This window comes from Tachypleus tridentatus, chromosome 2 (genome assembly GCF_004210375.1).
Source record: "Tachypleus tridentatus isolate NWPU-2018 chromosome 2, ASM421037v1, whole genome shotgun sequence".
NCBI lineage: Eukaryota > Metazoa > Arthropoda > Merostomata > Xiphosura > Limulidae > Tachypleus > Tachypleus tridentatus.
Genome location: NC_134826.1, coordinates 13,614,623 through 13,676,724, shown reverse-complemented (window position 1 = coordinate 13,676,724; position 62,102 = coordinate 13,614,623). Strand labels below are relative to the sequence as shown.

The following is a 62,102-nucleotide window of genomic DNA, read 5'->3' as shown; positions in this document are numbered from 1 at the left end:
TACGCGGTATAAATCATCAGATGTTTTGTACTACACGTTTCAGTCAGCGATGTTTACTAAATACGCGGTATAAATCATCACATGTTTTGTACTACACGTTTCAGTCAGCGATGTTTACTAAATACACGGTATAAATCATCACATGTTTTGTACTACACGTTTCAGTCAGCGATGTTTACTAAATACACGGTATAAATCATCAGATGTTTTGTACTTACACGTTTCAGTCAGCGATGTTTACTAAATACACGGTATAAATCATCACATGTTTTGTACTACACGTTTCAGTCAGCGATGTTTACTAAATACGCGGTATAAATCATCACATGTTTTGTACTACACGTTTCAGTCAGCGATGTTTACTAAATACACGGTATAAATCATCACATGTTTTTTACTACACGTTTCAGTCAGCGATGTTTACTAAATACACGGTATAAATCATCACATGTTTTGTACTACACGTTTCAGTCAGCGATGTTTACTAAATACACGGTATAAATCATCACATGTTTTGTACTACACGTTTAGTCAGCGATGTTTACTAAATACGCGGTATAAATCATCACATGTTTTGTACTACACGTTTCAGTCAGCGATGTTTACTAAATACGCGGTATAAATCATCACATGTTTTGTACTTCACGTTTCAGTCAGCGATGTTTACTAAATACACGGTATAAATCATCACATGTTTTGTACTTCACGTTTCAGTCAGCGATGTTTACTAAATACGCGGTATAAATCATCACATGTTTTGTACTTCACGTTTCAGTCAGCGATGTTTACTAAATACACGGTATAAATCATCAGATGTTTTGTACTTCACGTTTCAGTCAGCGATGTTTACTAAATACACGGTATAAATCATCACATGTTTTGTACTACACGTTTCAGTCAGCGATGTTTACTAAATACGCGGTATAAATCATCACATGTTTTGTACTACACGTTTCAGTCAGCGATGTTTACTAAATACGCGGTATAAATCATCAGATGTTTTGTACTTCACGTTTCAGTCAGCGATGTTTACTAAATACGCGGTATAAATCATCACATGTTTTGTACTACACGTTTCAGTCAGCGATGTTTACTAAATACGCGGTATAAATCATCACATGTTTTTACTACACGTTTCAGTCAGCGATGTTTACTAAATCGGTATAAATCATCACATGTTTTGTACTTCACGTTTCAGTCAGCGATGTTTACTAAATACACGGTATAAATCATCAGATGTTTTGTACTTCACGTTTCAGTCAGCGATGTTTACTAAATACGCGGTATAAATCATCACATGTTTTGTACTTCACGTTTCAGTCAGCGATGTTTACTAAATACGGTATAAATCATCAATGTTTTGTACTACACGTTTCAGTCAGCGATGTTTACTAAATCGGTATAAATCATCACATGTTTTGTACTTCACGTTTCAGTCAGCGATGTTTACTAAATACGCGGTATAAATCATCACATGTTTTGTACTACACGTTTCAGTCAGCGATGTTTACTAAATACGCGGTATAAATCATCACATGTTTTGTACTACACGTTTCAGTCAGCGATGTTTACTAAATACGCGGTATAAATCATCAGATGTTTTGTACTACACGTTTCAGTCAGCGATGTTTACTAAATACACGGTATAAAACATCACATGTTTTGTACTTCACGTTTCAGTCAGCGATGTTTACTAAATACACGGTATAAGTCATCACATGTTTTGTACTTCATGTTTCTGTCAGCGATGTTTACTAAATACACGGTATAAATCATCACATGTTTTGTACTACACGTTTCAGTCAGCGATGTTTACTAAATACGCGGTATAAATCATCACACTGTTTCAGTCAGCGATGTTTACTAAATACGGTATAAATCATCACATGTTTTGTACTTCACGTTTCAGTCAGCGATGTTTACTAAATACACGGTATAAATCATCAGATGTTTTGTACTTCACGTTTCAGTCAGCGATGTTTACTAAATACACGGTATAAATCATCAGATGTTTTGTACTACACGTTTCAGTCAGCGATGTTTACTAAATACACGGTATAAATCATCAGATGTTTTGTACTTCACGTTTCAGTCAGCGATGTTTACTAAATACACGGTATAAATCATCACATGTTTTGTACTACACGTTTCAGTCAGCGATGTTTACTAAATACACGGTATAAATCATCACATGTTTTGTACTACACGTTTCAGTCAGCGATGTTTACTAAATACGCGGTATAAATCATCACATGTTTTGTACTACACGTTTCAGTCAGCGATGTTTACTAAATACACGGTATAAATCATCACATGTTTTGTACTACACGTTTCAGTCAGCGATGTTTACTAAATACACGGTATAAATCATCACATGTTTTGTACTACACGTTTCAGTCAGCGATGTTTACTAAATACACGGTATAAATCATCACATGTTTTGTACTACACGTTTCAGTCAGCGATGTTTACTAAATACGCGGTATAAATCATCACATGTTTTGTACTACACGTTTCAGTCAGCGATGTTTACTAAATACGCGGTATAAATCATCAGATGTTTTGTACTACACGTTTCAGTCAGCGATGTTTACTAAATACACGGTATAAATCATCACATGTTTTGTACTACACGTTTCAGTCAGCGATGTTTACTAAATACGCTGTATAAATCATCACATGTTTTGTACTTCACGTTTCAGTCAGCGATGTTTACTAAATACACGGTATAAATCATCACATGTTTTGTACTACACGTTTCAGTCAGCGATGTTTACTAAATACACGGTATAAATCATCACATGTTTTGTACTACACGTTTCAGTCAGCGATGTTTACTAAATACACGGTATAAATCATCACATGTTTTGTACTACACGTTTCAGTCAGCGATGTTTACTAAATACACGGTATAAATCATCACATGTTTTTTGCACTACACGTTTCAGTCAGCGATGTTTACTAAATACGCGGTATAAATCATCACATGTTTTGTACTACACGTTTCAGTCAGCGATGTTTACTAAATACGCGGTATAAATCATCAGATGTTTTGTACTACACGTTTCAGTCAGCGATGTTTACTAAATACACGGTATAAATCATCACATGTTTTGTACTACACGTTTCAGTCAGCGATGTTTACTAAATACGCGGTATAAATCATCACATGTTTTGTACTTCACGTTTCAGTCAGCGATGTTTACTAAATACACGGTATAAATCATCAGATGTTTTGTACTTCACGTTTCAGTCAGCGATGTTTACTAAATACACGGTATAAATCATCACATGTTTTGTACTACACGTTTCAGTCAGCGATGTTTACTAAATACGCGGTATAAATCATCACATGTTTTGTACTACACGTTTCAGTCAGCGATGTTTACTAAATACACGGTATAAATCATCAGATGTTTTGTACTTCACGTTTCAGTCAGCGATGTTTACTAAATACGCGGTATAAATCATCACATGTTTTGTACTTCACGTTTCAGTCAGCGATGTTTACTAAATACACGGTATAAATCATCAGATGTTTTGTACTTCACGTTTCAGTCAGCGATGTTTACTAAATACACGGTATAAATCATCAGATGTTTTGTACTTCACGTTTCAGTCAGCGATGTTTACTAAATACGCTGTATAAATCATCACATGTTTTGTACTTCACGTTTCAGTCAGCGATGTTTACTAAATACACGGTATAAATCATCAGATGTTTTGTACTTCACGTTTCAGTCAGCGATGTTTACTAAATACACGGTATAAATCATCACATGTTTTGTACTACACGTTTCAGTCAGCGATGTTTACTAAATACGCGGTATAAATCATCACATGTTTTTTACTACACGTCTCAGTCAGCGATGTTTACTAAATACGCGGTATAAATCATCAGATGTTTTGTACTTCACGTTTCAGTCAGCGATGTTTACTAAATACGCGGTATAAATCATCACATGTTTTGTACTACACGTTTCAGTCAGCGATGTTTACTAAATACGCGGTATAAATCATCACATGTTTTGTACTACACGTTTCAGTCAGCGATGTTTACTAAATACACGGTATAAATCATCACATGTTTTGTACTACACGTTTCAGTCAGCGATGTTTACTAAATACGCGGTATAAATCATCACATGTTTTGTACTTCACGTTTCAGTCAGCGATGTTTACTAAATACACGGTATAAATCATCAGATGTTTTGTACTTCACGTTTCAGTCAGCGATGTTTAATAAATACACGGTATAAATCATCAGATGTTTTGTACTACACGTTTTAGTCAGCGATGTTTACTAAATACGCTGTATAAATCATCACATGTTTTGTACTACACGTTTCAGTCAGCGATGTTTACTAAATACGCGGTATAAATCATCACATGTTTTGTACTACACGTTTCAGTCAGCGATGTTTACTAAATACGCGGTATAAATCATCACATGTTTTTTACTACACGTCTCAGTCAGCGATGTTTACTAAATACGCGGTATAAATCATCACATGTTTTTTACTACACGTTTCAGTCAGCGATGTTTACTAAATTCGCGGTATAAATCATCAGATGTTTTGTACTTCACGTTTCAGTCAGCGATATTTACTTAGTCAGCGATGTTTACTTAGTCAGCGATGTTTACTAAATACGCGGTATAAATCATCACATGTTTTGTACTACACGTTTCAGTCAGCGATGTTTACTAAATACACGGTATAAATCATCACATGTTTTGTACTACACGTTTCAGTCAGCGATGTTTACTAAATACACGGTATAAATCATCAGATGTTTTGTACTACAGGTTTCAGTCAGCGATGTTTACTAAATACACGGTATAAATCATCAGATGTTTTGTACTTCACGTTTCAGTCAGCGATGTTTACTAAATACACGGTATAAATCATCACATGTTTTGTACTACACGTTTCAGTCAGCGATGTTTACTAAATACACGGTATAAATCATCACATGTTTTGTACTACACGTTTCAGTCAGCGATGTTTACTAAATACGCGGTATAAATCATCACATGTTTTGTACTACACGTTTTAGTCAGCGATGTTTACTAAATACACGGTATAAATCATCACATGTTTTGTACTACACGTTTCAGTCAGCGATGTTTACTAAATACACGGTATAAATCATCACATGTTTTTTACTACAGGTTTCAGTCAGCGATGTTTACTAAATACACGGTATAAATCATCACATGTTTTGTACTACACGTTTCAGTCAGCGATGTTTACTAAATACGCGGTATAAATCATCACATGTTTTGTACTACACGTTTCAGTCAGCGATGTTTACTAAATACGCTGTATAAATCATCAGATGTTTTGTACTACACCTTTCAGTCAGCGATGTTTACTGAATACATGGTATAAATCATCACATGTTTTGTACTACAGGTTTCAGTCAGCGATGTTTACTAAATACGCTGTATAAATCATCACATGTTTTGAACTTCACGTTTCAGTCAGCGATGTTTACTAAATACACGGTATAAATCATCACATGTTTTGTACTACACGTTTTAGTCAGCGATGTTTACTAAATACACGGTATAAATCATCACATGTTTTGCACTACAGGTTTCAGTCAGCGATGTTTACTAAATACACGGTATAAATCATCACATGTTTTGTACTACAGGTTTCAGTCAGCGATGTTTACTAAATACACGGTATAAATCATCACATGTTTTGCACTACAGGTTTCAGTCAGCGATGTTTACTAAATACGCGGTATAAATCATCACATGTTTCGTACTACACGTTTCAGTCAGCGATGTTTACTAAATACGCTGTATAAATCATCAGATGTTTTGTACTACACGTTTCAGTCAGCGATGTTTACTGAATACATGGTATAAATCATCACATGTTTTGTACTACAGGTTTCAGTCAGCGATGTTTACTAAATACGCTGTATAAATCATCACATGTTTTGAACTTCACGTTTCAGTCAGCGATGTTTACTAAATACACGGTATAAATCATCAGATGTTTTGTACTTCACGTTTCAGTCAGCGATGTTTACTAAATACACGGTATAAATCATCACATGTTTTGTACTACACGTTTCAGTCAGCGATGTTTACTAAATACGCGGTATAAATCATCAGATGTTTTGTACTACATGTTTCAGTCAGCGATGTTTACTAAATACACGGTATAAATCATCAGATGTTTTGTACTTCACGTTTCAGTCAGCGATGTTTACTAAATACGCTGTATAAATCATCACATGTTTTGTACTTCACGTTTCAGTCAGCGATGTTTACTAAATACACGGTATAAATCATCAGATGTTTTGTACTTCACGTTTCAGTCAGCGATGTTTACTAAATACACGGTATAAATCATCAGATGTTTTGTACTTCACGTTTCAGTCAGCGATGTTTACTAAATACGCTGTATAAATCATCACATGTTTTGTACTTCACGTTTCAGTCAGCGATGTTTACTAAATACACGGTATAAATCATCAGATGTTTTGTACTTCACGTTTCAGTCAGCGATGTTTACTAAATACACGGTATAAATCATCACATGTTTTGTACTACACGTTTCAGTCAGCGATGTTTACTAAATACGCGGTATAAATCATCACATGTTTTTACTACACGTTTCAGTCAGCGATGTTTACTAAATACGCGGTATAAATCATCAGATGTTTTGTACTTCACGTTTCAGTCAGCGATGTTTACTAAATACGCGGTATAAATCATCACATGTTTTGTACTACACGTTTCAGTCAGCGATGTTTACTAAATACGCTGTATAAATCATCACATGTTTTGTACTACACGTTTCAGTCAGCGATGTTTACTAAATACGCGGTATAAATCATCACATGTTTTGTACTACACGTTTCAGTCAGCGATGTTTACTAAATTCGCGGTATAAATCATCAGATGTTTTGTACTTCACGTTTCAGTCAGCGATATTTACTTAGTCAGCGATGTTTACTAAATACGCGGTATAAATCATCACATGTTTTGTACTACACGTTTCAGTCAGCGATGTTTACTAAATACACGGTATAAATCATCACATGTTTTGTACTACACGTTTCAGTCAGCGATGTTTACTAAATACGCGGTATAAATCATCACATGTTTTGTACTACACGTTTTAGTCAGCGATGTTTACTAAATACACGGTATAAATCATCACATGTTTTTTACTACAGGTTTCAGTCAGCGATGTTTACTAAATACACGGTATAAATCATCACATGTTTTTTACTACACGTTTCAGTCAGCGATGTTTACTAAATACACGGTATAAATCATCACATGTTTTGTACTACAGGTTTCAGTCAGCGATGTTTACTAAATACGCGGTATAAATCATCACATGTTTTGTACTACACGTTTCAGTCAGCGATGTTTACTAAATACGCTGTATAAATCATCAGATGTTTTGTACTACACCTTTCAGTCAGCGATGTTTACTAAATACATGGTATAAATCATCACATGTTTTGTACTACAGGTTTCAGTCAGCGATGTTTACTAAATACGCTGTATAAATCATCACATGTTTTGTACTTCACGTTTCAGTCAGCGATGTTTACTAAATACACGGTATAAATCATCACATGTTTTGTACTACACGTTTCAGTCAGCGATGTTTACTAAATACACGGTATAAATCATCACATGTTTTGTACTACACGTTTCAGTCAGCGATGTTTACTAAATACACGGTATAAATCATCACATGTTTTGCACTACAGGTTTCAGTCAGCGATGTTTACTAAATACGCGGTATAAATCATCATATGTTTTGCACTACAAATTTCAGTCAGCGATGTTTTCTAAATACGCGGTATAAATCATCACATGTTTCGTACTACACGTTTCAGTCAGCGATGTTTACTAAATACGCTGTATAAATCATCAGATGTTTTGTACTACACGTTTCAGTCAGCGATGTTTACTGAATACATGGTATAAATCATCACATGTTTTGTACTACACGTTTCAGTCAGCGATGTTTACTAAATACGCTGTATAAATCATCACATGTTTTGAACTTCACGTTTCAGTCAGCGATGTTTACTAAATACACGGTATAAATCATCAGATGTTTTGTACTTCACGTTTCAGTCAGCGATGTTTACTAAATACACGGTATAAATCATCACATGTTTTGTACTACACGTTTCAGTCAGCGATGTTTACTAAATACGCGGTATAAATCATCACATGTTTTGTACTACATGTTTCAGTCAGCGATGTTTACTAAATACACGGTATAAATCATCAGATGTTTTGTACTTCACGTTTCAGTCAGCGATGTTTACTAAATACGCTGTATAAATCATCACATGTTTTGTACTTCACGTTTCAGTCAGCGATGTTTACTAAATACACGGTATAAATCATCAGATGTTTTGTACTTCACGTTTCAGTCAGCGATATTTACTAAATACACGGTATAAATCATCAGATGTTTTGTACTTCACGTTTCAGTCAGCGATGTTTACTAAATACGCTGTATAAATCATCACATGTTTTGAACTTCACGTTTCAGTCAGTGATGTTTACTAAATACACGGTATAAATCATCAGATGTTTTGTACTTCACGTTTCAGTCAGCGATATTTACTAAATACACGGTATAAATCATCACATGTTTTGTACTACACGTTTCAGTCAGCGATGTTTACTAAATTCGCGGTATAAATCATCACATGTTTTTTACTACACGTCTCAGTCAGCGATGTTTACTAAATACGCGGTATAAATCATCAGATGTTTTGTACTTCACGTTTCAGTCAGCGATGTTTACTAAATACGCGGTATAAATGATCACATGTTTTGTACTACACGTTTCAGTCAGCGATGTTTACTAAATACGCTGTATAAATCATCACATGTTTTGTACTACACGTTTCAGTCAGCGATGTTTACTAAATACACGGTATAAATCATCACATATTTTGTACTACAGGTTTCAGTCAGCGATGTTTACTAAGTACGCTGTATAAATCATCACATGTTTTGAACTTCACGTTTCAGTCAGCGATGTTTACTAAATACACGGTATAAATCATCAGATGTTTTGTACTTCACGTTTCAGTCAGCGATATTTAATAAATACACGGTATAAATCATCAGATGTTTTGTACTACACGTTTTAGTCAGCGATGTTTACTAAATACGCTGTATAAATCATCACATGTTTTGTACTACACGTTTCAGTCAGCGATGTTTACTAAATACGCGGTATAAATCATCACATGTTTTGTACTACACGTTTCAGTCAGCGATGTTTACTAAATACGCGGTATAAATCATCACATGTTTTTTACTACACGTTTCAGTCAGCGATGTTTACTAAATACGCGGTATAAATCATCACATGTTTTTTACTACACGTTTCAGTCAGCGATGTTTACTAAATTCGCGGTATAAATCATCAGATGTTTTGTACTTCACGTTTCAGTCAGCGATATTTACTTAGTCAGCGATGTTTACTAAATACGCGGTATAAATCATCACATGTTTTGCACTACAGGTTTCAGTCAGCGATGTTTACTAAATACACGGTATAAATCATCACATGTTTTGTACTACACGTTTTAGTCAGCGATGTTTACTAAATACACGGTATAAATCATCAGATGTTTTGTACTACAGGTTTCAGTCAGCGATGTTTACTAAATACACGGTATAAATCATCAGATGTTTTGTACTTCACGTTTCAGTCAGCGATGTTTACTAAATACACGGTATAAATCATCACATGTTTTGTACTACACGTTTTAGTCAGCGATGTTTACTAAATACACGGTATAAATCATCACATGTTTTGTACTACACGTTTCAGTCAGCGATGTTTACTAAATACGCGGTATAAATCATCACATGTTTTGTACTACACGTTTTAGTCAGCGATGTTTACTAAATACACGGTATAAATCATCACATGTTTTGCACTACAGGTTTCAGTCAGCGATGTTTACTAAATACACGGTATAAATCATCACATGTTTTGCACTACAGGTTTCAGTCAACGATGTTTACTAAATACACGGTATAAATCATCACATGTTTTGCACTACAGGTTTCAGTCAGCGATGTTTTCTAAATACGCGGTATAAATCATCACATGTTTCGTACTACACGTTTCAGTCAGCGATGTTTACTAAATACGCTGTATAAATCATCAGATGTTTTGTACTACACGTTTCAGTCAGCGATGTTTACTAAATACATGGTATAAATCATCACATGTTTTGTACTACAGGTTTCAGTCAGCGATGTTTACTAAATACGCTGTATAAATCATCACATGTTTTGAACTTCACGTTTCAGTCAGCGATGTTTACTAAATACACGGTATAAATCATCACATGTTTTGTACTACACGTTTTAGTCAGCGATGTTTACTAAATACACGGTATAAATCATCACATGTTTTGCACTACAGGTTTCAGTCAGCGATGTTTACTAAATACACGGTATAAATCATCACATGTTTTGCACTACAGGTTTCAGTCAGCGATGTTTACTAAATACACGGTATAAATCATCACATGTTTTGTACTACAGGTTTCAGTCAGCGATGTTTACTAAATACGCGGTATAAATCATCACATGTTTTGTACTACACGTTTCAGTCAGCGATGTTTACTAAATACGCTGTATAAATCATCAGATGTTTTGTACTACACGTTTCAGTCAGCGATGTTTACTAAATACATGGTATAAATCATCACATGTTTTTTGTACTACAGGTTTCAGTCAGCGATGTTTACTAAATACGCTGTATAAATCATCACATGTTTTGAACTTCACGTTTCAGTCAGCGATGTTTACTAAATACACGGTATAAATCATCAGATGTTTTGTACTTCACGTTTCAATCAGCGATATTTACTAAATACACGGTATAAATCATCACATGTTTTGTACTACACGTTTCAGTCAGCGATGTTTACTAAATACGCGGTATAAATCATCACATGTTTTGTACTACATGTTTCAGTCAGCGATGTTTACTAAATACACGGTATAAATCATCAGATGTTTTGTACTTCACGTTTCAGTCAGCGATGTTTACTAAATACGCTGTATAAATCATCACATGTTTTGAACTTCACGTTTCAGTCAGCGATGTTTACTAAATACACGGTATAAATCATCAGATGTTTTGTACTTCACGTTTCAGTCAGCGATATTTACTAAATACACGGTATAAATCATCAGATGTTTTGTACTTCACGTTTCAGTCAGCGATGTTTACTAAATACGCTGTATAAATCATCACATGTTTTGAACTTCACGTTTCAGTCAGCGATGTTTACTAAATACACGGTATAAATCATCAGATGTTTTGTACTTCACGTTTCAGTCAGCGATATTTACTAAATACACGGTATAAATCATCACATGTTTTGTACTACACGTTTCAGTCAGCGATGTTTACTAAATACGCGGTATAAATCATCACATGTTTTTTACTACACGTTTCAGTCAGCGATGTTTACTAAATACGCGGTATAAATCATCAGATGTTTTGTACTTCACGTTTCAGTCAGCGATGTTTACTAAATACGCGGTATAAATCATCACATGTTTTGTACTGCACGTTTCAGTCAGCGATGTTTACTAAATACGCTGTATAAATCATCACATGTTTTGTACTACACGTTTCAGTCAGCGATGTTTACTAAATACGCGGTATAAATCATCACATGTTTTGTACTACACGTTTCAGTCAGCGATGTTTACTAAATTCGCGGTATAAATCATCAGATGTTTTGTACTTCACGTTTCAGTCAGCGATATTTACTTAGTCAGCGATGTTTACTAAATACGCGGTATAAATCATCACATGTTTTGCACTACAGGTTTCAGTCAGCGATGTTTACTAAATACACGGTATAAATCATCACATGTTTTGTACTACACGTTTTAGTCAGCGATGTTTACTAAATACACGGTATAAATCATCAGATGTTTTGTACTACAGGTTTCAGTCAGCGATGTTTACTAAATACACGGTATAAATCATCAGATGTTTTGTACTTCACGTCTCAGTCAGCGATGTTTACTAAATACACGATATAAATCATCACATGTTTTGTACTACACGTTTTAGTCAGCGATGTTTACTAAATACACGGTATAAATCATCACATGTTTTGCACTACAGGTTTCAGTCAGCGATGTTTACTAAATACGCGGTATAAATCATCACATGTTTTGTACTACACGTTTTAGTCAGCGATGTTTACTAAATACACGGTATAAATCATCACATGTTTTGTACTACAGGTTTCAGTCAGCGATGTTTACTAAATACACGGTATAAATCATCACATGTTTTGCACTACAGGTTTCAGTCAGCGATGTTTACTAAATACACGGTATAAATCATCACATGTTTTGCACTACAGGTTTCAGTCAGCGATGTTTACTAAATACGCGGTATAAATCATCACATGTTTCGTACTACACGTTTCAGTCAGCGATGTTTACTAAATACGCTGTATAAATCATCAGATGTTTTGTACTACACCTTTCAGTCAGCGATGTTTACTGAATACATGGTATAAATCATCACATGTTTTGTACTACAGGTTTCAGTCAGCGATGTTTACTAAATACGCTGTATAAATCATCACATGTTTTGAACTTCACGTTTCAGTCAGCGATGTTTACTAAATACACGGTATAAATCATCACATGTTTTGTACTACACGTTTTAGTCAGCGATGTTTACTAAATACACGGTATAAATCATCACATGTTTTGCACTACAGGTTTCAGTCAGCGATGTTTACTAAATACACGGTATAAATCATCACATGTTTTGCACTACAGGTTTCAGTCAACGATGTTTACTAAATACACGGTATAAATCATCACATGTTTTGCACTACAGGTTTCAGTCAGCGATGTTTTCTAAATACGCGGTATAAATCATCACATGTTTCGTACTACACGTTTCAGTCAGCGATGTTTACTAAATACGCTGTATAAATCATCAGATGTTTTGTACTACACCTTTCAGTCAGCGATGTTTACTGAATACATGGTATAAATCATCACATGTTTTGTACTACAGGTTTCAGTCAGCGATGTTTACTAAATACGCTGTATAAATCATCACATGTTTTGAACTTCACGTTTCAGTCAGCGATGTTTACTAAATACACGGTATAAATCATCAGATGTTTTGTACTTCACGTTTCAATCAGCGATGTTTACTAAATACACGGTATAAATCATCACATGTTTTGTACTACACGTTTCAGTCAGCGATGTTTACTAAATACGCGGTATAAATCATCACATGTTTTGTACTACATGTTTCAGTCAGCGATGTTTACTAAATACACGGTATAAATCATCAGATGTTTTGTACTTCACGTTTCAGTCAGCGATGTTTACTAAATACGCTGTATAAATCATCACATGTTTTGAACTTCACGTTTCAGTCAGTGATGTTTACTAAATACACGGTATAAATCATCAGATGTTTTGTACTTCACGTTTCAGTCAGCGATGTTTACTAAATACACGGTATAAATCATCAGATGTTTTGTACTACACGTTTCAGTCAGCGATGTTTACTAAATACGCGGTATAAATCATCACATGTTTTGTACTGCAGGTTTCAGTCAGCGATGTTTACTAAATACACGGTATAAATCATCACATGTTTTGCACTACAGGTTTCAGTCAGCGATGTTTACTAAATACGCGGTATAAATCATCACATGTTTTGTACTACACGTTTCAGTCAGCGATGTTTACTAAATACGCTGTATAAATCATCAGATGTTTTGTACTACACGTTTCAGTCAGCGATGTTTACTAAATACACGGTATAAATCATCACATGTTTTGTACTACAGGTTTCAGTCAGCGATGTTTACTAAATACGCGGTATAAATCATCACATGTTTCGTACTACACGTTTCAGTCAGCGATGTTTACTAAATACGCTGTATAAATCATCAGATGTTTTGTACTACACCTTTCAGTCAGCGATATTTAATAAATACACGGTATAAATCATCACATGTTTTGTACTACACGTTTCAGTCAGCGATGTTTACTAAATACGCGGTATAAATCATCACATGTTTTGTACTACACGTTTCAGTCAGCGATGTTTACTAAATTCGCGGTATAAATCATCACATGTTTTTTACTACACGTTTCAGTCAGCGATGTTTACTAAATACACGGTATAAATCATCACATGTTTTGTACTACACGTTTTAGTCAGCGATGTTTACTAAATACACGGTATAAATCATCACATGTTTTGCACTACAGGTTTCAGTCAGCGATGTTTACTAAATACACGGTATAAATCATCACATGTTTTGCACTACAGGTTTCAGTCAGCGATGTTTACTAAATACACGGTATAAATCATCACATGTTTTGCACTACAGGTTTCAGTCAGCGATGTTTTCTAAATACGCGGTATAAATCATCACATGTTTCGTACTACACGTTTCAGTCAGCGATGTTTACTAAATACGCTGTATAAATCATCAGATGTTTTGTACTACACCTTTCAGTCAGCGATGTTTACTGAATACATGGTATAAATCATCACATGTTTTGTACTACAGGTTTCAGTCAGCGATGTTTACTAAATACGCTGTATAAATCATCACATGTTTTGAACTTCACGTTTCAGTCAGCGATGTTTACTAAATACACGGTATAAATCATCAGATGTTTTGTACTTCACGTTTCAATCAGCGATATTTACTAAATACACGGTATAAATCATCACATGTTTTGTACTACACGTTTCAGTCAGCGATGTTTACTAAATACGCGGTATAAATCATCACATGTTTTGTACTACATGTTTCAGTCAGCGATGTTTACTAAATACACGGTATAAATCATCAGATGTTTTGTACTTCACGTTTCAGTCAGCGATGTTTACTAAATACGCTGTATAAATCATCACATGTTTTGAACTTCACGTTTCAGTCAGCGATGTTTACTAAATACACGGTATAAATCATCAGATGTTTTGTACTTCACGTTTCAGTCAGCGATGTTTACTAAATACACGGTATAAATCATCAGATGTTTTGTACTACACGTTTCAGTCAGCGATGTTTACTAAATACGCGGTATAAATCATCACATGTTTTGCACTGCAGGTTTCAGTCAGCGATGTTTACTAAATACACGGTATAAATCATCACATGTTTTGCACTACAGGTTTCAGTCAGCGATGTTTTCTAAATACGCGGAATAAATCATCACATGTTTCGTACTACACGTTTCAGTCAGCGATGTTTACTAAATACGCTGTATAAATCATCAGATGTTTTGTACTACACCTTTCAGTCAGCGATGTTTACTAAATACACGGTATAAATCATCACATGTTTTGTACTACAGGTTTCAGTCAGCGATGTTTTCTAAATACGCGGTATAAATCATCACATGTTTCGTACTACACGTTTCAGTCAGCGATGTTTACTAAATACGCTGTATAAATCATCAGATGTTTTGTACTACACCTTTCAGTCAGCGATGTTTACTAAATACACGGTATAAATCATCACATATTTTGTACTACAGGTTTCAGTCAGCGATGTTTACTAAGTACGCTGTATAAATCATCACATGTTTTGAACTTCACGTTTCAGTCAGCGATGTTTACTAAATACACGGTATAAATCATCAGATGTTTTGTACTTCACGTTTCAGTCAGCGATATTTACTAAATACACGGTATAAATCATCAGATGTTTTGTACTACACGTTTTAGTCAGCGATGTTTACTAAATACGCTGTATAAATCATCACATGTTTTGTACTACACGTTTCAGTCAGCGATGTTTACTAAATACGCGGTATAAATCATCACATGTTTTGTACTACACGTTTCAGTCAGCGATGTTTACTAAATTCGCGGTATAAATCATCACATGTTTTTTACTACACGTCTCAGTCAGCGATGTTTACTAAATACGCGGTATAAATCATCAGATGTTTTGTACTTCACGTTTCAGTCAGCGATGTTTACTAAATACGCGGTATAAATCATCACATGTTTTGTACTACACGTTTCAGTCAGCGATGTTTACTAAATACGCTGTATAAATCATCACATGTTTTGTACTACACGTTTCAGTCAGCGATGTTTACTAAATACGCGGTATAAATCATCACATGTTTTGTACTACACGTTTCAGTCAGCGATGTTTACTAAATTCGCGGTATAAATCATCAGATGTTTTGTACTTCACGTTTCAGTCAGCGATATTTACTTAGTCAGCGATGTTTACTAAATACGCGGTATAAATCATCACATGTTTTGTACTACACGTTTTAGTCAGCGATGTTTACTAAATACACGGTATAAATCATCAGATGTTTTGTACTACAGGTTTCAGTCAGCGATGTTTACTAAATACACGGTATAAATCATCAGATGTTTTGTACTTCACGTCTCAGTCAGCGATGTTTACTAAATACACGATATAAATCATCACATGTTTTGTACTACACGTTTTAGTCAGCGATGTTTACTAAATACACGGTATAAATCATCACATGTTTTGCACTACAGGTTTCAGTCAGCGATGTTTACTAAATACGCGGTATAAATCATCACATGTTTTGTACTACACGTTTTAGTCAGCGATGTTTACTAAATACACGGTATAAATCATCACATGTTTTGCACTACAGGTTTCAGTCAGCGATGTTTACTAAATACACGGTATAAATCATCACATGTTTTGCACTACAGGTTTCAGTCAACGATGTTTACTAAATACACGGTATAAATCATCACATGTTTTGCACTACAGGTTTCAGTCAGCGATGTTTTCTAAATACGCGGTATAAATCATCACATGTTTCGTACTACACGTTTCAGTCAGCGATGTTTACTAAATACGCTGTATAAATCATCAGATGTTTTGTACTACACCTTTCAGTCAGCGATGTTTACTGAATACATGGTATAAATCATCACATGTTTTGTACTACACGTTTCAGTCAGCGATGTTTACTAAATACGCTGTATAAATCATCACATGTTTTGAACTTCACGTTTCAGTCAGCGATGTTTACTAAATACACGGTATAAATCATCAGATGTTTTGTACTTCACGTTTCAATCAGCGATATTTACTAAATACACGGTATAAATCATCACATGTTTTGTACTACACGTTTCAGTCAGCGATGTTTACTAAATACGCGGTATAAATCATCACATGTTTTGTACTACATGTTTCAGTCAGCGATGTTTACTAAATACACGGTATAAATCATCAGATGTTTTGTACTTCACGTTTCAGTCAGCGATGTTTACTAAATACGCTGTATAAATCATCACATGTTTTGAACTTCACGTTTCAGTCAGTGATGTTTACTAAATACACGGTATAAATCATCAGATGTTTTGTACTTCACGTTTCAGTCAGCGATATTTACTAAATACACGGTATAAATCATCAGATGTTTTGTACTACACGTTTCAGTCAGCGATGTTTACTAAATACGCGGTATAAATCATCACATGTTTTGCACTGCAGGTTTCAGTCAACGATGTTTACTAAATACACGGTATAAATCATCACATGTTTTGCACTACAGGTTTCAGTCAGCGATGTTTTCTAAATACGCGGAATAAATCATCACATGTTTCGTACTACACGTTTCAGTCAGCGATGTTTACTAAATACGCTGTATAAATCATCAGATGTTTTGTACTACACCTTTCAGTCAGCGATGTTTACTAAATACACGGTATAAATCATCACATGTTTTGTACTACAGGTTTCAGTCAGCGATGTTTTCTAAATACGCGGTATAAATCATCACATGTTTCGTACTACACGTTTCAGTCAGCGATGTTTACTAAATACGCTGTATAAATCATCAGATGTTTTGTACTACACCTTTCAGTCAGCGATGTTTACTAAATACACGGTATAAATCATCACATATTTTGTACTACACGTTTTAGTCAGCGATGTTTACTAAGTACGCTGTATAAATCATCACATGTTTTGAACTTCACGTTTCAGTCAGCGATGTTTACTAAATACACGGTATAAATCATCAGATGTTTTGTACTTCACGTTTCAGTCAGCGATATTTACTAAATACACGGTATAAATCATCAGATGTTTTGTACTACACGTTTTAGTCAGCGATGTTTACTAAATACACGGTATAAATCATCACATGTTTTGTACTACAGGTTTCAGTCAGCGATGTTTACTAAATACACGGTATAAATAATCACATGTTTTTTACTACACGTTTCAGTCAGCGATGTTTACTAAATACACGGTATAAATCATCACATGTTTTTTACTACACGTCTCAGTCAGCGATGTTTACTAAATACGCGGTATAAATCATCAGATGTTTTGTACTTCACGTTTCAGTCAGCGATGTTTACTAAATACGCGGTATAAATGATCACATGTTTTGTACTACACGTTTCAGTCAGCGATGTTTACTAAATACGCTGTATAAATCATCACATGTTTTGTACTACACGTTTCAGTCAGCGATGTTTACTAAATACGCGGTATAAATCATCACATGTTTTGTACTACACGTTTCAGTCAGCGATGTTTACTAAATACGCGGTATAAATAATCACATGTTTTGTACTACACGTTTCAGTCAGCGATGTTTACTAAATACACGGTATAAATCATCAGATGTTTTGTACTTCACGTTTCAGTCAGCGATGTTTACTAAATAAGCTGTATAAATCATCACATGTTTTGTACTACACGTTTTAGTCAGCGATGTTTACTAAATGCGCTGTATAAATCATCAGATGTTTTGTACTGCACTTTTCAGTCAGCGATGTTTACTAAATACACGGTATAAATCATCACATGTTTTGTACTACACGTTTCAGTCAGCGATGTTTACTAAATACACGGTATAAATCATCATATGTTTTGTACTATACGTTTCAGTCAGCGATGTTTACTAAATACACGGTATAAATCATCACATGTTTTGTACTACACGTTTCAGTCAGCGATGTTTACTAAATACACGGTATAAATCATCACATGTTTTGTACTTCACGTTTCAGTCAGCAATGTTTACTAAGAAACAATAAATCAAATCAACCAAGGAAACAAGTGACTTTTTGTGAAAGGTAACCATTACTACAATACTGCTTAACCTTGGTTCTTGTGCATAATGAATATATTTTTTCTAGTAAGTTAGGTATAATTACGATTATTTTCAATCCATCTAACTGCGTTTGGAGCTATGTCGTAGATCTTGATTGAATCCAGGCTTGTTCCAACTACAGTCAGAAGTCCAAAGACAGCTAAAACGCATCTAGTCATGGAATAATGTACAATTATTATTTCTTTTAACCAAATAGAGTTTACTGAGTTGCTTAATTAAATAAATCTAAAACTATAAGAAATAAGCCTTTTGTATATAGACGACCAAGTGATTGTTATATAAAATGATATAAGTTAATATAAACAGAGACGTTACTTACCATTCACAAATTGTCCATTACCGGTCCGTACCATTACTGAGTTATTGATAATAAAATATGCCTGTGTCAATAGTACCTATAAGCATTGAGGAATATTCTGTACGTCAGACATGATCCAATCGGAAATATCGCGCTAGAAAGTTTTACGAAACCTCAGAGTGGAGGTTATGAGTTAGAGGGTTTTGATGGACAATCAAATCTTCTTTTGCCTTTCGCTCTCTACAGCCAGTTGTGGGATGAGCACTAACTTTGATGATTGGAAATAAAATAATCGATTTATTAGCACTATAAGGTTATTTTAACAACTGTCATTAATTTCAAAATGTTAAGGCAGCAGAAGTTGTGACGTTGTCAGTCACGTCACTGACTTTGTAACCTCCTTAATTTGGTGTCTTATTAGAGCTTCCTACACTAATATTTATGTTTGCATCATATCTGAATATACTCAAAGCTTTAGATGCTATGGTTACAGAATATTTTGTTATGAGTTACTGAGTAATGACTAATAAATGACATTTTTTTCTTAGTTTAGCTTATAATCGTATTACAGACATCTAGATCCGGGTTTTTATATATAGTTTAACTGTACTTTCTTTACTTAAACAAAACACTAGCATAATACGTAAAATTTGGTTTCTGCGGTTAAAGTTTCTTTTATTAGTGTTGTTACTAGGAAAAGCTTACTAAGGTGGACATATTTGCGTTTCAACCATAACAAAACAATGTACACATAAGAGCCATGTTTATATGTGAATATAGTGACGTGCCTCCAAAATTGCCACGAGCGGCATGTTTGGCATCTGTATCTTTGATTCACTGCGAAGTTTTGACTATTTCCCAGTGCAATATATCATTAATACTGTTTTGAGTAAGGATTTTCGGAAAGCAAAAATATTAAATGACATAGGGTCACAATTTTAAAGTAGGACATATTTATCATTACCCAAGGATGTAAAGACATTCGCACAAAACGCTTTCAGGGATTCCAACAAGTTCCAAACTACTATTTCAAGCTAATCCGGACCAGCGGTCCTATCTGCAATATGAAAAGTATAGTTACGGAAGAGAACCCTTCAACCCCAAAAATGTCATTGCGATAAGGCTAGCCATACCTTCTGGCATCGCTAACAGGATTAAGAAATAATTTGAGGTTAATAAAAGCACACGAGCCGAAAATTATGCAAGCTTATAACCACGCCACAAAACTAACGTCTGTTTCATTAAACAAAGTATGAGAAAAACAGCAGTTCCATTCAGATCTAATGGAATTTTGGTTTGGTTACACGTGGTCTAAAAAGCTAACGTAACATAGTGTATAAGGCCAGTAGAAAGTCTTTAAACATGTGTGATGTTAGATTAACTTCACCGCCTCTCGATAAAGATTGTTACCATAGAAAGTGCAGTGTCGGATGGACATGTGTGATGTTAGATTAACTTCACCGCCTCTCGATAAAGATTGTTACCATAGAAAGTGCAGTGTCGGATGGACAGCAGTAGACAAGAGTGGTTATCAAATTGAGCATTACAGAAGTTAAAGGGACTTCAAGGGAGATTTGAAATATTGTTTTACAGAGTGTGATTATTCCTGGGTATTTTCAAAAATACATAAAAAGGAAGAGAGGGAACTATTCTTAGTTATAATAATTATTACACTGTCTAAGCACTAAATAAGGGTATACCAAACTGATTTTAAGCCTTTCTTGTTAAAATGGCGACGGCCAATCGTGACTGAGGATAAATGATGATAGCAAAAGCAGTTCCAAAAACATTCACGGGATGTGAAACATCGTTCTTGTAAAGTGCGATTAACCCTAATTATATTCATAACATTATAAAAAATTATGACTATTTTATATCGTTTTTTTCTAATTACTGTGTTTTATAACGTTATTTAGTTCATATATCAGTGTAAAGAAACAGTTGATGTATTCATACGCTACTAATACAAAGTTTAATGGGAATTTAGTTGAAAATGAGTTAATATTTTAACACTAAATTACTATAACTTAGTGTTGTAAATGAACACTATTTTAACATTTCCTTTTAAAATGCTTGTAAGTTTAACTGAATTTCAACACATTTAAGGAACTCGTTATTAATAAATAATATTTTCTTTATTTGTTAAATTCGCGGAGAGAGAATTTGCACTCGCCACCTCTTATTTAGAAGTAATAAACTAGAGGAAAGCCAACCATACACTCTCGGACTTCTCCAGTGAAGTAATGCGATTGACATCACTTTATATCGTTCCCCTCGTCCTAAAGATGAAGCATATTCGGTGATAAACTTCGAAACCACAATCTGCAGGTTTCGAAACAGTAACCCTAGTCATCAGTACCATGTCAGGGCTTTACCAGCTTTGATATTTGAATAAGTAATACATGTTTTAGTTGTATTACTTTTATGTATTCTCATTTAGATAAAATAATAGTGCACTGTTTTAATTTTCACAAATCATTAATACAATAATGATGTAATGCTTCTCATGTATGTTAGATATTAGATATCCAGGAGGGTCAGGTGCAAATGACCTCTAAAACAACCTATCAGTTTAATCATTTGTTTTGAATTTCGCGCAAAGGTACACTAGGGCCATCTGTGCTAGCTGTCCTTAATTTTGCAGTGAAAGACCGGAAGGAAAACAGCTGGTCATCACCATCCATCTCCAGTTCTTGGGCTACTCTTTTACCAACGAATAGTTGTAACATAACAATCAACGGATTGATTGTACCATAATAACGCTCTTACGGCTGAAAAGGCGAGCATGTTTGGTGTGACGGGGATTTAAACTTACGACCCTCAAATTACGAGTTAGGTCCTTTAACCATCTGGCCATGAAAGTCACCAGCTATTAGAGGAAAATGGAATGAATGCTATTATTTAAAGAAATAATTCATGCAAAGATAACGGCTATAAATTGATAAATAAGTCTATTATTCCTACAGAATTGATCAATAATTTCTGAACACTGTTTAATTTCAATAATTATATATCAAAATAACTGTAAGAATAACACTTACATCACTGCAATCTGGGACTTACTTAGACGAAATGGTTCTTTCACGTGGCAACTAGAAACAGCTGTTTTTGAGAAGATAAAACTTTCCACTGCCGAAAAACAACAACAAGAAACATTTGATTAATAATTAATTAGTTGTAAGCACTTAAATGTAGTCACACCGAATAATGAAAAAGAAAGCATCCTCAGATTTTCCTTATAAATAGACCACAAGTAATTTTACTTTATGAGAAGAAAATATTTTAAACATTCTAATCGTTCTTATATAATTGTAATAAAGGAGTCACTGATTAATTGTGAAAAGTGTTATATTGATTAAACCTCAGTTTTTTTAAAAGGTCGTAAAAATACGTTACTGAACAAGATACTGTCTTTTTACCTGCACCCTGTCTAATGGCTCAATTATAAGTCTGAAGGCTAAAATTTGGGTTTTAATACCCGTTTCGGGTTGACTACAAATAATCCTTTCCGTAGCTTTATGATTAATGACAAAAATAAACATTTGCTCCGATAACTGACTTAATTTTTTTAAACTACTTTATGTGTTTGTAGTTTTGGCACGAAGCTACCCATCATAAATATCAAAACCCGGTTCACAGCAGCGTAAGTCTTTAGAGTTTTCATTGATCTACCGGGGTCTAAATGTAAATTCCGTAACATTAATTCAGTTTTATACTCAGTATTAAATAGTGTATTTAATGTAGTAAATACTGTATTGTTCCATGTGTCGTTCTTAACATGCTCGCCCTTTCAGCCGTGGGGCGTTATAATGTTTCGATCAATCCCACTATTCGTTGGTAAAAGAGTAGCCCAAGAGTTGGCGGTGGATGGTGATGACTAGCTGCCTTCCCTCTAGTCTTACACTGCTAAATTAGGGACGGCTCTTTGTTTAGCTCTGTGCTTATTAACAAATAACGGCATAAAATACGATAAATAAATGTATAGTAAATGAATTAGTTTCAGCAGAACATACGGAAAGTACATGTGATATTTTAGACCTGATAAAATGCTAGCTTGACTAATCCGATTAAGTTTAAATGGAAACTAAACATTAGAGAATCGGGAGAACTAGAAAAATAAAATTGTTTTAAGCAAATTTTGGGACAGGTGTGAGTAAAAGTACTAAAGATAGGTTTTGTTTTGAACTTCGGGCAAAGCTACACGAGGGATATTTGCGCTACCCCCTAATTTAGCAGTGTAAGACTAGATGGAAGGCAGCTAGTCATCACCGCCAACTCTTGGGATACTCTTTTACCAACAAATAGTGGGATTGACCCTCAAACTATAACACTTCCACGGCTGAAAGAGCGAGCATGTTTGGTGTGAGGGGGATTTCAAACCCGCGACTCTCGGATTACAAGTCGAGCGCCTTAACCACCTGACCATGACGGGCCAATGGCTTTTGTAAACTTTTATAGGATTGTTAGTGCAATTAGGTATCTCGGTAGAAATGTTGCTGGGGTTTATGAGAAACCTCTTACTGAAATAAGTCTCTCTGATTAAATTATATTGAAAGATATCAACTACTAGACGCAGTCTTCTTTCTCTAAGAAAAGTCAACTGAACAACAGGAAGAGACCTGACAAAATGTTTCAACTTTCAGGCTGATTCTTTAACTAATAGTTTATGTTTACAACTCAGTTATGATACAAACAAAAGTTTCGATGTCATTAATTATGTGCACCTTGTTTTTCCTGGTACGTTGCACGAATGCACGTTTCGTTTTCCTGCTGCTTGTGGTATAACACGTTGAACGGAAGTGTTACGCAACAAGCACTTGTACATTGTGTCACTTTTCTTATAATGTTGCGAACTGAACTGGGGCTACTGATCTTTGTATGTGTGAATACACACCTGTCGCAATAAACCTCAGTTTACTTACCACGACTGGTTGCAGGTTTCTTTGTGGATGGTCATGACATCCCAAATGATCCATATTTATTTGTTTTTCAATATTATTAAATACAGGATGTCGCCATTGCTTTTGGTTATTAAGCACAAAGCTACACAAAGGGCTATCTGTGTTCTGCCAACCACAGGAATCAAAACCTAATTTCTAATAGTATAAGTCAGCACTGGAGATCAATACAGGAGCTATCCACACCTTGTAAATTCTAAATTCTCGACACTAACACATTATTGTGATCTAAATGAATGAATCGGGCTGTTCTTACTATTGTCTAAAGTGCTCAGTTTTGGGAAAATGACATCTCTTACGAAATGTTAAAAGGTGTCAACATGTAGTTCTGATGCATGTCTTTGCACTTCTTCTTCATACTGGATGTAGTTGACACACGACTTACTGATTTGCATTTTCAAATGTGTTTTAATGTGAGATACATGACACTGTACTGTTCAAAGATACCAGAATATACACGTGAACCTGGATAGTTATTTATCGATAAAAACCACTTGAAATATGATTCATATGGGCTGAGTTGAAATAGAAACGCTCACTTAAAGAATTATTCCTTCTTTTCGGATGTTAAATAGACAAAGTTAATAAAACTGTTAATTTAAAATGGGGCGATAGGGATCGTCAAACAATGCTATAAATAATATCTACTTTATTTTCTCAAGTTACAAATCCTTATATTTAGCTCCAACTTTACAGTATTTATTAATTTATTACAAATTCGTAAGAAATAAAGTTGATATTATTTCCAGCCTTGTTTGTTTACTAGAGTTGTAGGTTTGAAAATATAATATTTTCATTTTATCAAATCTTGTTTCTGTTATTTTTGACGCCCCTATTTCCTTCCTTTTTAATGAACAGTTTTAACTAATATTGTTTCTCAGGTTTTATGTTAAGCTGCACACGAACCATTGAATGTTACTTGTTTATCAACAGTTTACTGCTGCTTTGGCCTTTTTACCGTCCCACTGTCACACTGAACTTACTCAAAATAAATAACTATAAACACATGCACTAGTGTGCAACTATAACAAACAAAATATAAGGTTTTTCTGAAGAAAAAAAAACATCTTGAAGGTAAAGATTGTTTCATAACAGAGTTATTGATCGACTTCTGCCTATGTCACAGTGTAATGTAACAAAAGATGTGCAACAACAAAGGAATCTCATCAGAACGGAATAATGTTCATGTAATTTTACACAGATTAATGTCTTATAATTACATGTAGTAACATGCTTATCAAGTGTTTAGTAGAATAACACTTAGATAAGATGCCAATTACTGACATTTATAGCTTCTACCTTAACACCAATTATTTAAGAATAGCATTAGCTACACGAAATAAAACAAGAGGCAGTGATGATAAAACACACTCACGACTTCAGCTAAGCATAAGCACAGTAGTAAGAAACACCACCGTTGTCTGAATAGAAAAATCTACTCTAGTAATCGTTCACTGTTAAAATCTTGCTGAAATGTAAACACGAAAATCCACGTAGAGACGACAAGCTCGAATAATAATGAACAATAGTGACTCAACTAATGATACGCGAGAGCAAAATGGGAAATTTTAATATGCCAGTTTCCAATTACTGTGCTAGAAAATGCACGAGCTATAGTTTCCAACAAACAGGGCGCCATGAAAAGACTGACTTTACTTTTATGGTAGAGAGTCAAGGACTTTCACAACAAGACAAAATTATGTTTATAATTACTCTAACCTTTTATTTCAATAACATTTCTGTGTGATCCTGCAATGGATGTCATAGCTGTTGTTTAAACAAAACACCTTGTTTTTGTTTGTTTTTGAATTTTGCGCAAAGCTATGTAAGGGCTATACGCGTTAATCGTCCTTAATTTAGCAGTGTAAGGCTAGAGGAAAAGCAGCTAGTCATCACCACCCACCGCCAACACTTGGACTACTCTTTAACCAACGAAAAGTGGGATTAACCGTACATTATAGCGTCCCAACGGCTGAAAGGCTGAGCCTGTTTGATTGGACGGAGATTCGAACCCGTAACCCACAGATTCTGAGACAAGCTTCCTAACCATCAAGTAGAGAAGACTGATGCTTCGAATATTTATTATTCTTGGTTTTATATAAAAACAACAACATCAAGGTACACTTATGAAACATTTTGATACTTTGCTGAGCAATCCAATTCCAATAACAGCAGTTAAAGGTGCAGCCACTCATTATTAAATGGATTAACATTAGACATTTCTCGTCATTGTGAACCCCCATCATTGGTTCATCGAGAAGTTAAAAGATTTATAATGCTAAAAATCGGGTTTATTTACCCTTACCCATAATGGACGCATCACAGGTAGCGAACTGTGTAGCTTTATGATTAAAGCGTTTTTTTGCTAACCCTTATAGTGAAACTAAATTTTAATAATCACCACTACAACCACTCATAACCTTGTGTTAGACAAATGATGAAATAGGTGTTTGAATTATGTAAGTCTGATATATAATGAATGGATTTTAAAAAGTGACCATTCATTAGATTTACAAACGATACTTTTAAACATCACTCATGATGTTTGATTTATCGTAGAATGATAGGATTAAGTTTAGACCAGAAAAAAAAAAAAATGGTAACAGCTCAGTATATTATATTTTATCTTCCTTTGTTCTTCTCATAAGTACGTACATGTATGCATATTTAATATTCCTATGTTTAATGGAGCATTAATTTGATATATTCGATACGGGTTAATTTATTATACAGTCTGAAAAATTATAACGTTAAAAGTCCGGTTTTCAATACCCGTGGGGCCCGGCATGGCCTAGCGCGTTAAGGCGTTCAACTCGTAACCTGAGGATTGCGGGTTCGCGCCCAAGTCGCGCCAAACATGCTCGCCCTCCCAGCCGTGGAAGCGTTATAATGTGACGGTAAATCCCACTATTCGTTGGTAAAAGAGTAGCCCAAGAGTTGGCGGTGGGTGATGATGACTAGCTGCCTTCCCTCTAGTCTTACACTGCTATTAGGGACGGCTAGCACAGATAGCCCTCGAGTAGCTTTGTGCGAAATTCCAAACAAACAAACAAATCAATACCCGTGATGGGTGGATCAAAGATAGCCCATTGTGTCGCTTTGTGTAATTTAGTAACCAATAAACTAAAAAAATATGCATACATCGCGTGACAGGTTTGTTAGGTGGCCTTCGTTTGCTCTAATGGTTCATGATGAATACGTTTATTCAATGTTATCACCTGACATGGTTATCAGAGTTCTGATGCTCTCTGTAAAATGAGTAAGAAGTTAATGCTCAGAATGGATCATACAGTGTCCTTTATAAAGGATCAGAGGTAAGCTTGACGGCTTATAACGCTAAAATTCAGTTTCAATCCCTGTAAAAACATAGTACAGAAAGACCATTGCGCAGTATTGTGCTTGAAAATAAAAATAACAAATATTTGTGCGTTTGTTTGGTTTCTTTATAATGTGATAAAATCATTCTTATCCATTTATCACATGATAAAGTCATTCTTATCTATTTATCACATGATAAAGTCATTCTTATCCATTTATCACATGATAAAGTCATTCTTATCCATTTATCACATGATAAAGTCATTATTATCCATTTATCACATGATAAAGTCATTCTTATCCGTGTGCGAGTTCCATTAGTAGACTACTGTACCATTCCCACATTTTAACCTTAGTTTGTACTTCGAGATCCTTAAGTTGGCAATTTTAACAAATGGCTGTTGTGAGCAATTCGCCATCGGTCTAACGTGGCATTAAACGTCAACCATCTAATAAGTTCTTACCGTTTCTCTATGACTTAACCTTACGTCCAGGCGAAAACAAGGAAACATTGGTCAACCTCAGTGATCAACTTTTCTAAGAAAATTTGAAGCATTTCGCTGACTTAACAGAAAACAAAACGCTTATTATAGTCGCACAATGCGTGACAATTATGACGAAAGAAACAAACATTAAATCAGGTAAACGATAAAGGTGCGCGTAATGCCTTACACACTTGTAATTTCTTGGCACAATAACAAAGCAGCATCTGCCATTGGTACAGTAAAATGTGAGGTTTTGAGCTTGTAAGTAAAAGTTTCCTGATTTAAATTATTCTGGCCGGGATTAACAGATATCATACGGTGAATATTAACAAGTTAAATCAAACTGGTTGCGAGCGCAACCTTGAAAAAGCTAACATAAAGTGTTGTTACCAGTTTCATTACCTGGGCTAAATTAATTGGACGTGGTTCCAGTTTTTCCTTATCTCGATCAGCTGGCCTGAGTACTGCCGTGTTATTTCAGTCAAAAACATTTAAAATAAAAGATAACTACGATAAAGATATTTTCGTATAGCCTCGAAATTTCTGTTTTTTAATTAGAGGAGTAGACTGTTGTTTAATATAGGAGTAGACTGTTGTTAATATAGGAGTAGATTATTGTTTAATATAGGAGTAGACTGTTGTTTATTAAAGGAGTAGACTGTTGTTTATTAGAGGAGTAGACTGTTGTTTAATAGAGGAGTAGACTGTTGTTTATTAGAGGAGTAGACTGTTGTTTATTAGAGGAGTAGACTGTTGTTTATTAAAGGAGTAGACTGTTGTTTATTAGAGGAGTAGACTGTTGTTTATTAAAGGAGTAGACTGTTGTTTATTAGAAAAGTAGACTGTTGTTTAATATAGGAGTAGACTGTTGTTTAATATAGAAGTAGACTGTTGTTTATTAGAGGAGTAAACTGTTGTTTATTAGAGGAGTAGACTGTTGTTAATATAGGAGTAGAATGTTGTTTATTAGAGGAGTAGACTGTTGTTTATTAAAGGAGTAGACTGTTGTTTATTAGAGGAGTAGTCTGTTGTTTAATAGAGGAGTAGACTGTTGTTTAATATAGAAGTAGACGGTTGTTTATTAGAGGAGTAGACTGTTGTTTATTAAAGGAGTAGACTGTTGTTAATATAAAAGTAGAATGTTGTTTATTAGAGGAGTAGACTGTTGTTTATTAAAGGAGTAGACTGTTGTTTATTAGAGGAGTAGACTGTTGTTTATTAAAGGAGTAGACTGTTGTTTATTAGAAAAGTAGACTGTTGTTTAATATAGGAGTAGACTGTTGTTTAATATAGAAGTAGACTGTTGTTTATTAGAGGAGTAAACTGTTGTTTATTAGAGGAGTAGACTGTTGTTAATATAGGAGTAGAATGTTGTTTATTAGAGGAGTAGACTGTTGTTTATTAAAGGAGTAGACTGTTGTTTATTAGAGGAGTAGTCTGTTGTTTAATAGAGGAGTAGACTGTTGTTTAATATAGAAGTAGACGGTTGTTTATTAGAGGAGTAGACTGTTGTTTATTAAAGGAGTAGACTGTTGTTAATATAAAAGTAGAATGTTGTTTATTAGAGGAGTAGACTGTTGTTTATTAAAGGAGTAGACTGTTGTTTATTAGAGGAGTAGACTGTTGTTTAATAGAGGAGTAGACGGTTGTTTATTAGAGGAGTAGACTGTTGTTTATTAAAGGAGTAGACTGTTGTTAATATAAAAGTAGAATGTTGTTTATTAGAGGAGTAGACTGTTGTTTATTAAAGGAGTAGACTGTTGTTTATTAGAGGAGTAGACTGTTGTTTAATAGAGGAGTAGACTGTTGTTTAATAGAGGAGTAGACTGTTGTTTAATATAGAAGTAGACTGTTGTTTATTAGAGGAGTAGACTGTTGGTTATTAGAGGAGTAGACTGTTGTTTATTAGAGGAGTAGACTGTTGGTTATTAGAGGAGTAGACTGTTGTTAATATAGGAGTAGAATGTTGTTTATCAGAGGAGTAGACTGTTGTTTAATAGAGGAGTAGACTGTTATTTAACATAGAAGTAGACGGTTGTTTATTAGAGGAGCAGACCGTTGTTTATTAAAGGAGCAGACTGTTGTTTATTAGAGGAGTAGACCGTTGTTTAATATAGAAGCAGACGGTTGTTTATTAGAGGAGTAGACTGTTGTTTAATATAGGAGCAGATTATTGTTTAACAGAAGAGCAGACCGTTGTTTAATATAGGAGCAGACCGTTGTTTATTAGAGGAGCAGACCGTTGTTTATTAAAGGAGTAGACCGTTGTTTAATATAGGAGCAGACTGTTGTTTATTAAAGGAGTAGACTGTTGTTTATTAGAGGAGTAGACTGTTGTTTAATATAGGAGTAGACTGTTGTTTATTAGAGGAGTAGACTGTTGTTTAATATAGGAGTAGACTGTTGTTTATTAGAGGAGTAGAATGTTGTTTTTAAAGGAGTAGATTGTTGTTTATTAGAGGAGTAGACTGCTGTTTAATATAGGAGTACTCTGTTGTTAAATATAGGAGTAAACTGTTGTTTATTAGAGGAGTAGATTGTTGTTTATTAAAGGAGTAGACTGTTGTTTATTAGAAGAGTAGACTGTTGTTTATAAGAGGAGTAGACTGTTGTTTATTAAAGTAGTAGACTCTTGTTTATTAGAGGAGTAGAATATGGTTTATTAGAGGAGTAGACTGTTGTTTATTAAAGTCGTAGACTGTTGTTTATTAAAGTAGTAGACTGTTGTTTAATATAGGAGTAGACTTGTTTATTAAAGGAGTAAACTGTTGTTTAATATAGGAGTAGACTGTTGTTTATTAAAAGAGTAAACTGTTTTTTTCTGTTGTAATCCAACAACAGTACCTACTGATACTCAAATAATCCAACAACAGTACCTACTGATACTAAGATAATCCAACAACAGTACCTACTGATACTCAGATAATCCAATTACAGTACCTACTGATACTCACATAATCCAACAACAGTACCTACTGATACTCACATAATCCAACAACAGTACCTACTGATACACACATAATCCAACAACAGTACTTACTGATACTCACATAATCCAACAACAGTACCTACTGATACTCACATAATCCAACAACAGTACCTACTGATACTCACATAATACAAGAACAGTACCTACTGATACTCACATAATCCAAAAACAGTACCTACTGATACTCACATAATTCAACAACAGTACCTAATGATACTCACATAATCCAACAACAGTACCTACTGATACTCACATAATCCAACAACAGTACCTAGTGATACTCACATAATCCAACAACAGTAATTATTGATACTAACATAATCTAACAACAGTACTTACTGATACTCACATAATCCAACAACAGTACCTACTGATACTCACATAATCCAACAACAGTACCTACTGATACTCACATAATCCAACAACAGTACCTACTGATACTCACATAATCCAACAACAGTACCTACTGATACTCACATAATCCAACAACAGTACCTAGTGATACTCACATAATCCAACAACAGTACCTACTGATACACACATAATCCAACAACAGTACCTACTGATACTCACATAATCCAACAACAGTACCTACTGATACTCACATAATCCAACAACAGTACTTACTGATACTCACATAATCCAACAACAGTACCTACTGATACTCACATAATCCAACAACAGTACCTACTGATACTCACATAATCCAACAACAGTACCTAGTGATACTCACATAATCCAGCAACAGTACCTACTGATACTCACATAATCCAACAACAGTACCTACTGATACTCACATAATCCAACAACAGTACCTACTGATACTCACATAATCCAACAACAGTACCTACTGATACACACATAATCCAACAACAGTACTTACTGAAACTCACATAATCCAACAACAGTACCTACTGATACTCACATAATCCAACAACAGTACCTACTGATACTCACATAATCCAACAACAGTACCTACTGATACACACATAATCCAACAACAGTACTTACTGATACTCACATAATCCAACAACAGTACCTACTGATACACACATAATCCAACAACAGTACTTACTGATACTCACATAATCCAACAACAGTACCTACTGATACTCACATAATCCAACAACAGTACCTAGTGATACTCACATAATCCAACAACTGTACCTAGTGATACTCACATAATCCAACAATATACATTTTGAATTACGTTGCAATACAATAGACAATGCTTGTTAGAACACATTGTCCATATTGAAGTTTCAGAAATTGTGCATGGGAAAAGTTCCGCATCACAACCCCTTAACCTCCAAAATAATTTCTTACTTATACTTCGTCATATATACGTACATATTTCTATACATGTCTTTAAAATTCATTTTCGCATTCAGCAACGGATGCGTTATTTATATTTCATTAATTGTTTTAAATGACATTAATAGAAACATTTCCAAACAGTATACCGACTAATACGCTAGTCTTAATACAAATACCATTAGCTGTCATTAAGGTTTTGGTTCAGAACGTCAAAACAAAGCAACATTTACACCTTACACAGCTCTGTATATTTACACCTTACACAGCTCTGTATATTTACACCTTACACAGCTCTGTTGGTTTACACCTTACACAGCTCTGTATATTTACACCTTACACAGCTCCGTATATTTACACCTTACACAGCTCTGTAGGTTTACACCTTACACAGCTCTGTATATTTACACCTTACACAGCTCTGTAGGTTTACACCTTACACAGCTCTGTAGGTTTACACCTTACACAGCTCTGTATGTTTACACCTTACACAGCTCTGTATATTTACACCTTACACAGCTATGTAGGTTTACACTTTACACAGCTCTGTATATTTACACCTTACACAGCTCTGTATGTTTACACCTTACACAGCTCTGTAGGTTTACACCTTACACAGCTCTATATATTTACACCTTACACAGCTCTGTATATTTACACCTTACATAGCTCTGTAGGTTTACACCTTACACAGCTCTGTATATTTACACCTTACACGGCTCTGTATATTTACACCTTACACAGCTCTGTTGGTTTACACCTTACACAGCTCTGTTGGTTTACACCTTACACAGCTCTGTAACTTTACACCTTATACAGCTCTGTATATTTACACCTTACACAGCTCTGTATGTTTACACCTTACACAGCTCTGTAGGTTTACACCTTACATAGCTCTGTATATTTATTACCTTACACAGCTCTGTAGGTTTACACCTTACACAGCTCTGTATATTTACACCTTACACAGCTCTGTAGGTTTACACCTTACACAGCTCTGTATATTTACACCTTACACAGCTCTGTAGGTTTACACCTTACACAGCTCTGTATATTTACACCTTACACAGCTCTGTATGTTTACACCTTACACAGCTCTGTATATTTACACCTTACACAGCTATGTAGGTTTACACTTTACACAGCTATGTAGGTTTACACCTTACACAGCTCTGTATGTTTACACCTTACACAGCTCTGTATGTTTACACCTTACACAGCTCTGTAGGTTTACACCTTACACAGCTCTATATATTTACACCTTACACAGCTCTGTATATTTACACCTTACATAGCTCTGTAGGTTTACACCTTACACAGCTCTGTATATTTACACCTTACACGGCTCTGTATATTTACACCTTACACAGCTCTGTATATTTACACCTTACACAGCTCTGTTGGTTTACACCTTACACAGCTCTGTATATTTATTATCTTACACAGCTCTGTAGGGTTTACACCTTACACAGCTCTGTATATTTACACCTTACACAGCTCTGTATGTTTACACCTTACACAGCTCTGTATATTTACGGCTTACACAGCTATGTAGGTTTACACTTTACACAGCTATGTAGGTTTACACCTTACACAGCTCTGTATGTTTACACCTTACACAGCTCTGTATGTTTACACCTTACAAAGCTCTGTAGGTTTACACCTTACACAGCTCTGTATATTTACACCTTACACGGCTCTGTATATTTACACCTTACACAGCTCTGTATATTTACACCTTACACAGCTCTGTTGGTTTACACCTTACACAGCTCTGTAGGTTTACACCTTACACAGCTCTGTAGGTTTACACCTTACACAGCTCTATATATTTACACCTTACACAGCTCTGTATATTTACACCTTACATCGCTTTGTAGGTTTACACCTTACACAGCTCTGTATGTTTACATCTTACATAGCTCTGTAGGTTTACACCTTACACAGCTCTGTAGGTTTACACCTTACACAGCTCTGTATATTTACACCTTATACAGCTCTGTAGGTTTACACCTTATACAGCTCTGTACATTTACACCTTACACAGCTCTGTATATTTACACCTTACACAGCTCTGTATATTTACACCTTACACAGCTCTGTTGGTTTACACCTTACACAGCTCTGTATATTTACACCTTACACAGCTCTGTAGGTTTACACCTTACACAGCTCTGTATATTTACACCTTACACAGCTCTGTAGGTTTACACCTTACACAGCTCTGTATGTTTACACCTTACACAGCTCTGTATGTTTTACACCTTACACAGCTATGTAGGTTTACACTTTACACAGCTCTGTATATTTACACCTTACACAGCTCTGTATGTTTACACCTTACACAGCTCTATATATTTACACCATACACAGCTCTGTATATTTACACCTTACATAGCTCTTTAGGTTTACACCTTACACAGCTCTGTATATTTACACCTTACACGGCTCTGTATATTTATTACATCTACACAGCTCTGTTGGTTTACACCTTACACAGCTCTGTTGGTTTACACCTTACACAGCTCTGTAGCTTTACACCTTATACAGCTCTGTATATTTACACCTTACACAGCTCTGTATGTTTACACCTTACACAGCTCTGTAGGTTTACACCTTACACAGCTCTGTATATTTACACCTTACACAGCTCTGTAGGTTTACACCTTACACAGCTCTGTATATTTACACCTTACACAGCTCTGTATATTTACACCTTACACAGCTCTGTAGGTTTACATTTTACACAGCTCTGTACATTTACACCTTACACAGCTCTGTAGGTTTACACCTTACACAGCTCTGTATATTTACACCTTACACGGCTCTGTATATTTACACCTTACACAGCTCTGTATATTTACACCTTACACAGCTCTGTTGGTTTACACCTTACACAGCTCTGTATATTTACACCTTACACAGCTCTGTAGGTTTACACCTTACACAGCTCTGTATATTTACACCTTACACAGCTCTGTATGTTTACACCTTACACAGCTCTGTATATTTACGGCTTACACAGCTATGTAGGTTTACACTTTACACAGCTATGTAGGTTTACACCTTACACAGCTCTGTATGTTTACACCTTACACAGCTCTGTATGTTTACACCTTACACAGCTCTGTAGGTTTACACCTTACACAGCTCTATATATTTACACCTTACACAGCTCTGTATATTTACACCTTACATAGCTCTGTAGGTTTACACCTTACACAGCTCTGTATATTTACACCTTACACGGCTCTGTATATTTACACCTTACACAGCTCTGTATATTTACACCTTACACAGCTCTGTAGGTTTACACCTTACACAGCTCTGTATGTTTACACCTTACACAGCTCTGTATTTTTACACCTTACACAGCTATGTAGGTTTACACTTTACACAGCTCTGTATGTTTACACCTTACACAGCTCTGTAGGTTTACACCTTACACAGCTCTATATATTTACACCTTACACAGCTCTGTATATTTACACCTTACATCGCTTTGTAGGTTTACACCTTACACAGCTCTGTATGTTTACATTTTACATAGCTCTGTAGGTTTACACCTTACACAGCTCTGTAGGTTTACACCTTACACAGCTCTGTATATTTACACCTTATACAGCTCTGTAGGTTTACACCTTATACAGCTCTGTATATTTACACCTTACACAGTTCTGTATATTTACACCTTACACAGCTCTGTAGGTTTCTCAGTTTTACGAAACACGATTATTAAATGTCTAAATTTCATATAAGAATAGTGAGAATAGCTCGTTAAGTACGAAATTAGAGCCTACATTTCTGTATTGTAAAAATAAATAAAACTCACACTATTTTCTAGTTTTTTTCATATATTCAAGTTACGTCGCTGAACGAAAAATAGATAATAACGCAGAAAAATATTTGAAATGTGCAAACATATTAACTAACATTAAAATAGCATAGGATGAGAACTGGCAGATAGAAAGGTTTAAAACTACAAGGAATTATGGAAAATGAAAGACAGAAGATATAGAACAAGTTAGAAGATACAGAACTGGACAGATATTAAAAAGGATGAACAAAAATATGAACAAAGTGCCTTAACTCGTTATTAGTCGGTAAATATTTAATCTAACATTATGTTACATAACTCGTTATTAGTCGGTAAATATTTAATCTAACATTATGTTACATAACTCGTTATTAATGGATAAATATTTAATCTAACATTATGTTACATAACTCATTATTAATAGATAAATATTAAATCTAACATTATGTTACATAACTCGTTATTAGTCGGTAAATATTAAATCTAACATTATGTTACATAACTCGTTATTAGTCGGTAAATATTTAATCTAACATTATGTTACATAACTCGTTATTAATGGATAAATATTAAATCTAACATTATGTTACATAACTCGTTATTAGTCGGTAAATATTAAATCTAACATTATGTTACATAACTCGTTATTAGTCGGTAAATATTTAATCTAACATTATGTTACATTACTCGTTATTAGTGGATAAATATTAAATCTAACATTATGTTACATAACTCGTTATTAGTCGGTAAATATTAAATCTAACATTATGTTACATAACTCGTTATTAGTCGGTAAATATTTAATCTAACATTATGTTACATAACTCGTTATTAATGGATAAATATTTAATCTAACATTATGTTACATAACTCGTTATTAATGGATAAATATTTAATCTAACATTATGTTACATAACTCATTATTAATGGATAAATATTTAATCTAACATTATGTTACATAACTCGTTATTAATAGATAAATATTTAATCTAACATTATGTTACATAACTCGTTATTAATGGATAAATATTTAATCTAACATTATGTTACATAACTCGTTATTAATAGATAAATATTAAATCTAACATTATGTTACATAACTCGTTATTAATGGATAAATATTAAATCTAACATTATGTTACATAACTCGTTATTAATGGATAAATATTAAATCTAACATTATGTTACATAACTCGTTATTTAACACTGAATGGTGGGCTTTTTAAACACTTACTGTGGTAAAACTTTATGGTATAAATTGATTTGTTACTTAGGTATTCTCGCTGTAAGAAACATTTGTACTACATTTCCGATAAGTGGCACCAGCCGAAGACACTTAGATTCGTCATACCTCTATATATTAAAAGAACAACGCAAACCCGCAGAAAGATCTTCATTGGTGAGAAAAGTTATATATGAAGAAGTATTATAAATTATTTTAAACATTAAAGAGTCAAAAATACCAAAACAAATGTAAAAACGCATTATCTAAGTGTCTACCTTGAAAAAACAAAATCAGTCAAGTAGCTTAGCAGTATGTCGGTGAGCTCATAGTGCTGAAAACAGGGTTTCAATACAGAAAGAAGGTAAGCAAGAGACAGCTCATTGTCAGTCTTACGTAAACAAACTGCGGTCAGAGTTTCGTGCTTCTTTTAATATTTTCAATGTGGAGTTTATTAAATTAAACATTATAAACCTGAAATACCAAGGATGTCGTTACTAGTTGAATAATAAATAAAAAAAGAACTAGTTTAGGTTTAAGATATAACTGTTGTTGTTCCAGAGCATGCAGCTACTGTTTATTCACGTGTGTAGTCAGGAGTTCTAGTGGTTATGTTTTTATCACTGAGAATGACATTAATTCACACATCCTAATGTATACAGTCGTGGAGTATATTACTCCTACATCCTGATGTATACAGTCGTGGAGTATATTCCTCCTACATCCTAAGGTATACAGTCGTGGAGTATATTCCTCCTACATCCTAATGTATACAGTCATGAATTATATATATATTATTTCTAAACTTTTTTCTATATATATCAAAGCGTAAAACATTCTATATTACTTTATAATTAGAGCAATTTGTGCCGATATTTCAAGCGTGAACGGTAAAGTGTTTTAGAGTTTACGTGAACGGTGAAAGTGTTTTAGAGTTTACGGTAAACCTTCCACATCAGTGATCTTAACTTTGAACTACTGAGTAGATAGAAAGTCGCCAGTCAGAACCACCTATCAACCACCATGGAGGAGTGACTGTTGCTCTTATAACACATCCATAACTTTAAAGTGTGTGTGTACGTATTCGAACCAGGGTGGTCAGTTCCAAAGTTCAGAGGGTCATCTGACTCTTCATGAAGGTTTGGCTTCGTTTAAATTTCACGCAAAGCTACAAGAAGGCTATATACTTTAACCGTTTTTAATTTAGCAGTGAAAGACTATAGGGAAGGCAGCTAGTCAACAACACACACCGCCAATTCTTGAGCTACTCTTTTACTGATGAATAGTAAGATTGCCAGTCACATTATAACCCCCACATGTTTTGGTGTGACGGGGATGCGAACCCATGATCCTTAGATTGCGAGTGCAGTGCCCTAACAACCCACCGTAACATGGTAAAGTGACATATATTTATGGAGACATTGGTTACTACACATAACAGGCTCTGGGTGACTGAAAAATAGACTTACCATTTTTTACTATTTCTCCCACATCTTCATCAGTACATGTAGATGGCACACAGACTCCGAACATGAAACTCAAGTAATAGAAGTACTGGGCAGATTTGCTTATTTCTGAAAATATCTAAAATAAAAGCATTCTTGTAATAGTCAGTACCTAAGTGAAGCTTTATAAGAGAAACGCCAAAAGAATAGTCTTTACCAAGTACGAAACGTTGAATAACCTCTGTAAGAAATATTATTTTAATAATATTAAAAATACCAGCAACTATCACCCACAAATATTTTTCTCCACAGTTTAATAAATATGTATATCTAAGTGTGAAATACAACGTTTGTTAGTGAAGGGTGAAGTATGAAATATATTATTCAAGTGTGAAATACAACGTTTGTTAGTGAAGAGTGAAGTATGAGATATATTATTCAAGTGTGAAATACAACGTTTGTTAGTGAAGGGTGAAGTATGAGATATATTATTCAAATGTGAAATACAACGTTTGTTAGTGAAGAGTGAAGTATGAGATATATTATTCAAGTGTGAAATACAACGTTTGTTAGTGAAGGGTGAAGTATGAGATATATTATTCAAGTGTGAAATACAACGTTTGTCAGTGAAAGGTGAAGTATGAGATATATTATTCAAGTGTGAAATACAACGTTTGTTAGTGAAGAGTGAAGTATGAGATATATTATTCAAGTGTAAAATATAGATAAATATAAAATCCAGTTTATTTCAGTATATTTTATTTAACATACCTTCTGTATACTACAGAAGAACGAATCACTTAAATAAATGTTACGTCTCTTCTAAACCTCTATAAATATGTTACCTAAAGTGAGTAAAAACAACTCAGAACCTAAACAAACAATATAAACTTTACCACTATGAAATCAGAACTCCAAATATATAATACAAACTTTACCACTATGAAATCAGAACTCCAAATATATAATACAAACTTTACCACTATGAATTCAAAACCCCAAATATATAATACAAACTTTACCACTATGAATTCAAAATCTCAAATATATAATACAAACTTTACCACTATGAATTCACAACCCCAAATATATAATACAAACTTTACCACTATGAATTCAAAACCCCAAATATATAATACAAACTTTACCACTATGAATTCAAAACCTCAAATATATAATATAAACTTTACCACTATGAATTCAAAACCCCAAATATATAATACAAACTTTACCACTATGAATTCAAAACCCCAAATATATAATACAAACTTTACCACTATGAAATCAGAACTCCAAATATATAATACAAACTTTACCACTATGAATTCAAAACCCCAAATATATAATACAAACTTTACCACTATGAATTCAAAACCCCAAATATATAATACAAACTTTACCACTATGAATTCAAAACCCCAAATATATAATACAAACTTTACCACTATGAAATCAGAACTCCAAATATATAATACAAACTTTACCACTATGAATTCAAAACCCCAAATATATAATACAAACTTTACCACTATGAAATCAGAACTCCAAATATATAATACAAACTTTACCACTATGAATTCAAAACCCCAAATATATAATACAAACTTCACCACTATGAAATCAGAACTCCAAATATATAATACAAACTTTACCATTATGAAATCAGAACCCCAAATATATAATACAAACTTTACCACTATGAAATCAGAACTCCAAATATATAATACAAACTTTACCACTATGAATTCAAAACCCCAAATATATAATACAAACTTTACCACTATGAAATCAAAACCCCAAATATATAATACAAACTTTACCACTATGAAATCAGAACTCCAAATATATAATACAAACTTTACCACTATGAATTCAAAACCCCAAATATATAATACAAACTTTACCACTATGAAATCAGAACTCCAAATATATAATACAAACTTTACCACTATGAAATCAGAACTCCAAATATATAATACAAACTTTACCACTATGAATTCAAAACCCCAAATATATAATACAAACTTTACCACTATGAAATCAGAACTCCAAATATATAATACAAACTTTACCACTATGAAATCAGAACCCAAATATATAATACAAACTTTACCACTATGAATTCAAAACCCCAAATATATAATACAAACTTTACCACTATGAATTCAAAACCCCAAATATATAATACAAACTTTACCACTATGAAATCAGAACTCCAAATATATAATACAAACTTTACCACTATGAATTCAAAACCCCAAATATATAATACAAACTTTACCACTATGAAATCAGAACTCCAAATATATAATACAAACTTTACCACTATGAAATCAGAACCCCAAATATATAATACAAACTTTACCACTATGAAATCAGAACCCCAAATATATAATACAAACTTTACCACTATGAAATCAGAACTCCAAATATAATACAAACTTTACCACTATGAAATCAGAACCCCAAATATATAATACAAACTTTACCACTATGAATTCAAAACCCCAAATATATAATACAAACTTTACCAATATGAAATCAGAACTCCAAACATAAAATATAAATGCAGAAACCCTAACATACAATATAAACTTCATTACTTTGAACCCAGAACCTCAAACATGTAATATAAACTGTACCATTACAAGATTGGTATTCATTGTTATGACGATAGATAGAATTCTTCTACACCGGTTTATCTTACTTGCAAGCGAATCGAATGAAACATTTAGGGTTCTCACAAATTTTTAGAGTAAGTTGGTACGTGATAAGCATTGGCTATCTTTATTGAAGCATTGGCTATCTTTATTGAAACATTGGCTATCTTTATTGAAACATTGGCTATCTTTATTGAAACATTGGCTATCTTTATTGAAACATTGGCTATCTTTATTGAAGCATTGGCTATCTCTATTGAAGCTTTGGCTATCTCTATTGAAGCTTTGGCTATCTCTATTGAATAAATATTTCACTTTAAAGAAAGCAACGCCCGAAATAAGAAACAAAACAAATACTAATAATAATAATAATAGAAACTGATTTAGTAAAGTGACCAGTTCTGAGAAACAGTTTATTTAAAAATACTAGAACTTTTAATCAAAGTAAGAGGGCTTATTTTAACACCTATATATTAAGGCTCATTAACACTTACGTTGTTATCAAACAATGACTCGTTAAGGACATGGGTTTTTGATACCACTTGTTCTGGTTTGCGGGGAAGTGGTGGATGTGCTTCAATCAAACAATACTTCCCTCTAAACAACTCTTCCTTCCCCTTTTCATCTCTCCCACTTCGTACAATTATATTTATGCATTCATCGTAGGCTCCAAGGTCCATCAGAGTACCCTCTAATATTCCGCTAGGGGGCTTAGCCATGGCGTCAATCACTGAAAGTAAAAATCGTAAAAAAAATTAATTTAATAGAATATTTACTCCCAATTAACATAACATTTATTATGTCTTTTAATGTGTCGTTTACATGTACCCAATAAACATAATTTGTTAACCTGAAGATAACCAAAGAAGGTTGAAACATTGTTCTGTACTTTATCTTAATAAACGTTTTAATAGCCATATCAGCCGTCTTGAGAATACATATCATAATTTTGTTTAGTTACAGCGTACCTGAGTAAGCAAAAAGTTCGTCCTTTATATATAGATAAATAAGACGTCTTCTGGTTCCAAACTCCATGTTTTGACTGGCAGATGATTATACTTTCATATTTGTTTTATCCCTGTATTGTGAAATTAATTTTAAAACATCAGTTAGTGTCTGACATGAAACTAGATTTCTCAATAACGGTGAGGGGGTGGCTGGTTACAAGTTATTTTGATGAATTGTACAGTATTTGGTGATATTCTTATGGTCTTGTTTAAGGACATGAAAGTGGAACTTTGTTGTTTTTACAACACGTTACACAAATCGATAAAAAAAATTACTTTAACAAAAGTCTAACATGTAGGTTTCGATACCAGACACATTTCAGCCAACACTCTGGGAAGGTTTGTTTGATGGTAAGCGTATAGCAGTATCTACACTCTGGTCACCAGAGATATCTAAGCCTGTTTTTTATTGATCTAAGCCTTCAGACTTGTAGCTGAGTCACTGGAGAAGTGGACAGGGTCTAAGATAAACTTGTACTAATCATACGTTGGTACAGTTCTGAGTGGTTGTAACGTGTAGGCTTATTTGAAGTTATAATTTTCAGTTGTTACAACTCTTTTTTGGGGGTTACTTTGTGATTATTTCCTCTGTTTAAATCTACGTTTTTGCTTTAGATTCTGTAAGAAAGCCCCCATTGGCTCAGCCGTATGTCTGCGGACTCATACCGCTGAAACTCGGGTTTCGATATTCGTGGTGAGCACAAATAGTACATTGTGTAGCTTTGTGCTAAGATAAAAAGAAATCCTGATATTTTCATCTTCAATTTTCTATTTGTCTTCTCTTTGTAAGAAATTTGATTTTTTAAAAATATTATTTTTACTTACATAAGGAAATTTGATATTATTTGAATATTACGATTATTCGCACGGTTTCCTTCACAAAAGACCAAAGATCTTCGAATGTCTGGTTCATTTCACCTACTTGACTGGTCTGGATGCCTAAAGGAACACCATTGTCCAGATAAAGCAAAATGAAATATTATAGCTAGAATATTCTTTGTTGACCTAACTTTTGACTAGTTTGTAAATAGTGGTTGTTCTTGTACATTTTTGCCGGCTCTTCTGGTAAAAGTCATTACGTAACTACATGAGGCAGCAGTGTCACTCTAAGTTATCACAGACATAAGATTTTCAAGACACAATTCTATTGCTCATAAACGGATTGAGCTAAATGGAAATCAGAGTTATAGTTAGGTTCTTATAATTTTTCAGTTGATAAGAACTACCAGAAAGTCATATTTTAGAACCTGCTTATATTGTTAGTGACTCCATGTGAACTACCAGAAAATCATATTTTAAAACATGATTCTATTGTTTGTGACTCCACGTGAACTACCAGAAAGTCATATTTTAGAACCTGCTTCTATTGTTAGTGACTCCATGTGAACTACCAGAAAGTCATATTTTAAAACATGATTCTATTGTTAGTGACTCCATGTGAACTATCAGAAAGTCATATTTTAGAACTTGCTTCTATTGTTAGTGACTCCACGTGAACTACCAGAAAGTCATACTTTAAAACATGATTCTATTGTTAGTGACTCCACGTAAACTACCAGAAAGTCATATTATAAAAAATATGATTCTATTGTTAGTGACTCCACGTGAACTACCAGAAAGTCATATTTTAAAACATGATTCTATTGTTAGTGACTCCATGTGAACTATCAGAAAGTCATATTTTAGAACTTGCTTCTATTGTTAGTGACTCCACGTGAACTACCAGAAAGTCATACTTTAAAAATATGATTCTATTGTTAGTGACTCCACGTGAACTACCAGAAAGTCATATTTTAAAACATGATTCTATTGTTAGTGACTTCACGTGAACTACCAGAATATTATTTACCTAGTGGTGTTCTTATATCTTGATAGATGTTTAGCAAAATTCATTTTCTATCGGCCAGATGTTTTTAATATCAAGGTCTTGTGTAGTTTCTCGTTTATAAATTATTTTACAAACTATATCTTGACGATTACTGCCGAATAATAATTTATATGACGAATTATATAGCAACTCAGTCCAGCTAAGGACAAAAGTAATAATACAACTATAAAGTTCGAAGCTTATATAAAAATTTCGCTTTTATGTTTCCATTAAAGTTAATTCAAGTTCATGTAACAAGTTTCAGAGGAGGCAGTTTCTCTTCTTGATTATATACTGTAAAAATTCAACATTTTGTTACACACATAAAGCTGTCGTAATTAGGTGTAGTTGGTGCCTATGTTTGTTGTATATTCTAGTTGAAGGTATTGACCAATATGGATCAGTAGGTTACGATTTGTTACAACGAGCATGAGCGAAGTTCAAGGAACTGAATAATTGGTGTTTCATTAATAAAACTGGTTCAAAAGGTTGTTGAACTTGACTAAAATGTAATAACCTTTTTGGATCTCATTTGAGCGATAACGTGTTTGTTTTCTTTGATGAGAATTATCAGAAAAAGCACCACAATTATAAAGCCCTCAAACTTACCATTGAGCCGCCAGGGAGTTTGGAATTAGATACTGATTCTGTTTAAATTTTGATTTCGAAGTCTAATTAATTCCTGGATATGTTTATGTAGATGGATAATGAGTTAAAACTTGAGAGAAACACGTGAGTTAAAACTGTACTGTAAAAAGTTAAAAGGAGAAAAACATAATGAAATGTGTTTCTAAAGCAGAATGTATTACATATTATGTATTTACAGCAACTGATGTTATCTGTCACCGTCTCTGATTTTAAACATCCTACCACCCTCATTCCATCTTCATGAAACGAAACCTTGATCGGGGTTTAGTTTAGAGAGAGATAAGCCTGATGAATTCTCTCCCCAACAAGAGTCGTCAGGAACGTTGTGGTTCATCTCCGTCCCTTCTCATGAAAGATTATTTACCTTTACGTGGGAGTTTTCTTGTATTTTGATTTGACTTGTTTAAGGTGGTGAAGTAAGGTGGAGCAGTATGAAAAAAACGGGTGAGAAAGAAGAGTGAAACAAACACGTCACAAGTTCCACCTTAAGGGATAGACTGCTACTTTTAAAACACCACAAGTTCAACCTTAAGGGATTGACTGTTGCTTTCAAAACACCACAAGTTCCACCTCAAGAGATTGACTGTTGCTTTCAAAACACCACAAGTTCCACCTCAAGAGATTGACTGTTGCTTTCAAAACACCACAAGTTCCACCTTAAGGGATTGACTGTTACTTTTAAAACACCACAAGTTCACCCTTAAGGGATTGATTGTTACTTTTAAAACACCACAAGTTTCACCTTAAGGGATTGATTGTTACTTTTAAAACACCACAAGTTCAACCTTAAGGGATTAATTGTTACTTTTAAAACCTCACAAGTTCCACCTTAAGGGATTGATTGTTACTTTTAAAACACCACAATTTTCACCTTAAGGGATTAATTGTTGCTTTTGAAACACCACAAGTTCCACCTCAAGGGATTGATTGTTACTTTTAAAACACCACACGTTTCACCTTAAGGGATTGATTGTTGCTTTTAAAACACCACAAGTTCCACCTTAAGGGATTGATTGTTACTTTTAAAAGACCACACGTTTCACCTTAAGGGATTAACTGTTACTTTTAAAACACCACAAGTTCCACCTTAAGGGATTGATTGTTACTTTTAAAACACCACAAGTTCCACCCTACGGGATTGACTGTTTCTTTCAAAACACCACAAGTTCCACTTTAAGGGATTGATTGTTACTTTCAAAACACCACAAGTTCCACCTTAATGGATTGACTGTTACTTTTAAAACGCATCCAAAACACAGATTCGAATCAAGGATGTCAGATCCGAAATCCTGGGCTCTACGACAGAGCCAACTTACATCCAAACTGTAGTAGGAAAATATTTATAAATAAATAATTTCTCATTTGATATTATGTGTGTTCGATAAATTTAAATATTTACTTTTAGAAAGCTAGTGAAGGTTGGATGACATGTAGGAAAAGGAACGTTTCTTTCCAGGAAAGCATATATATATATAGGAAACTTTTGGAATATTAGAGTACCAGAAAACATAACTGGTTATACATATATGTGTTATATATGGTTATTAGTGTTATACGATATAAACATATTCAGTCGGGTTTTGAAAATAATTTTCCAGGTTTGCAAGTGGAAAGATATAATATTTAAAATATTAATACAAATCAAGGATATATACTTACTTCTAATGGTCCATGATTTAAGTTTCCTTATCCCAAATATCAGTTTTAACATGCTGGACATACAATGACTTGACAGGTTGGTATCGCCACTCCTTCTTATAAAACTAGGAAGAAAACTACGGTATAGTGAATTCACCATATTTCTGGTATTCCTTTCAGCTTTCTTCCATATCATATAAGCAGATTGTTCTGTAGAGCTAACTTTCGAAGGCTCAGTGGTAGGAGGAAGGGTGTAGGGTGTTGTGAACATGCTGGTTGATTCTAAATCACTCGAAGGGACTGGAACAAGATCTTGTGCTGACGATATTTCTGGTTTGGTTGTATTTACTGATAACACATACACGCTGCTGTGATAAAGCAAGGCGAAGAGGATGAAAACCTTCATTGTAGCGAACACGTTCTTTACGTCTCAGTGCCAGGTTTCTTCACAGTTAAAATCACGTCTCTGTCTCAGCCGCAACAAAGTTACAGCTCAGCACAATTCATGCGATCAGAATATTTATTGGCCTTGAGCACCGGCGTAACTAGTCGATTACTTTTAGAACAGACATCGAAATGGTTTGTATATTACAACAATGCTCAATTTTACCTTTCAGCTGTTTCCTTGTAGTCACTGATAAGTATCCTCACATAATGTTAGTACAGAATGTTGTGAATTATCTAATTAATACGTATATATATAGGTAATGTATTTGAAAACATCAAATCACCGATGGTCATCTGCATAATAAATATATATGAGTTATTGTGTCAGTGACCTCTGACAAGACTTCACCCATAGTTTCATATGCCAAGTTGAAATGGGTCAATCAAGTAACTACAACTTAAACTAGCACATTGTTCGTCTCTCACTGTGAAGGTCGGACTTCGAACCCTGTATCTCACTAGAAAGGTTTTATAATGTGTTTTAAGCCTTTAACTATAACACTTGTAACAATTCAAATTATCATCCTTGTACCGAGCGCAAACATTTATTAGAAAGAACAAAAGTATAACTAACTTATCTCAAGCCATGGATTAAAACCACAACCATTCTTTCGCTACTTATGTGAATAATATTATGGAATTGCACCTAATTTATTATTTGATATAAAACAGTGGACCAACTGCTTACTACTTATATTCAGATTTATTTTGTTCTTCACTAAAGGTAACATGTGATGTAGAGGTCTAATGTACCCTCGATTACTTTATTACTACTTATATTCAGATGTATTTTGTTCTTCACTAAAGGTAACATGTGATGTAGAGGTCTAATGTACCCTCGATTACTTTATTACTACTTATATTCAGATGTATTTTGTTCTTCACTAAAGGTAACATGTGATGTAGAGGTCTAATGTACCCTCGATTACTTTATTACTACTTATATTCAGATGTATTTTGTTCTTCACTAAAGGTAATATGTGATGTAGAGGTCTAATGTACCCTCGATTACTTTATTACTACTTATATTCAGATGTATTTTGTTCTTCACTAAAGGTAACATGTGATGTAGAGGTCTAATGTACCCTCGATTACTTTATTACTACTTATATTCAGATGTATTTTGTTCTTCACTAAAGGTAACATGTGATGTAGAGGTCTAATGTACCCTCGATTACTTTATTACTACTTATATTCAGATGTATTTTGTTCTTCACTAAAGGTAACATGTGATGTAGAGGTCTAATGTACCCTCGATTACTTTATTACTACTTATATTCAGATTTATTTTGTTCTTCACTAAAGGTAACATGTGATGTAGAGGTCTAATGTACCCTCGATTACTTTATTACTACTTATATTCAGATGTATTTTGTTCTTCACTAAAGGTAACATGTGATGTAGAGGTCTAATGTACCCTCGATTACTTTATTACTACTTATATTCAGATGTATTTTGTTCTTCACTAAAGGTAACATGTGATGTAGAGGTCTAATGTACCCTCGATTACTTTATTACTACTTATATTCAGATGTATTTTGTTCTTCACTAAAGGTAACATGTGATGTAGAGGTCTAATGTACCCTCGATTACTTTATTACTACTTATATTCAGATGTATTTTGTTCTTCACTAAAGGTAACATGTGATGTAGAGGTCTAATGTACCCTCGATTACTTTTAAACCTATTTTAAGCTTATCAACAGAACTTCGGTCAGTGAACCGAAGGATTACTATAAAGCTTTTAGGCTTCAAAAAATTCATTAAGTCTGACTTCACAGATCATATTTTCAATTTTATCTTTGGTCAAAAGAACTCTTTTAATATGACCATTACACAGTTGACTTCACAGATCATGCTTTCAACGGTGGACTTAACAGATAACATGATGTGGTTTTGCTATAAGAAAACACACAAACATATTTAGTGAAAAGAAATCTGTAATATAAACATTACACAGTTGACTAATGATCAGTCGTTTATTTAACTAATACTTTTCTTTGTTGTCTTATAAAACAATGACTAAACGAATGAAGATAAACATTTAAAGCAACTCAGAACAAGTTTCTCAAATTTTAGAACATCCTAACAGTAAATAGAACATTTTACTCTAGAATATCACAACTATTTAGACACATAACAGTTTTAGAACATCCTAACAGTAAATAGAACATTTTACTCTAGAATATCACAACTATTTAGACACATAACAATTTTAGAACATCCTAACAGTAAATAGAACATTTTACTCTAGAATATCACAACTATTTAGACACATAACAGTTTTAGAACATCCTAACAGTAAATAGAACATTTTACTCTAAAATATCACAACTATTTAGACACATAACAGTTTTAGAACATCCTAACAGTAAATAGAACATTTTACTCTAGAATATCAGAATTATTTAGACACATAACAGTTTTAGAACATCCTAACAGTAAATAGAACATTTTACTCTAGAATATCAGAACTATTTAGACACATAACAGTTTTAGAACATCCTAACAGTAAATAGAACATTTTACTCTAGAATATCACAACTATTTAGACACATAACAGTTTTAGAACATCCTAACAGTAAATAGAACATTTTACTCTAAAATATCACAACTATTTAGACACATAACAGTTTTAGAACATCCTAACAGTAAATAGAACATTTTACTCTAGAATATCAGAACTATTTAGACACATAACAATTTTAGAACATCCTAACAGTAAATAGAACATTTTACTCTAGAATATCACAACTATTTAGACACATAACAGTTTTAGAACATCCTAACAGTAAATAGAACATTTTACTCTAAAATATCACAACTATTTAGACACATAACAGTTTTAGAACATCCTAACAGTAAATAGAACATTTTACTCTAGAATATCAGAACTATTTAGACACATAACAGTTTTAGAACATCCTAACAGTAAATAAAACATTTTACTCTAGAATATCACAACTATTTAGACACATAACAGTTTTAGAACATCCTAACAGTAAATAGAACATTTTACTCTAGAATATCACAACTATTTAGACACATAACAATTTTAGAACATCCTAAAAGTAAATAGAACATTTTACTCTAGAATATCACAACTATTTAGACACATAACAGTTTTAGAACATCCTAACAGTAAATAGAACATTTTACTCTAAAATATCACAACTATTTAGACACATAACAGTTTTAGAACATCCTAACAGTAAATAGAACATTTTACTCTAGAATATCAGAACTATTTAGACACATAACAGTTTTAGAACATCCTAACAGTAAATAGAACATTTTACTCTAGAATATCACAACTATTTAGACACATAACAGTTTTAGAACATCCTAACAGTAAATAGAACATTTTACTCTAGAATATCACAACTATTTAGACACATAACAATTTTAGAACATCCTAACAGTAAATAGAACATTTTACTCTAGAATATCACAACTATTTAGACACATAACAGTTTTAGAACATCCTAACAGTAAATAGAACATTTTACTCTAAAATATCACAACTATTTAGACACATAACAGTTTTAGAACATCCTAACAGTAAATAGAACATTTTACTCTAGAATATCAGAACTATTTAGACACATAACAGTTTTAGAACATCCTAACAGTAAATAAAACATTTTACTCTAGAATATCACAACTATTTAGACACATAACAGTTTTAGAACATCCTAACAGTAAATAGAACATTTTACTCTAGAATATCACAACTATTTAGACACATAACAATTTTAGAACACCCTAACAGTAAATAGAACATTTTACTCTAGAATATCACAACTATTTAGACACATAACAGTTTTAGAACATCCTAACAGTAAATAGAACATTTTACTGTAAAATATCACAACTATTTAGACACATAACAGTTTTAGAACATCCTAACAGTAAATAGAACATTTTACTCTAGAATATCACAACTATTTAGACACATAACAGTTTTAGAACATCCTAACAGTAAATAGAACATTTTACTCTAGAATATCAGAACTATTTAGACACATAACAGTTTTAGAACATCCTAACAATAAATAGAACATTTTACTCTAGAATATCAGAACTATTTAGACACATAACAGTTTTAGAACATCCTAACAGTAAATAGAACATTTTACTCTAGAATATCAGAACTATTTAGACACATAACAGTTTTAGAACATCCTAACAGTAAATAGAACATTTTACTCTAGAATATCACAACTATTTAGACACATAACAGTTTTAGAACATCTAACAGTAAATAGAACATTTTACTCTAGAATATCACAACTATTTAGACACATAACAATTTTAGAACATCCTAACAGTAAATAGAACATTTTACTCTAGAATATCACAACTATTTAGACACATAACAGTTTTAGAACATCCTAACAGTAAATAGAACATTTTACTCTAAAATATCACAACTATTTAGACACATAACAGTTTTAGAACATCCTAACAGTAAATAGAACATTTTACTCTAGAATATCAGAACTATTTAGACACATAACAGTTTTAGAACATCCTAACAGTAAATAAAACATTTTACTCTAGAATATCACAACTATTTAGACACATAACAGTTTTAGAACATCCTAACAGTAAATAGAACATTTTACTCTAGAATATCACAACTATTTAGACACATAACAATTTTAGAACACCCTAACAGTAAATAGAACATTTTACTCTAGAATATCACAACTATTTAGACACATAACAGTTTTAGAACATCCTAACAGTAAATAGAGACATTTTACTGTAAAATATCACAACTATTTAGACACATAACAGTTTTAGAACATCCTAACAGTAAATAGAACATTTTACTCTAGAATATCACAACTATTTAGACACATAACAGTTTTAGAACATCCTAACAGTAAATAGAACATTTTACTCTAGAATATCAGAACTATTTAGACACATAACAGTTTTAGAACATCCTAACAATAAATAGAACATTTTACTCTAGAATATCAGAACTATTTAGACACATAACAGTTTTAGAACATCCTAACAGTAAATAGAACATTTTACTCTAGAATATCACAACTATTTAGACACATAACAGTTGAACATTTTAAAGCGAAATTTCCTCTAAAAAACAAAACAAATTCACATCATGGCACACACATTTAGAACCAACAAAAACAGCTTCTTTGATAGTCATAAAATTTCCTAGGGTTAAGACACCGAGGTCATAAAATTATAAATTTGTTTGTTTTTTTTTGCATTTCGCGCAAAGCTACACAAGGGCTATCTTCGCTAGCCGACCCTAATTCAGTAGTGTAAAACTAGAGGCAGCTAGTCATCATCACCCACCGTCAACTCTTGGGTTCCTCTTTTACCAACAAACGATGGGATTGATTGTAACATTATAACGTCCCCACAACTAAAGAGGCGAGCCCATTTGATGTGGATTCGAACACACGACCCTCACATTACGGGTCGAAGGCCTTAACCACCTGGCCATGCCGGACGAAATTATAAGGATATACACATTCAAATTATACAATGAGAAATACCTTTTATTATGAAACATGTTATAAAAACAAGTAAAAGGTATCTTTGAGACAGTCAGCATTTCAGGTGTTTGCCATCATTGAAAGAAAGTAACAATCTCCGACTTAGCAACTTTCCTGTTTATAAAGAACCTTGTTTAAAAGATCCTAGAAACCGGTTCTGCGTGTGATTACCATGAATAAATCAACAGTGGTTTTAAATATACGAGTGAGGTGGAGTTACAGTGAGTGTCTGTGATAATGTTACGTATCGTGATTCATTTCAGACGAATCTCTGTTACGTAATACGTCACGTACTACGATTTCAAACTGATACACAGAATTTTCTTTCATAACACAAATACATTTTAATATATTAACAAAATATAATTTATAATAACAGTTATTACAAATAGATATTGGCCCGGCATGGTGAGGTGGTTAAGGTACTCGACTCGTAATCCGAGGGTCGCGGGTTTGAATCCCCGTCACACCACACAAGATCGCTCTTTCAACCATGAGGGTGTTACCCACTATTCGTTGGTAAAAGTACACCAAGAGTTGGCGGTGGGTGGTGATGACTAGCTGCCTTCCCTCTTGTTTTACACTGCTAAATTAGGAACTGCTAACGTAGATAGCCCTCGTGTAGCTTTGCTCGAAATTCAAACCAAATCAAATAGTTATTAAAATATTTGTTTATATGCAAGAATTCTTTAAACTTACAAACCATATTGAGTCTTCTATCTGGTCTAGAACTGAATATATTGTCGAAGGTTCAGGTCCATGACGAGCAAATTAATTATGAGTTGACATTGTTACATAAGCTAGCTATATTGGTTGGCCTCACGTCACTTATAAACTGACTTTTTACAGACGAAGATATTTAATTTCCTTGTAGAAATACTAATGTATGAAGTTAATTCACTTAAGTTTAGCGGCTTGTAATGTTCAAAATCTATAAACGTTTCTAGTCAAATATCTTTAGTTTTCCAATTAATAAATGTTTGTCACAATTTTAATTTTCGAGACTTATAGTATATTGACTGTAGCTGACCAAAAATATTCTATTCTGTCTCTCGACCCTTTATATACTTAAAGAGAGACTCTCGAATGTTCAACAATGTTCGAAGAAACGCTAGTATTGTCGTAAAACAAATATTGTAGATTCTTACTCTCGAGAATCTTCTACAAATTTTGAGAACAGCCGGGATTTGTACAATACACATCCAACAGGTCACGTGCATCAAATTGAAACAAAAGTAGGTATTAAAAGAAACGTGTGAATCTGTTATCCTCAGAGAAATAAAACTGTATGACACCAATTTTTATCTAAAATGTTATATTTGAATAAACACTGCGAACAGCACATTAAATATAATACATTGTCAAAGAATTACACAACTTCAATAATCATAACAATATATAACACAATCAATACAAATAACCTTATTATAAAAGAATTACATAACAAGTGAAAGTTCTTAAACACATGTATATTTTTTGGCTTAACACAATTAATAATCACTCAAAATAGGTGATCTTTGAAAGCTGGTTTGAAATAGGTTTTAAAGAAGTGACAGGAATATTTTATTGGGTTTTCCAGCCAACTGATATGTGGGACAAATTTTAAAATTTGAGATACATCTTGCTTAATTTCTGGCCAAAAATATTGTCTCATCATTTTGTCTTGTGTCTTCATGACTCCTAAATGACCTCCAGTGGGAAGTTCTTGGGCCACTTTCAATATTTCAGGGTAATATGGAACAACAATTTGACAAACAACAGCTCCTCCTCTGAAGCTGGTACACTTGGTGGTCTCCGTTTTCTCATGGTCAAGCCAGTTTTCGAAAAGCAATCACTTGGAATTTTCTCCAATTTGTCCTTTGGGAGTACATAGTTATAAAGTGATGAGATCTGCTTTGGGAGTACATAGTTATAAAGTGATGAGATCTGCGGAACCTTTTCTCGATCATTGATCAGTTTACTTTTATCAAACTGAACTTGACCTGGTGCATTAGATCTCTCACTTTCATTATTGTCATTTACAAGTGAATTGTCAGTAGAACAGTTATTCACAACCTGGTGAATTAGATCTCTCACTTTCATTATTGTCACTTACAAGTGAATTGTCAGTCGAACAGTTATTCACAACCTGGTGAATTAGATCTCTAACTTTCATTATTGTCACTTACAAGTGAATTGTCAGAAGGACAGTTATTCACAACCTGGTGAATTGGATTTCTCACTTTCATTATTGTCACTTACAAGTGAATTGTCAGTCGAACAGTTATTCACAACCTGGTGAATTAGATCTCTCACTTTCATTATTGTCACTTACAAGTGAATTGTCAGAAGGACAGTTATTCACAACCTGGTGAATTGGATTTCTCACTTTCATTATTGTCACTTACAAATTGAATTGTCAGTCGAACAGTTATTCACAACCTGGTGAACTAGATCTCTAACTTTCATTATTGTCACTTACAAGTGAATTGTCAGAAGGACAGTTATTTACAACCTGGTGAATTAGATCTCTAACTTTCATTATTGTCACTTACAAGTGAATTGTCAGAAGGACAGTTATTCACAACCTGGTGAATTGGATTTCTCACTTTCATTATTGTCACTTACAAGTGAATTGTCAGTCGAACAGTTATTCACAACCTGGTGAATTAGATCTCTAACTTTCATTATTGTCACTTACAAGTGAATTGTCAGAAGGACAGTTATTCACAACCTGGTGAATTGGATTTCTCACTTTCATTATTGTCACTTACAAGTGAATTGTCAGTCGAACAGTTATTTACAACCTGGTGAATTAAATCTCTCACTTTCATTATTGTCACTTACAAGTGAATTGTCAGTCGAACAGTTATTCACAACCTGGTGAATTAGATCTCTAACTTTCATTATTGTCACTTACAAGTGAATTGTCAGTAGGACAGTTATTCACAACCTGGTGAATTAGATCTCTAACTTTCATTATTGTCACTTACAAGTGAATTGTCAGTAGGACAGTTATTCACAACCTGGTGAATTAGATCTCTCACTTTCATTATTGTCACTTACAAGTGAATTGTCAGTAGGACAGTTCTTCACAACCTGGTGAATTAGATTTCTCACTTTCATTATTGTCACTTACAAGTGAATTGTCAGTTGAACAGTTATTCACAACCTGGTGAATTAGATCTCTAACTTTCATTATTGTCACTTACAAATTGAATTGTCAGTGGGACAGTTATTTACAACCTGGTGAATTAGATCTCTCACTTTCATTATTGTCATTTACAAGTGAATTGTCAGTAGGACAGTTATTCACAAAATCCCGTGAGATCAAAACCTGTCCGAGACAAATCAACAATGTCGCTCTCTGAACTCGAGTCTATTGTTTCTTTTACCTTAATTTCTTAACCTGAGTTCGAATCACGCACAGGAAAGAAACATGTCTGGATTCTCCTCAGTACCAATTTATATGCTTTGAGAATAGCTGCTTTAACCTTATCATAACCCATATAATCGTTTGGAGAGAGCACCATAAGTTTCTTATACTTTACCGGTTAAAACACTCTAATGCAATAATTACCATTTTTTGGTGGGCTATTTTATGGTTTAGGCAACTTTCCAAAGATGTTGTAAATATTTAGTAACTTCATTTTCATTGAATGGTTGTACTTTAATATATCGACTGAGTTCAAAGTTGTCATTTTGCCTTGATCGATCAGAGTTAAGTCTAATTTCTTTCAGTCTAGTTTTTTCTTCTATATGGGCTTACTCTTTCTACGATTCGATGCGGACTCGTCCAAGCTCGATTTGCTTGAATTTTAATTAGATTTCTAACTTATCTTTATCACTGAGCTCTGATTGGCTAGTGAAGATATTAGAGTACTCTCCTAATCGGATTTCTAACTTATCTTTATCACTGGACTCTAATTGACCAGTGGAGACATTAAAGCACTCCCCTAATACTTTCTCAGGTGACAAATCATAATCGATTTGTATTTCGGGAATACATTTTAGTTCATTTCTCTCATTGATTTTTTAATTCTATTTCTAAAATTTGACAGTTTCTCGCAATTCACTCTATATTTTGTACGCCAACTACTGTTGATTCTTGCTCTCAAGAATTTTCCATGACCACCAGCCATGACCGGAGAAAGTAGCGGGCTGGTAGCACTGTTGATGAAGCATTGAGGAAAGCAGAACAGACAGTTGGTGAAGTTTCACTGTATTATTCACCAGCAGAACCTTTGCAGTAAGAACTTGGTTTTCAGGCACTGATGGCATTAGTGACAAAAACCATTAATTTCATCAAATCACGAGGACTCAAGCACCGTCAGTTTCGAAGTCTTCTTGAAGAAATTGATTCAGGCTATGTTGACCTTGTGTATCACTGTGAAGTACGCCGACTGAGTCGAGGGAAGATGCTCAGAAAATTCTGGGAGTTGATTGATGAGGTGGTAGAATTCCTCAGAAGCAAGAACAAAGACACAGAAGTGATTTCCATAACTGATCCAGCATGGCAAGCTGATTTGACCTTTCTGGTCGACATGATACAACACTTGAATTATCTGTATTCGAAGTTGTAAGGCAAAAATCAGCCTGTCTGTCAGCTTGAAAATCACGTATCAGCTTTCAGGACAAAGTTGCAGTTGTTCCGGCAGCAAGCAGCATCAGGTAACTTCGTGCACTTTCCCACTTTTCAGTCACAGCTGTAGAAGAATCAGGACATTGACACACAAGTTTATGTTGGGAAGCTAGATACCTCGATTCAATCCTTCAACTCACGGTTTCATGACTTTGACCAATGCAGATTGTTGATGAAACATTTTGCTGATCCACTAAGTGTGTCAGTGGATGACTTGTCAGCAGAATATCAACTCAAACTTCCTGATCTCCAGGCATCTGATGAACTGCGTGTTGTGTTATTTATCGAGAAAACAGTTTGCTTGACTTCTACAAAACGTTGCTTGATACATTTGCTAATCTGAAAGATAACGCACTTGTCCACACCAGCATGTTTGGGCACGTACTGCTGCGAAGAGGCTTTCTCGCATATGAAATTAAAAAAAACAAAAACACTCGCAATCAGCTGACTGGTGATCATCTGGAAGCAGTCTTGCATCTTTCAACGTCAAACATCAAGCCAGAGATTTCTAAGCTCGTAGATGACATGCAGCACCATCCATCGCACTGACTTTGTGACAGTTGACGTACCATAACATTTCTTAGAATAATGTGCAAACTCTTTGATGTAATCGTTATATGTGTGTTCTTAAATGTGATGTCCATCTTGTGTGAAACAACTGTGGGACGATTTTAATCTTCACTTTTTTTGTGGCCTCCAACAGTTACGAGAAGTCTGTTTTTGGCCCCTGACTCAAAACGTTTGTGCACCATTGGTTCAGACTAAACAATCATACTTAACTTGATTACCAAAGTGCTTCACATATTAGAAGCCAAGTTTTTCACAAAACAAAAAAATAAGTGGGTTAATAGTATGATAATTGTTTATAACAAACACAAGCTCTGGGATCCGTTTTAGTGAAACTGTTTAAATCAAAACACAATCCTAGGATCCGTCCATGTGAAACTGTTTATACCAAATACAAGCACTAGGTTCTGTTTATGTGAAACTGTTTATACCTTATACCAAACATAAGGTCTGGGATCTGTTTATGTGAAAACTTTTAGCTATCCAATGAAATACATTTTTTCATCAACTATTTATACATAAAATTACTTGTAGGCTTATTAGTTCCTTGGTTACATAAAGTCACATACACATAAAAAATACAATACCTTCAGTACTACAATTAACTCCATTGTTTATTTCTCCAGTTTCTTACATAAAACATGAGTTATTTCACCCGAGTTGTTTTAGTTAGTTCTTTAAACCAATATTTGGATCCCACCCCTGTATAAATAAATCGGGTACTTGAATTTTAACACATTGGTGGTGAGATATTAATATTTATTCGCTGTTTTTGCAGCCCACCCGTGGCTCAGCGGTATGTCTGCGGACTTACAACGCTGAAAACCAGGTTTTGTTACCCGTGGTGGGCAGAGCACAGAGAGTCCATTGTGTAACTTTGTGCTTAGTTCAAAACAACAACAATTACTCTGTTTTTGCAACTAATAAGTCCAAGATGTACTTCCTTTTCCTTAGTGTTTGTTTTTATTTCGCGCAAAACTATACAAGGGATATCTGCGCTAACCGTCCCTAATTTAGCAGTGTAAAACTGGATGGAAGGCAGCTAATCATCATCACCCACCGTTATCTCTTGGGCTACTCTTTCACTAAAGAGTAGTGGAACTAACAGTTACGTATTAACGTTCCCATGGCTGAAAGTATGCTTGGTATCTCGAGGATTACAACCTCATATGACGAGTCCCTAACACCTGATCATGCCTGTTCCATCACGTAGTGAGCAAATACATTTATACCGAAATACATTGAACTGCTATTTTGGGCCACTTAAATAGTTTTGGAAACATTGTGTATATGTCTGAAACAAGAGAAACAGCTTGTAATAATTATGATATATAGACACTTTCTGAAATCTCTAAATATTAAACATTTAGAAGGCTTAGCAAAATTCGGGAACTCTGAAACTAAATCATTCAAATAAGCTTATTACAATCCTTGTAAAACCCAAATGGTCAGTATATAGGCGTTAAGGTCCACCAGTAAATAAGTTTTCGGATATATAACTCTAAAACCTAGAGTTCGATTTCCCATAATTATTTTAACGCGCACATAGTCTGTTCTCTAGCTTCGCGCTAAAAAAACACTTGTAGGAAGCAATAAAAAATATAAATAAAGCTGCAATGACAAGTGTGTACTTGCTGGTGGAACAAAGGTTGTTTGATGAGGGTTGTATTGTTGTATATTCTTATTACGTTGTTATCAATGTCCTCATCTCGTGCATTCAATGACATCATTGTTTTGGTTCTGTAATTTAAATTTACAGTATTGTGAACAAAAGTTATTAAATTTTAAACGTGTTACAGACTAGAGCAATAGGTTTTTATATTCATTGGTCAAATAAGTTTAGTTATTCTAACTTTAATGTTTTTAATTACACTGACCTGTTTCTAGCCTGTCTAGGATTGGAATCTGTTGCCAGGTGTCTCTTTACTTACAGGAAAGCAAATCCATAAATAGTTCTTCACGGAATAATCGCGTTTAAGGTTACATAAAGAAAATGGTTTCAGGTAAAACGTAAATTACGTGGCATGTATTAACCCACTCAGAGGAATCATATAATTACGTGAATATAAAGAGACGATAGATAACCTAAGGTCTTCAAGTTAACTATGAAACACCTCCTTATATGTTAGGCTTACTCTTTAACGTTAGAGTGGTAACAAAGACAATAAAACGACTAGCTAAATGTACAGCATTTGTATAACATTATAACTTTATAACATTATAATCTTACTTGTCAGAGTATCATTTTTAATTAGTACCCTCTTCTCATGCCATCTATAGGTAATAATTGGAAGTAAATGTCGTTTATTTTATTTTTAAAAACTTGGATACTTAAATATAATGTAGAAAAAAAACAACATATTTCAAAGCGTGCTTTATTCCCAAAATACGTTGTACATGTTTTAGTACTTGTAATGTGCGGCTTGTGGATCGAATAGTCCAAGGTTGGAAACATAATGTCGTTGAACAAGCCCAGTACTCTGAAGATAGTACATGCTGCAGAGTGATTGTCTCTCTCTTCAGTCAGTAGCCCCAGATCAAGAACAGCTGTATGTGAAATCTGGGAGTCTTTTATCCGGTAATTTTGGTAAAATAACTTTTCCTTGAAATAATGACACACAAAATCTTTAAAGACTCGAGTGACAGCTGCACCAACTTTTGTTTCATGAAAACATATTTTATACCGAAGAATTTTGTCAGTACAAAACACAATAATCACAGTTTGACAAAGAAATATTTTCTTATTTTAATCTCTCATTGATTTTGAATGCACATGTTTTCACAACATCATAAAATTGTATTAATTGTTTGTCGTATTTATACTCCTTAGTACAGAGAACTTTCCACGTGGTACATCTTGTACTTGCAGGGTGAAACTTTATATGCAGCGTTACCTACCGACCAAATATAGAATAAATATAAGAGCCATCTAAAACAAAAATTAGTGTCTGTGCAGGAAAAGCAAGTGCTTTCTCTGTTTAATTTGCCCCCTAGTGACACAGTAGTATTTCTGCGGACTTATACTACTAGAAACCGAGTTTCGATACCTGTGGTGGGTAGAGCACTGATAGCTATTTATGTAGCTGTGTGTTTTATCACAAAACATGCCCGGCATGACCATGTGGTTTAAGGCGTTCGACTCGTAATCCCAGGGTCGCAGGTTCGAATTCCGGTCGCTCCAAACATGCTCGCCCCTTTTAGCCGTGGGGGCGTTATAATGTGACGGTCAATCCCACTATTTGTTGGTAAAAGAGTAACCCAAGAGTTGGCGGTGGGTGGTGATTACTAGTTGCCTTCCCTCTAATCTTACACTGCTAAATTAGAGATGGCTAGCGCGGATAGCCCTCGAGTAACTTTCTGCGAAATTCAATAACAAAATTAATCACAAAACAACTACTGTTTAACTTGAAAAATAGAACTCAAAATCATTTACTACACACAAAAAATTAATTTATACTTCGTACTAAAAGTTGTACCTCAATGCTCTTTACTCGATTATCTTTTGTCTGGATAATATTTCTTTAAATAATTTATCCATGTGCTCAGTTCCCCATGTCAGAAGTAACTTTGTACATTTGCAACGATAAAACACGAAGCTCGATTTTCCGCGACAAACAGAGCGCGTATGTAACCCATTCTGTAGCCTTGCGCTAAAAACACACAATTACAAAAAATTATAGATAACCGAATATGTTCTTTTTCCCATGAACAAAATGTTGTAGATAGTCCTCCATCTTGAGAACTGGAACTTCCTCTGATCTCTCATTAAAAAACACACTAGGTTGTCACATACGTCATGGACTGCTTACAATGGATAAATACAGCTCTCCTCTGGCCTTTTTCTGTGGTATCTTTATTCGATCAAGCGACAAAAATCGTGTTTATTCACTAGGTTCTAACCCACTACTTGCCCAGTATTCAGATTATATACTCTTCTTGGTATCAGACTATATACCCTTCTCGGTACCAGACTATATACCCCTCCTGGTGTATCAAACTATATACCCTTCCTGGTGTATCAAACTATATATCCATCCTGGTATCAGACTATATACCCTTTT

At 34.0% G+C, this 62,102-nt stretch overlaps 1 protein-coding gene across 1 annotated transcript; it reads right to left on the bottom strand.

Moving 5' to 3' along the window:
- Positions 1–19,218: 19,218 nt before the first annotated feature.
- On the bottom strand, positions 19,219–47,359 carry LOC143235253 (uncharacterized). The gene is made up of 5 exons (XM_076473217.1): positions 46,892–47,359; positions 42,205–42,440; positions 39,075–39,189; positions 22,544–22,631; positions 19,219–19,354 (listed from the first exon to the last, which is right to left on the bottom strand). Exons 1-5 carry the CDS (start codon positions 47,274–47,276, stop codon positions 19,234–19,236), a joined length of 945 nt encoding a protein of 314 aa, XP_076329332.1. The 5' UTR covers positions 47,277–47,359; the 3' UTR covers positions 19,219–19,233.
- Positions 47,360–62,102: the final 14,743 nt, after the last annotated feature.

What these genes read in the sequence shown, in the direction of transcription:
- LOC143235253 (XM_076473217.1), bottom strand. Translation starts at nt 47,276, where the DNA reads ATGAAGGTTTTCATCCTCTTCGCCTTGCTTTATCACAGCAGCGTGTAT. An exon ending in GGGAGAAATAGTAAAAAATG is followed by an intron (nt 22,632 to 39,074) that starts GTAAGTCTATTT and finishes GTTTTTCGGCAG; the next exon opens with TGGAAAGTTTTATCTTCTCA. An exon ending in AAGTCCCAGATTGCAGTGAT is followed by an intron (nt 19,355 to 22,543) that starts GTAAGTGTTATT and finishes TTCCATGACTAG; the next exon opens with ATGCGTTTTAGCTGTCTTTG.